Source organism: Cervus elaphus, chromosome 32, assembly GCF_910594005.1.
Source record: "Cervus elaphus chromosome 32, mCerEla1.1, whole genome shotgun sequence".
NCBI lineage: Eukaryota > Metazoa > Chordata > Mammalia > Artiodactyla > Cervidae > Cervus > Cervus elaphus.
The window spans coordinates 2,543,720-2,615,808 of record NC_057846.1 but is presented as its reverse complement, the minus strand read 5'-3'; positions in this window follow the sequence as shown (position 1 = coordinate 2,615,808).

Sequence of the window (72,089 nt, the reverse complement as noted above, 5' to 3'; positions counted from 1 at the left end):
AGGGACCCTGAGTTTGCGGCCTCAAGTGGAATGGACACCGCGATGCCCTGACTCGAAATAAGGCTGGATATCCCTGCAGTGACTTGAATGCAGGCTCGTCTTGCATCTCCCAAGATGAAAGGATGTCTGAATCCCCTGTGGAGACCACAGAGAAAGACCTAGTTCCCCACCTCATCGCGACCGGAGGCCTCACATCCTTTGAAAACTCCAGAGGTACGCGGAGATCAGTGCCTCCAAAGGAGACGATGCCTGACTCCTCGTGAAACTTGATAGGAGTCCCAGGATTCCTGTGGCACGTGGAAAGGGACCCTTGGTCTCCCGCCTCAGCTGGAGAGGCGTCCCAATTGCCTTGCCAAGCCTCGAGGAGCATCCCGAGTTGTGTCTCGCAACTAGGCAAGAGTCCTGACGTGACTGAACAAACACGTGTGTGGAAGGGCCATCCCCGTCGTAACTGGAGAATATACCCCAGGTTCCCGACGCAACTCGAGAAAAACCATGAGACTTCCCCCTCGCCGCGAGACGAGGCCCGATTCCCCTGCACTGCGTGCAGAGCAATTCTGTGATGCACATCACACATGAAAGGAGCCTTGATTTCCTTCATGGCACTCCAGAGAAACCCCAAGAATACTATTTCAAGGCTAGAGGGATCCTGAGGTCACTGTAGCAACACGAAAGAACTCTGTGGACCAAAAATCAACTTGAGATGAGAGGTTAGTCCCTGGCTTCGACTCCAGAGGAATACCACCTTACCAGAAGCACCTCAAGAGGAGGCTTCTCTCAGTCTAGGTATGTGAGAGGGATCCTGAGTTTGCAGCCTCAAGTGGAATGGACACCGCGATGCCCTGAGTCGAAATAAGGCCGGATATCCCTGCAGTGACTGGAATGCAGGCTCGTCTTGCATCTCCCAAGACGAAAGGGTGTCTGAATCCCCTGTGGAGACCACAGAGAAAGACGTAGTTCCCCACCTCATCGCGACAGGAGGCCTCAAAATCTTTGAAAACTCCAGAGGTATGCGGAGATCAGTGCCTCCAAAGGAGACGATGCCTGACTCCTCGTGAAACTTGATAGGAGACCCAGGATTCCTGTGGCACGTGGAAAGGGACTCTTGGTCTCCCGCCTCAGCTGGAGAGGCGTCCCAATTGCCCTGCAAAGCCTCGAGGAGAATCCCGAGTTGTCCCTCGCAACTAGGCAGGAGTCCTGACATGGCTGAACACACACGTGTGTGGAAGGGCCATCCCCGTCGTAACTCGAGAATATACCCCAGGTTCCCGCCGCAACTCGAGAAAAACCATGAGACTTCCCCCTCGCCGCGAGATGAGGCCCGATTCCCCTGCACTGCGTGCAGAGCAATTCCGTGTTGCACATCACACATGAAAGGAGCCTTGATTTCCTTGATGGCACTCCAGAGAAACCCCAAGAACACTGTTTCAAGGCTAGAGGGATCCTGAGGTCACTGTAGCAACACGAAAGAGCTCCGTGGACCAAGAATCAACATGAGATGAGAGGTTAGTCCCTGGCTTCGACTCCTGAGGAATACCACCTTACCACAAGCACCTCAAGAGGAGGCTTCTCTCAGCTCTAGGTATGTGAGAGGGATCCTGAGTTTGCGGCCTCAAGTGGAATGGACACCGCGATGCCCTGACTCGAAATAAGGCCGGATATCCCTGCTGTGACTTGAATGCAGGCTCGTCTTGCATCTCCCAAGAAGAAAGGATGTCTGAATCCCCTGTGGAAACCACAGAGAAAGACCTAGTTCCCCACCTCATCGCGACCGGAGGCCTCACATCCTTTGAAAACTCCAGAGGTACGCGGAGATCAGTGCCTCCAAAGGAGACGATGCCTGACTCCTCGTGAAACTTGATAGGAGTCCCAGGATTCTTGTGGCACGTGGAAAGGGACCCTTGGTCTCCCGCCTCAGCTGGAGAGGCGTTCCAATTGCCCTGCCAAGCCTCGAGGAGAATCCCGAGTTGTCCCTCGCAACTAGGCAGGAGTCCTGACGTGGCTGAACAAACACGTGGGTGGAAGGGCCATCCCCGTCGTAACTCGAGAATATACCCCAGGTTCCCGCCGCAACTCGAGAAAAACCATGAGACTTCCCCCTCGCCGCGAGATGAGGCCCGATTCCCCTTTACTGCGTGCAGAGCAATTCCGTCTTGCACATCACACATGAAAGGAGCCTTGATTTCCTTGATGGCACTCCAGAGGAACCCCAAGAACACTGTTTCAAGGATAGAGGGATCCTGAGGTCACTGTAGCAAGACGAAAGAACTCTGTGGACCAAAAATCAACTCGAAAAGAGAGGTTAGTCCCTGGATTCGTCTCCAGAGGAATACCACCTTACCACAAGCACCTCAAGAGGAGGCTTCTCTCAGCTCTAGGTATGTGAGAGGGACCCTGAGTTTGCGGCCTCAAGTGGAATGGACACCGCGATGCCCTGACTCGAAATAAGGCCGGATATCCCTGCAGTGACTTCAATGCAGGCTCGTCTTGCATCTCCCAGGACGAAAGCATGTCTGAATCCCCTGTGGAAAGCACAGAGAAAGACTTAGTTCCCCACCTCATCGCGACCGATAGCCTCACATCCTTTGAAAACTCCAGAGGTATGCGGAGATCAGTGACTCCAAAGGAGACGATGCCTGACTCCTCGTGAAACTTGATAGGAGTCCCAGGATTCCTGTGGCACTTGGAAAGGGACACTTGGTCTCCCGCCTCAGCTGGAGAGGCGTCCCAATTGCCCTGCCAAGCCTCGAGGAGAATCCAGAGTTGTCCCTCGCAACTAGGCAGGAGTCTTGACGTCGCTGAAGAAACACGTGTGTGGAAGGGCCATCCCCGTCGTAACTCGAGAATATACCCCAGGTTCCCCCCGCAACTCGAGAAAAACCATGAGACTTCCCCCTCGCCGCCAGATGAGGCCCGATTCCCCTGCACTGCGTGCAGAGCAATTCCGTGTTGCACATCACACATGAAAGGAGCCTTGATTTCCTTGATGGCACTCCAGAGAAACCCCAAGAACACTGTTTCAAGGCTAGAGGGATCCTGAGGTCACTGTAGCAACACGAAAGAGCTCCGTGGGCCAAAAATCAACTCGAGATGAGAGGTTGGTCCCTGGCTTCGACTCCAGAGGAATACCACCTTACCACAAGCACCTCAAGAGGAGGCTTCTCTCAGCTCTAGGTATGTGAGAGGGACCCTGAGTTTGCGGCCTCAAGTGGAATGGACACCGCGATGCCCTGACTCGAAATAAGGCTGGATATCCCTGCAGTGACTTGAATGCAGGCTCGTCTTGCATCTCCCAAGATGAAAGGATGTCTGAATCCCCTGTGGAGACCACAGAGAAAGACCTAGTTCCCCACCTCATCGCGACCGGAGGCCTCACATCCTTTGAAAACTCCAGAGGTACGCGGAGATCAGTGCCTCCAAAGGAGCCGATGCCTGACTCCTCGTGAAACTTGATAGGAGTCCCAGGATTCCTGTGGTACGTGGAAAGGGACCCTTGGTCTCCCGCCTCAGCTGGAGAGGCGTCCCAATTGCCCTGCCAAGCCTCGAGCAGAATCCCGAGTTGTCCCTCGCAACTAGGCAGGAGTCCTGACATGGCTGAACACACACGTGTGTGGAAGGGCCATCCCCGTCGTAACTCGAGAATATACCCCAGGTTCCCGCCGCAACTCGAGAAAAACCATGAGACTTCCCCCTCGCCGCGAGATGAGGCCCGATTCCCCTGCACTGCGTGCAGAGCAATTCCGTCTTGCACATCACACATGAAAGGAGCCTTGATTTCCTTGATGGCACTCCAGAGAAACCCCAAGAACACTGTTTCAAGGCTAGAGGGATCCTGAGGTCACTGTAGCAACACGAAAGAGCTCCGTGGACCAAGAATCAACACGAGATGAGAGGTTAGTCCCTGGCTTCGACTCCTGAGGAATACCACCTTACCACAAGCACATCAAGAGGAGGCTTCTCTCAGCTCTAGGTATGTGAGAGGGACCCTGAGTTTGCGGCCTCAAGTGGATTGGACACCGCGATGCCCTGACTCGAAATAAGGCCGGATATCCCTGCAGTGACTTGAATGCAGGCTCGTCTTGCATCTCCCAAGACGAAAGGGTGTCTGAATCCCCTGTGGAGACCACAGAGAAAGACCTAGATCCCCACCTCATCGCGACAGGAGGCCTCAAAATCTTTGAAAACTCCAGAGGTATGCGGAGATCAGTGCCTCCAAAGGAGACGATGCCTGACTCCTCGTGAAACTTGATAGGAGACCCAGGATTCCTGTGGCACGTGGAAAGGGACCCTTGGTCTCCCGCCTCAGCTGGAGAGGCGTCCCAATTGCCCTGCAAAGCCTCGAGGAGAATCCCGAGTTGTCCCTCGCAACTAGGCAGGAGTCCTGACATGGCTGAACACACACGTGTGTGGAAGGGCCATCCCCGTCGTAACTCGAGAATATACCCCAGGTTCCCGCCGCAACTCGAGAAAAACCATGAGACTTCCCCCTCGCCGCGAGATGAGGCCCGATTCCCCTGTACTGCGTGCAGAGCAATTCTGTGTTGCACATCACACATGAAAGGAGCCTTGATTTCCTTCATGGCACTCCAGAGAAACCCCAAGAACACTGTTTCAAGGCTAGAGGGATCCTGAGGTCACTGTAGCAACACGAAAGAGCTCCGTGGACCAAAAATCAACTCGAGATGAGAGGTTAGTCCCTGGCTTCGACTCCAGAGGAATACCACCTTACCACAAGCACGTCAAGAGTAGGCTTCTCTCAGCTCTAGGTATGTGAGAGGGACCCTGAGTTTGTGGCCTCAAGTGGAATGGACACCGCGATGCCCTGACTCGAAATAAGGCCGGATATCCCTGCAGTGACTGGAATGCAGGCTCGTCTTGCATCTCTCAAGACGAAAGGGTGTCTGAATCCCCTGTGGAGACCACAGAGAAAGACCTAGTTCCCCACCTCATCGCGACAGGAGGCCTCAAATCCTTTGAAAACTCCAGAGGTATGCGGAGATCAGTGCCTCCAAAGGAGACGATGCCTGACTCCTCGTGAAACTTGATAGGAGACCCAGGATTCCTGTGGCACATGGAAAGGGACCCTTGGTCTCCCGCCTCAGCTGGAGAGGCGTCCCAATTGCCCTGCAAAGCCTCTAGGAGAATCCCGAGTTGTCCCTCGCAACTAGGCAGGAGTCCTGACATGGCTGAACACACACGTGTGTGGAAGGGCCATCCCCGTCGTAACTCGAGAATATACCCCAGGTTCCCGCCGCAACTCGAGAAAAACCATGAGACTTCCCCCTCGCCGCGAGATGAGGCCCGATTCCCCTGCACTGCCTGCAGAGCAATTCCGTCTTGCACATCACACATGAAAGGAGCCTTGATTTCCTTGATGGCACTCCAGAGAAACCCCAAGAACACTGTTTCAAGGCTAGAGGGATCCTGAGGTCACTGTAGCAACACGAAAGAGCTCCGTGGACCAAGAATCAACACGAGATGAGAGGTTAGTCCCTGGCTTCGACTCCTGAGGAATACCACCTTACCACAAGCACCTCAAGAGGAGGCTTCTCTCAGCACTAGGTATGTGAGAGGGATCCTGAGTTTGCGGCCTCAAGTGGAATGGACACCGCGATGCCCTGACTCGAAATAAGGCCGGATATCCCTGCAGTGACTTGAATGCAGGCTCGTCTTGCATCTCCCAAGAAGAAAGGATGTCTGAATCCCCTGTGGAGACCACAGAGAAAGACCTAGTTCCCCACCTCATCGCGACCGGAGGCCTCACATCCTTTGAAAACTCCAGAGGTACGCGGAGATCAGTGCCTCCAAAGGAGACGATGCCTGACTCCTCGTGAAACTTGATAGGAGTCCCAGGATTCTTGTGGCACGTGGAAAGGGACCCTTGGTCTCCCGCCTCAGCTGGAGAGGTGTTCCAATTGCCCTGCCAAGACTCGAGGAGAATCCCGAGTTGTACCTCGCAACTAGGCAGGAGTCCTGACGTGGCTGAACAAACACGTGGGTGGAAGGGCCATCCACGTCGTAACTCGAGAATATACCCCAGGTTCCCGCCGCAACTCGAGAAAAACCATGAGACTTCCCCCTCGATGCGAGATGAGGCCCGATTCCCCTGTACTGCGTGCAGAGCAATTCCGTCTTGCACATCACACATGAAAGGAGCCTTGATTTCCTTGATGGCACTCCAGAGAAACCCCAAGATCACTGTTTCAAGGCTAGAGGGATCCTGAGGTCACGGTAGCAACACGAAAGAACTCTGTGGACCAAAAATCAACTCGAAAAGAGAGGTTAGTCCCTGGATTCGTCTCCAGAGGAATACCACCTTACCACAAGCACCTCAAGAGGAGGCTTCTCTCAGCTCTAGGTATGTGAGAGGGACCCTGAGTTTGCGGCCTCAAGTGGAATGGACACCGCGATGCCCTGACTCGAAATAAGGCCGGATATCCCTGCAGTGACTTCAATGCAGGCTCGTCTTGCATCTCCCAGGACGAAAGGATGTCTGAATCCCCTGTGGAAAGCACAGAGAAAGACTTAGTTCCCCACCTCATCTCGACCGATAGCCTCACATCCTTTGAAAACTCCAGAGGTACGCGGAGATCAGTGCCTCCAAAGTAGACGATGCCTGACTCCTCGTGAAACTTGATAGGAGTCCCAGGATTCCTGTGGCACTTGGAAAGGGACACTTGGTCTCCCGCCTCAGCTGGAGAGGCGTCCCAATTGCCCTGCCAAGCCTCGAGGAGAATCCAGAGTTGTCCCTCGCAACTAGGCAGGAGTCCTGACGTCGCTGAAGAAACACGTGGGTGGAAGGGCCATCCCCGTCGTAACTCGAGAATATACCCCGGGTTCCCGCCGCAACTCGAGAAAAACCATGAGACTTCCCCCTCGCCGCGAGATGAGGCCCGATTCCCCTGCACTGCGTGCAGAGCAATTCCGTGTTGCACATCACACATGAAAGGAGCCTTGATTTCCTTGATGGCACTCCAGAGAAACCCCAAGAACACTGTTTCAAGGCTAGAGGGATCCTGAGGTCACTGTAGCAACACGAAAGAGCTCCGTGGGCCAAAAATCAACTCGAGATGAGAGGTTAGTCCCTGGCTTCGACTCCAGAGGAATACCACCTTACCACAAGCACCTCAAGAGGAGGCTTCTCTCAGCTCTAGGTATGTGAGAGGGACCCTGAGTTTGCGGCCTCAAGTGGAATGGACACCGCGATGCCCTGACTCGAAATAAGGCTGGATATCCCTGCAGTGACTTGAATGCAGGTTCGTCTTGCATCTCCCAAGATGAAAGGATGTCTGAATCCCCTGTGGAGACCACAGAGAAAGACCTAGTTCCCCACCTCATCGCGACCGGAGGCCTCACATCCTTTGAAAACTCCAGAGGTACGCCCAGATCAGTGCCTCCAAAGGAGACGATGCCTGACTCCTCGTGAAACTTGATAGGAGTCCCAGGATTCCTGTGGCACGTGGAAAGGGACCCTTGGTCTCCCGCCTCACCTGGAGAGGCGTCCCAATTGCCCTGCAAAGCCTCGAGGAGAATCCCGAGTTGTCCCTCGCAACTAGGCAGGAGTCCTGACGTCGCTGAAGAAACACGTGGGTGGAAGGGCCATCCCTGTCGTAACTTGAGAATATACCCCAGGTTCCCGCCGCAACTCGAGAAAAACCATGAGACTTCCCCCTCGCCGCGAGATGAGGCCCGATTCCCCTGCACTGCGTGCAGAGCAATTCCGTGTTGCACATCACACATGAAAGGAGCCTTGATTTCCTTGATGGCACTCCAGAGAAACCCCAAGAACACTGTTTCAAGGCTAGAGGGATCCTGAGGTCACTGTAGCAACACGAAAGAACTCCGTGGACCAAAAATCAACTCGAAAAGAGAGGTTAGTCCCTGGATTCGTCTCCAGAGGAATACCACCTTACCACAAGCACCTCAAGAGGAGGCTTCTCTCAGCTCTAGGTATGTGAGAGGGACCCTGAGTTTGCGGCCTCAAGTGGAATGGACACCGCGATGCCCTGACTCGAAATAAGGCCGGATATCCCTGCAGTGACTTGAATGCAGGCTCGTCTTGCATCTCCCAAGAAGAAAGGATGTCTGAATCCCCTGTGGAGACCACAGAGAAAAACCTAGTTCCCCACCTCATCGCGACCGGAGGCCTCACATCCTTTGAAAACTCCAGAGGTACGCGGAGATCAGTGCCTTCAAAGGAGACGATGCCTGACTCCTCGTGAAACTTGATAGGAGTCCCAGGATTCTTGTGGCACGTGGAAAGGGACCCTTGGTCTCCCGCCTCAGCTGGAGAGGCGTTCCAATTGCCCTGCCAAGCCTCGAGGAGAATCCCGAGTTGTCCCTCGCAACTAGGCAGGAGTCCTGACGTGGCTGAACAAACACGTGGGTGGAAGGGCCATCCCCATCGTAACTCGAGAATATACCCCAGGTTCCCGCCGCAACTCGAGAAAAACCATGAGACTTCCCCCTCGATGCGAGATGAGGCCCGATTCCCCAGTACTGCGTGCAGAGCAATTCCGTCTTGCACATCACACATGAAAGGAGCCTTGATTTCCTTGATGGCACTCCAGAGAAACCCAAAGAACACTGTTTCAAGGCTAGAGGGATCCTGAGGTCACTGTAGCAACACGAAAGAACTCTGTGGACCAAAAATCAACTCGAAAAGAGAGGTTAGTCCCTGGATTCGTCTCCAGAGGAATACCACCTTACCACAAGCACCTCAAGAGGAGGCTTCTCTCAGCTCTAGGTATGTGAGAGGGACCCTGAGTTTGCGGCCTCAAGTGGAATGGACACCGCGATGCCCTGACTCGAAATAAGGCTGGATATCCCTGCAGTGACTTCAATGCAGGCTCGTCTTGCATCTCCCAGGACGAAAGGATGTCTGAATCCCCTGTGGAAAGCACAGAGAAAGACTTAGTTCCCCACCTCATCGCGACCGGAGGCCTCACATCCTTTGAAAACTCCACAGGTACGCGGAGATCAGTGCCTCCAAAGGAGACGATGCCTGACTCCTAGTGAAACTTGATAGGAGTCCCAGGATTCCTGTGGCACTTGGAAAGGGACCCTTGGTCTCCCGCCTCAGCTGGAGAGGCGTCCCAATTGCCCTGCCAAGCCTCGAGGAGAATCCAGAGTTGTCCCTCGCAACTAGGCAGGAGTCCTGACGTGGCTGAACAAACACGTGGGTGGAAGGGCCATCCCCGTCGTAACTCGAGAATATACCCCAGGTTCCCGCCGCAACTCGAGAAAAACCATGAGACTTCCCCCTCGCCACGAGATGAGGCCCGATTCCCCTGCACTGCGTGCAGAGCAATTCCGTGTTGCACATCACACGTGAAAGGAGCCTTGATTTCCTTGATGGCACTCCAGAGAAACCCCAAGAACACTGTTTCAAGGCTAGAGGGATCCTCAGGTCACTGTAACAACACGAAAGAACTCCGTGGGCCAAAAATCAACTCGAGATGAGAGGTTAGTCCCTGGCTTCGACTCCAGAGGAATACCACCTTACCACAAGCACCTCAAGAGGAGGCTTCTCTCAGCTCTAGGTATGTGAGAGGGACCCTGAGTTTGGGGCCTCAAGTGGAATGGACACCACGATGCCCTGACGCGAAATAAGGCTGGATATCCCTGCAGTGACTTGAATGCAGGCTCGTCTTGCATCTCCCAAGATGAAAGGATGTCTGAATCCCCTGTGGAGACCACAGAGAAACACCTAGTTCCCCACCTCATCGCGACCGGAGGCCTCACATCCTTTGAAAACTCCAGAGGTACGCGGAGATCAGTGCCTCCAAAGGAGACGATGCCTGACTCCTCGTGAAACTTGATAGGAGTCCCAGGATTCCTGTGGCACTTGGAAAGGGACACTTGGTCTCCCGCCTCAGCTGGAGAGGCGTTCCAATTGCCCTGCCAAGCCTCGAGGAGAATCCCGAGTTGTCCCTCGCAACTAGGCAGGAGTCCTGACGTGGCTGAACAAACACGTGGGTGGAAGGGCCATCCCCGTCGTAACTCGAGAATATACCCCAGGTTCCCGCCGCAACTCGAGAAAAACCATGAGACTTCCCCCTCGCCGCGAGACGAGGCCCGATTCCCCTGCACTGCGTGCAGAGCAATTCTGTGTTGCACATCACACATGAAAGGAGCCTTGATTTCCTTCATGGCACTCCAGAGAAACCCCAAGATCACTGTTTCAAGGCTAGAGGGATCCTGAGGTCACTGTAGCAACACAAAAGAACTCTGTGGACCAAAAATCAACTCGAGATGAGAGGTTAGACCCTGGCTTCGACTCCCGAGGAATACCACCTTACCAGAAGCACCTCAAGAGGAGGCTTCTCTCAGCTCTAGGTATGTGAGAGGGATCCTGAGTTTGCGGCCTCAAGTGGAATGGACACCGCGATGCCCTGACTCGAAATAAGGCCGGATATCCCTGCAGTGACTTGAATGCAGGCTAGTCTTGCATCTCCCAAGACGAAAGGGTGTCTGAATCCCCTGTGGAGACCACAGAGAAAGACCTAGTTCCCCACCTCATCGCGACAGGAGGCCTCAAAATCTTTGAAAACTCCAGAGGTATGCGGAGATCAGTGCCTCCAAAGGAGACGATACCTGACTCCTCGTGAAACTTGATAGGAGACCCAGGATTCCTGTGGCACGTGGAAAGGGACTCTTGGTCTCCCGCCTCAGCTGGAGAGGCGTCCCAATTGCCCTGCAAAGCCTCGAGAAGAATCCCGAGTTGTCCCTCGCAACTAGGCAGGAGTCCTGACATGGCTGAACACACACGTGTGTGGAAGGGCCATCCCCGTCGTAACTCGAGAATATACCCCAGGTTCCCGCCGCAACTCGAGAAAAACCATGACACTTCCCCCTCGCCGCGAGATGAGGCCCGATTCCCCTGCTCTGCGTGCAGAGCAATTCCGTGTTGCACATCACACATGAAAGGAGCCTTGATTTCCTTGATGGCACTCCAGAGAAACCCAAAGAACACTGTTTCAAGGCTAGAGGGATCCTGAGGTCACTGTAGCAACACGAAAGAGCTCCGTGGACCAAGAATCAACACGAGATGAGAGGTTAGTCCCTGGCTTCGACTCCTGAGGAATACCACCTTACCACAAGCACCTCAAGAGGAGGCTTCTCTCAGCTCTAGGTATGTGAGAGGGATCCTGAGTTTGCGGCCTCAAGTGGAATGGACACCGCGATGCCCTGACTCGAAATAAGGCCGGATATCCCTGCAGTGACTTGAATGCAGGCTCGTCTTGCATCTCCCAAGAAGCAAGGATGTCTGAATCCCCTGTGGAGACCACAGAGAAAGACCTAGTTCCCCACCTCATCGCGACCGGAGGCCTCACATCCTTTGAAAACTCCAGACGTACGCGGAGATCAGTGCCTCCAAAGGAGACGATGCCTGACTCCTCGTGAAACTTGATAGGTGTCCCAGGATTCTTGTGGCACGTGGAAAGGGACCCTTGGTCTCCCGCCTCAGCTGGAGAGGCGTTCCAATTGCCCTGCCAAGCCTCGAGGAGAATCCCGAGTTGTCCCTCGCAACTAGGCAGGAGTCCTGACGTGGCTGAACAAACACGTGGGTGGAAGGGCCATCCCCGTCGTAACTCGAGAGTATACCCCAGGTTCCCGCCGCAACTCGAGAAAAACCATGAGACTTCCCCCTCGATGCGAGATGAGGCCCAATTCCCCTGTACTGCGTGCAGAGCAATTCCGTCTTGCACATCACACATGAAAGGAGCCTTGATTTCCTTGATGGCACTCCAGAGAAACCCCAAGAACACTGTTTCAAGGATAGAGGGATCCTGAGGTCACTGTAGCAACACGAAAGAACTCTGTGGACCAAAAATCAACTCGAAAAGAGAGGTTAGTCCCTGGATTCGTCTCCAGAGGAATACCACCTTACCACAAGCACCTCAAGAGGAGGCTTCTCTCAGCTCTAGGTATGTGAGAGGGACCCTGAGTTTGCGGCCTCAAGTGGAATGGACACCGCGATGCCCTGACTCGAAATAAGGCCGGATATCCCTGCAGTGACTTCAATGCAGGCTCGTCTTGCATCTCCCAGGACGAAAGGATGTCTGAATCCCCTGTGGAAAGCACAGAGAAAGACTTAGTTCCCCACCTCATCGCGACCGATAGCCTCACATCCTTTGAAAACTCCAGAGGTACGCGGAGATCAGTGCCTCCAAAGGAGACGATGCCTGACTCCTCGTGAAACTTGATAGGAGTCCCAGGATTCCTGTGGCACTTGGAAAGGGACACTTGGTCTCCCGCCTCAGCTGGAGAGGCGTCCCAATTGCCCTGCCAAGCCTCGAGGAGAATCCAGAGTTGTCCCTCGCGACTAGGCAGAAGTCCTGACATGGCTGAACACACACGTGTGTGGAAGGGCCATCCCCGTCGTAACTCGAGAATATACCCCAGGTTCCCGCCGCAACTCGAGAAAAACCATGAGACTTCCCCCTCACCGCCAGATGAGGCCCGATTCCCCTGCACTGCGTGCAGAGCAATTCCGTGTTGCACATCACACATGAAAGGAGCCTTGATTTCCTTGATGGCACTCCAGAGAAACCCCAAGAACACTGTTTCAAGGCTAGAGGGATCCTGAGGTCACTGTAGCAACACGAAAGAGCTCCGTGGACTAAGAATCAACACGAGATGAGAGGTTAGTCCCTGGCTTCGACTCCTGAGGAATACCACCTTAACACAAGCACCTCAAGAGGAGGCTTCTCTCAGCTCTAGGTATGTGAGAGGGATCCTGAGTTTGCGGCCTCAAGTGGAATGGACACCGCGATGCCCTGACTCGAAATAAGGCCGGATATCCCTGCAGTGACTTGAATGCAGGCTCGTCTTGCATCTCCCAAGAAGAAAGGATGTCTGAATCCCCTGTGGAGACCACAGAGAAAGACCTAGTTCCCCACCTCATCGCGACCGGAGGCCTCACATCCTTTGAAAACTCCAGAGGTACGCGGAGATCAGTGCCTTCAAAGGAGACGATGCCTGACTCCTCGTGAAACTTGATAGGAGTCCCAGGATTCTTGTGGCACGTGGAAAGGGACCCTTGGTCTCCCGCCTCAGCTGGAGAGGCGTTCCAATTGCCCTGCCAAGCCTCGAGGAGAATCCCGAGTTGTCCCTCGCAACTAGGCAGGAGTCCTGACGTGGCTGAACAAACACGTGGGTGGAAGGGCCATCCCCGTCGTAACTCGAGAATATACCCCAGGTTCCCGCCGCAACTCGAGAAAAACCATGAGACTTCCCCCTCGATGCGAGATGAGGCCCAATTCCCCTGTACTGCGTGCAGAGCAATTCCGTCTTGCACATCACACATGAAAGGAGCCTTGATTTCCTTGATAGCACTCCAGAGAAACCCCAAGAACACTGTTTCAAGGATAGAGGGATCCTGAGGTCACTGTAGCAACACGAAAGAACTCTGTGGACCAAAAATCAACTCGAAAAGAGAGGTTAGTCCCTGGCTTCGACTCCAGAGGAATACCACCTTACCACAAGCACCTCAAGAGGAGGCTTCTCTCAGCTCTAGGTATGTGAGAGGGACCCTGAGTTTGCGGCCTCAAGTGGAATGGACACCGCGATGCCCTGACTCGAAATAAGGCCGGATATCCCTGCAGTGACTTCAATGCAGGCTCGTCTTGCATCTCCCAGGACGAAAGGATGTCTGAATCCCCTGTGGAAAGCACAGAGAAAGACTTAGTTCCCCACCTCATCGCGACCGGAGGCCTCACATCCTTTGAAAACTCCAGAGGTACGCGGAGATCAGTGCCTCCAAAGGAGACGATGCCTGACTCCTCGTGAAACTTGATAGGAGTCCCAGGATTCCTTTGGCACTTGGAAAGGGACACTTGGTCTCCCGCCTCAGCTGGAGAGGCGTCCCAATTGCCCTGCCAAGCCTCGAGGAGAATCCAGAGTTGTCCCTCGCAACTAGGCAGGAGTCCTGACGTCGCTGAAGAAACACGTGTGTGGAAGGGCCATCCCCGTCGTAACTCGAGAATATACCCCAGGTTCCCGCCGCAACTCGAGAAAAACCATGAGACTTCCCCCTCGCCGCGAGATGAGGCCCGATTCCCCTGCACTGCGTGCAGAGCAATTCCGTGTTGCACATCACACATGAAAGGAGCCTTGATTTCCTTCATGGCACTCCAGAGAAACCCCAAGAACACTGTTTCAAGGCTAGAGGGATCCTGAGGTCACTGTAGCAACACGAAAGAGCTCCGTGGGCCAAAAATCAACTCGAGATGAGAGGTTAGTCCCTGGCTTCGACTCCAGAGGAATACCACCTTACCACAAGCACCTCAAGAGGAGGCTTCTCTCAGCTCTAGGTATGTGAGAGGGACCCTGAGTTTGAGGCCTCAAGTGGAATGGACACCGCGATGCCCTGACTCGAAATAAGGCCGGATATCCCTGCAGTGACTTGAATGCAGGCTCGTCTTGCATCTCCCAAGATGAAAGGATGTCTGAATCCCCTGTGGAGACCACAGAGAAAGACCTAGTTCCCCACCTCATCGCGACCGGAGGCCTCACATCCTTTGAAAACTCCAGAGGTACGCGGAGATCAGTGCCTCCAAAGGAGACGATGCCTGACTCCTCGTGAAACTTGATGGGAGACCCAGGATTCCTGTGGCACGTGGAAAGGGACCCTTGGCCTCCCGCCTCACCTGGAGAGGCGTCCCAATTGCCCTGCAAAGCCTCGAGGAAAATCCCGAGTTGTCCCTCGCAACTAGGCAGGAGTCCTGACGTCGCTGAAGAAACACGTGTGTGGAAGGGCCTTCCCCGTCGTAACTCGAGAATATACCCCAGGTTCCCGCCACAACTCGAGAAAAACCTTGAGACTTCCCCCTCGCCGCGAGATGAGGCCCGATTCCCCTGCACTGCGTGCAGAGCAATTCCGTGTTGCACATCACACATGAAAGGAGCCTTGATTTCCTTGATGGCACTCCAGAGAAACCTCAAGAACACTGTTTCAAGGCTAGAGGTATCCTGAGGTCACTGTAGCAACACGAAAGAGCTCCGTGGACCAAGAATCAACACGAGATGAGAGGTTAGTCCCTGGCTTCGACTCCTGAGGAATACCACCTTACCACAAGCACCTCAAGAGGAGGCTTCTCTCAGCTCTAGGTATGTGAGAGGGATCCTGAGTTTGCGGCCTCAAGTGGAATGGACACCGCGATGCCCTGACTCGAAATAAGGCCGGATATCCCTGCAGTGACTTGAATGCAGGCTCGTCTTGCATCTCCCAAGAAGAAAGGATGTCTGAATCCTCTCTGGAGACCACAGAGAAAGACCTAGTTCCCCACCTCATCGCGACCGGAGGCCTCACATCCTTTGAAAACTCCAGAGGTACGCGGAGAACAGTGCCTTCAAAGGAGACGATGCCTGACTCCTCATGAAACTTGATAGGAGTCCCAGGATTCTTGTGGCACGTGGAAAGGGACCCTTGGTCTCCCGCCTCAGCTGGAGAGGCGTTCCAACTGCCCTGCCAAGCCTCGAGGAGAATCCCGAGTTGTCCCTCGCAACTAGGCAGGAGTCCTGACGTGGCTGAACAAACACGTGGGTGGAAGGGCCATCCCCGTCGTAACTCGAGATTATACCCCAGGTTCCCGCCGCAACTCGAGAAAAACCATGAGACTTCCCCCTCGATGCGAGATGAGGCCCAATTCCCCTGTACTGCGTGCAGAGCAATTCCGTCTTGCACATCACACATGAAAGGAGCCTTGATTTCCTTGATGGCACTCCAGAGAAACCCCAAGAACACTGTTTCAAGGATAGAGGGATCCTGAGGTCACTGTAGCAACACGAAAGAACTCTATGGACCAAAAATCAACTCGAAAAGAGAGGTTAGTCCCTGGATTCGTCTCCAGAGGAATACCACCTTACCACAAGCACCTCAAGAGGAGGCTTCTCTCAGCTCTAGGTATGTGAGAGGGACCCTGAGTTCGTGGCCTCAAGTGGAATGGACACCGCGATGCCCTGACTCGAAATAAGGCCGGATATCCCTGCAGTGACTTCATGCAGGCTCGTCTTGCATCTCCCAGGACGAAAGGATGTCTGAATCCCCTGTGGAAAGCACAGAGAAAGACTTAGTTCCCCACCTCATCGCGACCGGAGGCCTCACATCCTTTGAAAACTCCAGAGGTACGCGGAGATCAGTGCCTCCAAAGGAGACGATGCCTGACTCCTCGTGAAACTTGATAGGAGTCCCAGGATTCCTGTGGCACTTGGAAAGGGACACTTGGTCTCCCGCCTCAGCTGGAGAGGCGTCCCAATTGCCCTGCAAAGCCTCGAGGAGAATACAGAGTTGTCCCTCGCAACTAGGCAGGAGTCCTGACGTGGCTGAACAAACACGTGGGTGGAAGGGCCATCCCCGTCGTAACTCGAGAATATACCCCAGGTTCCCGCCGCAACTCGAGAAAAACCATGAGACTTCCCCCTCGCCGCGAGATGAGGCCCGATTCCCCTGCACTGCGTGCAGAGCAATTCCGTCTTGCACATCACACATGAAAGGAGCCTTGATTTCCTTGATGGCACTCCAGAGAAACCCCAAGAACACTGTTTCAAGGCTAGAGGGATCCTGAGGTCACTGTAGCAACACGAAAGAGCTCCGTGGGCCAAAAATCAACTCGAGATGAGAGGTTAGTCCCTGGCTTCGACTCCAGAGGAATACCACTTTACCACAAGCACCTCAAGAGGAGGCTTCTCTCAGCTCTAGGTATGTGAGAGGGACCCTGAGTTTGCGGCCTCAAGTGGAATGGACACCGCGATGCCCTGACTCGAAATAAGGCTGGATATCCCTGCAGTGACTTGAATGCAGGCTCGTCTTGCATCTCCCAAGATGAAAGGATGTCTGAATCCCCTCTGGAGACCACAGAGAAAGACCTAGTTCCCCACCTCATCGCGACCGGAGGCCTCACATCCTTTGAAAACTCCAGAGGTACGCGGAGATCAGTGCCTCCAAAGGAGACGATGCCTGACTCCTCGTGAAACTTGATAGGAGTCCCAGGATTCCTGTGGCACGTGGAAAGGGACCCTTGGTCTCCCGCCTCAGCTGGAGAGGCGTCCCAATTGCCTTGCCAAGCCTCGCGGAGAATCCCGAGTTGTGTCTCGCAACTAGGCAAGAGTCCTGACGTGGCTGAACAAACACGTGTGTGGAAGGGCCATCCCCGTCGTAACTGGAGAATATACCCCAGGTTCCCGCCTCAACTCGAGAAAAACCATGAGACTTCCCCCTCGCCGCGAGATGAGGCCCGATTCCCCTGCACTGCGTGCAGAGCAATTCTGTGTTGCACATCACACATGAAAGGAGCCTTGATTTCCTTCATGGCACTCCAGAGAAACCCCAATATCACTGTTTCAAGGCTAGAGGGATTCTGAGGTCACTGTAGCAACACGAAAGAACTCTGTGGACCAAAAATCAAATCGAGATGAGAGGTTAGTCCCTGGCTTCGACTCCTGAGGAATGCCACCTTACCACAAGCACCTCAAGAGGAGGCTTCTCTCAGCTCTAGGTATGTGAGAGGGACCCTGAGTTTGCGGCCTCAAGTGGAATGGACACCGCGATGCCCTGACTCGAAATAAGGCTGGATATCCCTGCAGTGACTTCAATGCAGGCTCGTCTTGCATCTCCCAGGACGAAAGGATGTCTGAATCCCCTGTGGAAAGCACAGAGAAAGACTTCGTTCCCCACCTCATCGCGACCGGAGGCCTCACATCCTTTGAAAACTCCAGAGGTACGCGGAGATCAGTGCCTCCAAAGGAGACGATGCCTGACTCCTCGTGAAACTTGATAGGAGTCCCATGATTCCTGTGGCACTTGGAAAGGGACACTTGGTCTCCCGCCTCAGCTGGAGAGGCGTCCCAATTGCCCTGCCAAGCCTCGAGGAGAATCCAGAGTTCTCCCTCGCAACTAGGCAGGAGTCCTGACGTGGCTGAACAAACACGTGGGTGGAAGGGCCATCCCCGTCGTAACTCGAGAATATACCCCAGGTTCCCGCCGCAACTCGAGAAAAACCATGAGACTTCCCCCTCGCCACGAGATGAGGCCCGATTCCCCCGCACTGTGTGCAGAGCAATTCCGGGTTGAACATCACACATGAAAGGAGCCTTGATTTCCTTGATGGCACTCCAGAGAAACCCCAAGAACACAGTTTCAAGGCTAGAGGGATCCTCAGGTCACTGTAACAACACGAAAGAGCTCCGTGGGCCAAAAATCAACTCGAGATGAGAGGTTAGTCCCTGGCTTCGACTCCAGAGGAATACCACCTTACCACAAGCACCTCAAGAGGAGGCTTCTCTCAGCTCTAGGTATGTGAGAGGGACCCTGAGTTTGCGGCCTCAAGTGGAATGGACACCGCGATGCCCTGACGCGAAATAAGGCTGGATATCCCTGCAGTGATTTGAATGCAGGCTCGTCTTGCATCTCCCAAGATGAAAGGATGTCTGAATCCCCTGTGGAGACCACAGAGAAAGACCTAGTTCCCCACCTCATCGCGACCGGAGGCCTCACATCCTTTGAAAACTCCAGAGGTACGCGGAGATCAGTGCCTCCAAAGGAGACGATGCCTGACTCCTCGTGAAACTTGATAGGAGTCCCAGGATTCCTGTGGCACGTGGAAAGGAACCCTTGGTCTCCCGCCTCAGCTGGAGAGGCGTCCCAATTGCCTTGCCAAGCCTCGAGGAGAATCCCGAGTTGTGTCTCGCAACTAGGCAAGAGTCCTGACGTGGCTGAACAAACACGTGTGTGGAAGGGCCATCCCCGTCGTAACTGGAGAATATACCCCAGGTTCCCGCCTCAACTCGAGAAAACCCATGAGACTTCCCCCTCGCCGCGAGATGAGGCCCGATTCCCCTGCACTGCGTGCAGAGCAATTCTGTGTTGCACATCACACATGAAAGGAGCCTTGATTTCCTTGATGGCACTCCAGAGAAACCCCAAGAACACTGTTTCAAGGCTAGAGGGATCCTGAGGTCACTGTAGCAACACGAAAGAGCTCCGTGGACCAAAAATCAACTCGAGATGAGAGGTTAGTCCCTGGCTTCGACTCCAGAGGAATACCACCTTACCACAAGCACCTCAAGAGGAGGCTTCTCTCAGCTCTAGGTATGTGAGAGGGACCCTGAGTTTGCGGCCTCAAGTGGAATGGACACCGCGATGCCCTGACTCGAAATAAGGCCGTATATCCCTGCAGTGACTGGAATGCAGGCTCGTCTTGCATCTCCCAAGACGAAAGGGTGTCTGAATCCCCTGTGGAGACCACAGAGAAAGACCTAGTTCCCCACCTTATCGCGACAGGAGGCCTCAAATCCTTTGAAAACTCCAGAGGTTTGCGGAGATCAGTGCCTCCAAAGGAAACGATGCCTGACTCCTCGTGAAACTTGATAGGAGACCCAGGATTCCTGTGGCACGTGGAAAGGGACCCTTGGTCTCCCGTCTCAGCTGGAGAGGCGTCCCAATTGCCCTGCAAAGCCTCGAGGAGAATCCCGAGTTGTCCCTCGCAACTAGGCAGGAGTCCTGACGTCGCTGAAGAAACACGTGTGTGGATGGGCCATCCCCGTCGTAACTCGAGAATATACCCCAGGTTCCCGCCGCAACTCGAGAAAAACCATGAGACTTCCCCCTCGCCGCGAGATGAGGCCCGATTCCCCTGAACTGCGTGCAGAGCAATTCCGTGTTGCACATCACACATGAAAGGAGCCTTGATTTCCTTGATGGCACTCCAGAGAAACCCCAAGAACACTGTTTCAAGGCTAGAGGGATCCTGAGGTCACTGTAGCAACACGAAAGAGCTCCGTGGACCAAGAATCAACACGAGATGAGAGGTTAGTCCCTGGCTTCGACTCCTGAGGAATACCACCTTACCACAAGCACCTCAAGAGGAGGCTTCTCTCAGCTCTAAGTATGTGAGAGGGATCCTGAGTTTGCGGCCTCAAGTGGAATGGACACCGCGATGCCCTGACTCGAAATAAGGCCGGATATCCCTGCAGTGACTTGAATGCAGGCTCGTCTTGCATCTCCCAAGAAGAAAGGATGTCTGAATCCCCTGTGGAGACCACAGAGAAAGACCTAGTTCCCCACCTCATCGCGACCGGAGGCCTCACATCCTTTGAAAACTCCAGAGGTACGCGGAGATCAGTGCCTTCAAAGGAGACGATGCCTGACTCCTCGTGAAACTTGATAGGAGTCCCAGGATTCTTGTGGCACGTGGAAAGGGACCCTTGGTCTCCCGCCTCAGCTGGAGAGGCGTTCCAATTGCCCTGCCAAGCCTCGAGGAGAATCCCGAGTTGTCCCTCGCAACTAGGCTGGAGTCCTGACGTGGCTGAACAAACACGTGGGTGGAAGGGCCATCCCCGTCGTAACTCGAGAATATACCCCAGGTTCCCGCCGCAACTCGAGAAAAACCATGAGACTTCCCCCTCGATGCGAGATGAGGCCCAATTCCCCTGTACTGCGTGCAGAGCAATTCCGTCTTGCACATCACACATGAAAGGAGCCTTGATTTCCTTGATGGCACTCCAGAGAAACCCAAAGAACACTGTTTCAAGGCTAGAGGGATCCTGAGGTCACTGTAGCAACACGAAAGAACTCTGTGGACCAAAAATCAACTCGAAAAGAGAAGTTAGTCCCTGGATTCGTCCCCAGAGGAATACCACCTTACCACAAGCACCTCAAGAGGAGGCTTCTCTCAGCTCTAGGTATGTGAGAGGGACCCTGAGTTTGCGGCCTCAAGTGGAATGGACACCGCGATGCCCTGACTCGAAATAAGGCTGGATATCCCTGCAGTGACTTGAATGCAGGCTCGTCTTGCATCTCCCAAGATGAAAGGATGTCTGAATCCCCTGTGGAGACCACAGAGAAAGACCTAGTTCCCCACCTCATCGCGACCGGAGGCCTCACATCCTTTGAAAACTCCAGAGGTACGCGGAGATCAGTGCCTCCAAAGGAGACGATGCCTGACTCCTCGTGAAACTTGATAGGAGTCCCAGGATTCCTGTGGCACGTGGAAAGGGACCCTTGGTCTCCCGCCTCAGCTGGAGAGGCGTCCCAATTGCCTTGCCAAGCCTCGAGGAGCATCCCGAGTTGTGTCTCGCAACTAGGCAAGAGTCCTGACGTGACTGAACAAACACGTGTGTGGAAGGGCCATCCCCGTCGTAACTGGAGAATATACCCCAGGTTCCCGACGCAACTCGAGAAAAACCATGAGACTTCCCCCTCGCCGCGAGACGAGGCCCGATTCCCCTGCACTGCGTGCAGAGCAATTCTGTGATGCACATCACACATGAAAGGAGCCTTGATTTCCTTCATGGCACTCCAGAGAAACCCCAAGAATACTATTTCAAGGCTAGAGGGATCCTGAGGTCACTGTAGCAACACGAAAGAACTCTGTGGACCAAAAATCAACTTGAGATGAGAGGTTAGTCCCTGGCTTCGACTCCAGAGGAATACCACCTTACCAGAAGCACCTCAAGAGGAGGCTTCTCTCAGTCTAGGTATGTGAGAGGGATCCTGAGTTTGCAGCCTCAAGTGGAATGGACACCGCGATGCCCTGAGTCGAAATAAGGCCGGATATCCCTGCAGTGACTGGAATGCAGGCTCGTCTTGCATCTCCCAAGACGAAAGGGTGTCTGAATCCCCTGTGGAGACCACAGAGAAAGACGTAGTTCCCCACCTCATCGCGACAGGAGGCCTCAAAATCTTTGAAAACTCCAGAGGTATGCGGAGATCAGTGCCTCCAAAGGAGACGATGCCTGACTCCTCGTGAAACTTGATAGGAGTCCCAGGATTCTTGTGGCACGTGGAAAGGGACCCTTGGTCTCCCGCCTCAGCTGGAGAGGCGTTCCAATTGCCCTGCCAAGCCTCGAGGAGAATCCCGAGTTGTCCCTCGCAACTAGGCAGGAGTCCTGACGTGGCTGAACAAACACGTGGGTGGAAGGGCCATCCCCGTCGTAACTCGAGAATATACCCCAGGTTCCCGCCGCAACTCGAGAAAAACCATGAGACTTCCCCCTCGATGGGAGATGAGGCCCGATTCCCCTTTACTGCGTGCAGAGCAATTCCGTCTTGCACATCACACATGAAAGGAGCCTTGATTTCCTTGATGGCACTCCAGAGGAACCCCAAGAACACTGTTTCAAGGATAGAGGGATCCTGAGGTCACTGTAGCAAGACGAAAGAACTCTGTGGACCAAAAATCAACTCGAAAAGAGAGGTTAGTCCCTGGATTCGTCTCCAGAGGAATACCACCTTACCACAAGCACCTCAAGAGGAGGCTTCTCTCAGCTCTAGGTATGTGAGAGGGACCCTGAGTTTGCGGCCTCAAGTGGAATGGACACCGCGATGCCCTGACTCGAAATAAGGCCGGATATCCCTGCAGTGACTTCAATGCAGGCTCGTCTTGCATCTCCCAGGACGAAAGCATGTCTGAATCCCCTGTGGAAAGCACAGAGAAAGACTTAGTTCCCCACCTCATCGCGACCGATAGCCTCACATCCTTTGAAAACTCCAGAGGTACGCGGAGATCAGTGACTCCAAAGGAGACGATGCCTGACTCCTCGTGAAACTTGATAGGAGTCCCAGGATTCCTGTGGCACTTGGAAAGGGACACTTGGTCTCCCGCCTCAGCTGGAGAGGCGTCCCAATTGCCCTGCCAAGCCTCGAGGAGAATCCAGAGTTGTCCCTCGCAACTAGGCAGGAGTCTTGACGTCGCTGAAGAAACACGTGTGTGGAAGGGCCATCCCCGTCGTAACTCGAGAATATACCCCAGGTTCCCCCCGCAACTCGAGAAAAACCATGAGACTTCCCCCTCGCCGCCAGATGAGGCCCGATTCCCCTGCACTGCGTGCAGAGCAATTCCGTGTTGCACATCACACATGAAAGGAGCCTTGATTTCCTTGATGGCACTCCAGAGAAACCCCAAGAACACTGTTTCAAGGCTAGAGGGATCCTGAGGTCACTGTAGCAACACGAAAGAGCTCCGTGGGCCAAAAATCAACTCGAGATGAGAGGTTGGTCCCTGGCTTCGACTCCAGAGGAATACCACCTTACCACAAGCACCTCAAGAGGAGGCTTCTCTCAGCTCTAGGTATGTGAGAGGGACCCTGAGTTTGCGGCCTCAAGTGGAATGGACACCGCGATGCCCTGACTCGAAATAAGGCTGGATATCCCTGCAGTGACTTGAATGCAGGCTCGTCTTGCATCTCCCAAGATGAAAGGATGTCTGAATCCCCTGTGGAGACCACAGAGAAAGACCTAGTTCCCCACCTCATCGCGACCGGAGGCCTCACATCCTTTGAAAACTCCAGAGGTACGCGGAGATCAGTGCCTCCAAAGGAGCCGATGCCTGACTCCTCGTGAAACTTGATAGGAGTCCCAGGATTCCTGTGGTACGTGGAAAGGGACCCTTGGTCTCCCGCCTCAGCTGGAGAGGCGTCCCAATTGCCCTGCCAAGCCTCGAGGAGAATCCCGAGTTGTCCCTCGCAACTAGGCAGGAGTCCTGACATGGCTGAACACACACGTGTGTGGAAGGGCCATCCCCGTCGTAACTCGAGAATATACCCCAGGTTCCCGCCGCAACTCGAGAAAAACCATGAGACTTCCCCCTCGCCGCGAGATGAGGCCCGATTCCCCTGCACTGCGTGCAGAGCAATTCCGTCTTGCACATCACACATGAAAGGAGCCTTGATTTCCTTGATGGCACTCCAGAGAAACCCCAAGAACACTGTTTCAAGGCTAGAGGGATCCTGAGGTCACTGTAGCAACACGAAAGAGCTCCGTGGACCAAGAATCAACACGAGATGAGAGGTTAGTCCCTGGCTTCGACTCCTGAGGAATACCACCTTACCACAAGCACATCAAGAGGAGGCTTCTCTCAGCTCTAGGTATGTGAGAGGGACCCTGAGTTTGCGGCCTCAAGTGGATTGGACACCGCGATGCCCTGACTCGAAATAAGGCCGGATATCCCTGCAGTGACTTGAATGCAGGCTCATCTTGCATCTCCCAAGACGAAAGGGTGTCTGAATCCCCTGTGGAGACCACAGAGAAAGACCTAGATCCCCACCTCATCGCGACAGGAGGCCTCAAAATCTTTGAAAACTCCAGAGGTATGCGGAGATCAGTGCCTCCAAAGGAGACGATGCCTGACTCCTCGTGAAACTTGATAGGAGACCCAGGATTCCTGTGGCACGTGGAAAGGGACCCTTGGTCTCCCGCCTCAGCTGGAGAGGCGTCCCAATTGCCCTGCAAAGCCTCGAGGAGAATCCCGAGTTGTCCCTCGCAACTAGGCAGGAGTCCTGACATGGCTGAACACACACGTGTGTGGAAGGGCCATCCCCGTCGTAACTCGAGAATATACCCCAGGTTCCCGCCGCAACTCGAGAAAAACCATGAGACTTCCCCCTCGCCGCGAGATGAGGCCCGATTCCCCTGCACTGCGTGCAGAGCAATTCCGTGTTGCACATCACACATGAAAGGAGCCTTGATTTCCTTGATGGCACTCCAGAGAAACCCCAAGAACACTGTTTCAAGGCTAGAGGGATCCTGAGGTCACTGTAGCAACACGAAAGAGCTCTGTGAACCAAGAATCAACACGAGATGAGAGGTTAGTCCCTGGCTTCGACTCCTGAGGAATACCACATTACCACAAGCACCTCAAGAGGAGGCTTCTCTCAGCTCTAGGTATGTGAGAGGGACCCTGAGTTTGCGGCCTCAAGTGGAATGGACACCGCGATGCCCTGACTCGAAATAAGGCCGGATATCCCTGCAGTGACTTGAATGCAGGCTCGTCTTGCATCTCCCAAGAAGAAAGGATGTCTGAATCCCCTGTGGAGACCACAGAGAAAGACCTAGTTCCCCACCTCATCGCGACCGGAGGCCTCAAATCCTTTGAAAACTTCAGAGGTACGCGGAGATCAGTGCCTCCAAAGGAGACGATGCCTGACTCCTCGTGAAACTTGATAGGAGTCCCAGGATTCTTGTGGCACGTGGAAAGGGACACTTGGTCTCCCGCCTCAGCTGGAGAGGCGTTCCAATTGCCCTGCCAAGCCTCGAGGAGAATCCCGAGTTGTCCCTCGCAACTAGGCAGGAGTCCTGACGTGGCTGAACAAGCACGTGGGTGGAAGGGCCATCCCCGTCGTAACTCGAGAATATACCCCAGTTTCCCGCCGCAACACGAGAAAAACCATGAGACTTCCCCCTCGATGGGAGATGAGGCCCGATTCCCCTGTACTGCGTGCAGAGCAATTCCGTCTTGCACATCACACATGAAAGGAGCCTTGATTTCCTTGATGGCACTCCAGAGAAAATCCAAGAACACTGTTTCAAGGATAGAGGGATCCTGAGGTCACTGTAGCAACACGAAAGAACTCTGTGGACCAAAAATCAACTCGAAAAGAGAGGCTAGTCCCTGGATTCGTCTCCAGAGGAATACCACCTTACCACAAGCACCTCAAGAGGAGGCTTCTCTCAGCGCTAGGTATGTGAGAGGGACCCTGAGTTTGCGGCCTCAAGTGGAATGGACACCGCGATGCCCTGACTCGAAATAAGGCCGGATATCCTTGCAGTGACTGGAATGCAGGCTCGTCTTGCATCTCCCAAGACGAAAGGGTGTCTGAATCCCCTGTGGAGACCACAGAGAAAGACCTAGTTCCCCACCTCATCGCGACAGGAGGCCTCAAATCCTTTGAAAACTCCAGAGGTATGCGGAGATCAGTGCCTCCAAAGGAGACGATGCCTGACTCCTCGTGAAACTTGATAGGAGACCCAGGATTCCTGTGGCACGTGGAAAGGGACCCTTGGTCTCCCGTCTCAGCTGGAGAGGCGTCCCAATTGCCCTGCAAAGCCTCGAGGAGAATCCCGAGTTGTCCCTCGCAACTAGGCAGGAGTCCTGACATGGCTGAACACACACATGTGTGGAAGGGCCATCCCCGTCGTAACTCGAGAATATACCCCAGGTTCCCGCCGCAACTCGAGAAAAACCATGAGACTTCCCCCTCGCCGCGAGATGAGGCCCGATTCCCCTGAACTGCGTGCAGAGCAATTCCGTGTTGCACATCACACATGAAAGGAGCCTTGATTTCCTTGATGGCACTCCAGAGAAACCCCAAGAACACTGTTTCAAGGCTAGAGGGATCCTGAGGTCACTGTAGCAACACGAAAGAGCTCCGTGGACCAAGAATCAACACGAGATGAGAGGTTAGTCCCTGGCTTCGACTCCTGAGGAATACCACCTTAGCACAAGCACCTCAAGAGGAGGCTTCTCTCAGCTCTAGGTATGTGAGAGGGATCCTGAGTTTGCCGCCTCAAGTGGAATGGACACCGCAATGCCCTGACTCGAAATAAGGCCGGATATCCCTGCAGTGACTTGAATGCAAGCTCGTCTTGCATCTCCCAAGAAGAAAGGATGTCTGAATCCCCTGTGGAGACCACAGAGAAAGACCTAGTTCCCCACCTCATCGCGACCGGAGGCCTCACATCCTTTGAAAACTCCAGAGGTACGCGGAGATCAGTGCCTCCAAAGGAGACGATGCCTGACTCCTCGTGAAACTTGATAGGAGTCCCAGGATTCTTGTGGCACGTGGAAAGGGACCCTTGGTCTCCCGCCTCAGCTGGAGAGGCGTCCCAATTGCCGTGCCAAGCCTCGAGGAGAATCCCGAGTTGTCCCTCGCAACTAGGCAAGAGTCATGACGTGGCTGAACAAACACGTGGGTGGAAGGGCCATCCCCGTGGTAACTCGAGAATATACCCCAGGTTCCGGCCGCAACTCGAGAAAAACCATGAGACTTCCCCCTCGCCGCGAGATGAGGCCCGATTCCCCTGCACTGCGTGCAGAGCAATTCCGTCTTGCACATCACACATGAAAGGAGCCTTGATTTCCTTGATGGCACTCCAGAGAAACCCCAAGAACACTGTTTCAAGGATAGAGGGATCCTGAGGTCACTGTAGCAACACGAAAGAGCTCCGTGGGCCAAAAATCAACTCGAAAAGAGAGGTTAGTCCCTGGATTCGTCTCCAGAGGAATACCACCTTACCACAAGCACCTCAAGAGGAGGCTTCTCTCAGCTCTAGGTATGTGAGAGGGACCCTGAGTTTGCAGCCTCAAGTGGAATGGACACCGCGATGCCCTGACTCGAAATAAGGCCGGATATCCCTGCAGTGACTTCAATGCAGGCTCGTCTTGCATCTCCCAGGACGAAAGGATGTCTGAATCCCCTGTAGAGACCACAGAGAAAGACTTAGTTCCCCACCTCATCGCGACCGATAGCCTCACATCCTTTGAAAACTCCAGAGGTACGCGGAGATCAGTGCCTCCAAAGGAGACGTTGCCTGACTCCTCGTGAAACTTGATAGGAGTCCCAGGATTCCTGTGGCACTTGGAAAGGGACACTTGGTCTCCCGCCTCAGCTGGAGAGGCGTCCCAATTGCCCTGCCAAGCCTCGAGGAGAATCCAGAGTTGTCCCTCGCAACTAGGCAGGAGTCCTGACGTCGCTGAAGAAACACGTGGGTGGAAGGGCCATCCCCGTCGTAACTCGAGAATATACCCCAGGTTCCCGCCGCAACTCGAGAAAAACCATGAGACTTCCCACTCGCCGCCAGATGAGGTCCGATTCCCCTGCACTGCGTGCAGAGCAATTCCGTGTTGCACATCACACATGAAAGGAGCCTTGATTTCCTTGATGGCACTCCAGAGAAACCCCAAGAACACTGTTTCAAGGCTAGAGGGATCCTGAGGTCACTGTAGCAACACGAAAGAGCTCCGTGGGCCAAAAATCAACTCGAGATGAGAGGTTAGTCCCTGGCTTCGACTCCAGAGGAATACCACCTTACCACAAGCACCTCAAGAGGAGGCTTCTCTCAGCTCTAGGTATGTGAGAGGGACCCTGAGTTTGCGGCCTCAAGTGGAATGGACACCACGATGCCCTGACGCGAAATAAGGCTGGATATCCCTGCAGTGACTTGAATGCAGGCTCGTCTTGCATCTCCCAAGATGAAAGGATGTCTGAATCCCCTGTGGAGACCACAGAGAAAGACCTAGTTCCCCACCTCATCGCGACCGGAGGCCTCACATCCTTTGAAAACTCCAGAGGTATGCGGAGATCAGTGCCTCCAAAGGAGACGATGCCTGACTCCTCGTGAAACTTGATAGGAGACCCAGGATTCCTGTGGCACGTGGAAAGGGACCCTTGGTCTCCCGTCTCAGCTGGAGAGGCGTCCCAATTGCCCTGCCAAGCCTCGAGGAGAATCCCGAGTTGTCCCTCGCAACTAGGCAGGAGTCCTGACATGGCTGAAAACACACGTGGGTGGAAGGGCCATCCCCGTCGTAACTCGAGAATATACCCCAGGTTCCCGCCGCAACTCGAGAAAAACCATGAGACTTCCCCCTCGCCGCGAGATGAGGCCCGATTCCCCTGCACTGCGTGCAGAGCAATTCCGTGTTGCACATCACACATGAAAGGAGCCTTGATTTCCTTGATGGCACTCCAGAGAAACCCCAAGAACACTGTTTCAAGGCTAGAGGGATCCTGAGGTCACTGTAGCAACACGAAAGAGCTCCATGGACCAAGAATTAACACGAGATGAGAGGTTAGTCCCTGGCTTCGACTCCTGAGGAATACCACCTTACCACAAGCACCTCAAGAGGAGGCTTCTCTCAGCTCTAGGTATGTGAGAGGGACCCTGAGTTTGCGGCCTCAAGTGGAATGGACACCACGATGCCCTGACTCGAAATAAGGCCGGATATCCCTGCAGTGACTTCAATGCAGGCTAGTCTTGCATCTCCCAGGACGAAAGGATGTCTGAATCCCCTGTGGAAAGCACAGAGAAAGACCTAGTTCCCCACCTCATCGCGACCGATAGCCTCACATCCTTTGAAAACTCCAGAGGTACGCGGAGATCAGTGCCTCCAAAGGAGACGATGCCTGACTCCTCGTGAAACTTGATAGGAGTCCCAGGATTCCTGTGGCACGTGGAAAGGGACCCTTGGTCTCCCGCCTCAGCTGGAGAGGCGTCCCAATTGCCTTGCCAAGCCTCGAGGAGAATCCCGAGTTGTGTCTCGCAACTTGGCAAGAGTCCTGACGTGGCTGAACAAACACGTGTGTGGAAGGGCCATCCCCGTCGTAACTGGAGAATATACCCCAGGTTCCCGCCGCAACTCGAGAAAAACCATGAGACTTCCCCCTCGCCGCGAGATGAGGCCCGATTCCCCTGCACTGCGTGCAGAGCAATTCTGTGTTGCACATCACACATGAAAGGAGCGTTGATTTCCTTCATGGCACTCCAGAGAAACCCCAAGAACACTGTTTCAAGGCTAGAGGGATCCTGAGGTCACTGTAGCAACACGAAAGAGCTCCGTGGACCAAAAATCAACTCGAGATGAGAGGTTAGTCCCTGGCTTCGACTCCAGAGGAATACCACCTTACCACAAGCACCTCAAGAGGAGGCTTCTCTCAGCTCTAGGTATGTGAGAGGGACCCTGAGTTTGCGGCCTCAAGTGGAATGGACACCGCGATGCCCTGACTCGAAATAAGGCCGGATATCCCTGCAGTGACTGGAATGCAGGCTCGTCTTGCATCTCCCAAGACGAAAGGGTGTCTGAATCCCCTAGGGAGACCACAGAGAAAGACCTAGTTCCCCACCTCATCGCGACAGGAGGCCTCAAATCCTTTGAAAACTCCAGAGGTATGCGGAGATCAGTGCCTCCAAAGGAGACGATGCCTGACTCCTCGTGAAACTTGATAGGAGACCGAGGATTCCTGTGGCACGTGGAAAGGGACCCTTGGTCTCCCGTCTCAGCTGGAGAGGCGTCTCAATTGCCCTGCAAAGCCTCGAGGCGAATCCCGAGTTGTCCCTCGCAACTAGGCAGGAGTCCTGACATGGCTGAACACACACGTTGGTGGAAGGGCCATCCCCGTCGTAACTCGAGAATATACCCCAGGTTCCCGCCGCAACTCGAGAAAAACTATGAGACTTCCCCCTCGATGCGAGATGAGGCCCGATTCCCCTGTACTGCGTGCAGAGCAATTCCGTCTTGCACATCACACATGAAAGGAGCCTTGATTTCCTTGATGGCACTCCAGAGAAACCCCAAGAACACTGTTTCAAGGATAGAGGGATCCTGAGGTCACTGTAGCAACACAAAAGAACTCTGTGGACCAAAAATCAACTCGAAAAGAGAGGTTAGTCCCTGGATTCGTCTACAGGGGAATACCACCTTACCACAAGCACCTCAAGAGGAGGCTTCTCTCAGCTCTAGGTATGTGAGAGGGACCGTGAGTATGCGGCCTCAAGAGGAATGGACACCGCAATGCCCTGACTCGAAATAAGGCCGGATATCCCTGCAGTGACTTGAATGCAGGCTCGTCTTGCATCTCCCAAGAAGAAAGGATGTCTGAATCCCCTGTGGAGACCACAAAGAAACACCTAGTTCCCCACCTCATCGCGACCGGAGGCCTCACATCCTTTGAAAATTCCAGAGGTACGCGGAGATCAGTGCCTCCAAAGGAGACGATGCCTGACTCCTCGTGAAACTTGATAGGAGTCCCAGGATTCTTGTGGCACGTGGAAAGGGACCCTTGGTCTCCCGCCTCAGCTGGAGAGGCGTTCCAATTGCCCTGCCAAGCCTCGAGGAGAATCCAGAGTTGTCCCTCGCAACTAGGCAGGAGTCCTGACGTCGCTGAAGAAACACGTGGGTGGAAGGGCCATCCCCGTCGTAACTCAAGAATATACCCCAGGTTCCCGCCGCAACTCGAGAAAAACCATGAGACTTGCCCCTCGATGCGAGATGAGGCCCGATTACCCTGTACTGCGTGCAGAGCAATTCCGTCTTGCACATCACACATGAAAGGAGCCTTGATTTCCTTGATGGCACTCCAGAGAAACCCCAAGAACACTGTTTCAAGGATAGAGGGATCCTGAGGTCACTGTAGCAACACGAAAGAACTCTGTGGACCAAAAATCAACTCGAAAAGAGAGGTTAGTCCCTGGATTCGTCTCCAGAGGAATACCACCTTACCACAAGCACCTCAAGAGGAGGCTTCTCTCAGCTCTAGGTATGTGAGAGGGACCCTGAGTTTGCGGCCTCAAGTGGAATGGACACCGCGATGCCCTGACTCGAAATATGGCCGGATATCCCTGCAGTGACTGGAATGCAGGCTCGTCTTGCATCTCCCAGGACGAAAGGATGTCTGAATCCCCTGTGGAAAGCACAGAGAAAGACTTAGTTCGCCACCTCATCGCGACCGATAGCCTCACATCCTTTGAAAACTCCAGAGGTACGCGGAGATCAGTGCCTCCAAAGGAGACGATGCCTGACTCCTCGTGAAACTTGATAGGAGTCCCAGGATTCCTGTGGCACTTGGAAAGGGACACTTGGTCTCCCGCCTCAGCTGGAGAGGCGTCCCAATTGCCCTGCCAAGCCTCGAGGAGAATCCAGAGTTGTCCCTCGCAACTAGGCAGGAGTCCTGACGTCGCTGAAGAAACACGTGGTGGAAGGGCCATCCCCGTCGTAACTCGAGAATATACCCCAGGTTCCCGCCGCAACTCGAGAAAAACCATGAGACTTCCCCCTCGCCGCGAGATGAGGCCCGATTCACCTGCACTGCGTGCCGAGCAATTCCGTGTTGCACATCACACATGAAAGGAGCCTTGATTTCCTTGATGGCACTCCAGAGAAACCCCAAGAACACTGTTTCAAGGCTAGAGGGATCCTGAGGTCACTGTAGCAACACGAAAGAGCTCCGTGGGCCAAAAATCAACTCGAGATGAGAGGTTAGTCCCTGGCTTCGACTCCAGAGGAATACCACCTTACCACAAGCACCTCAAGAGGAGGCTTCTCTCAGCTCTAGGTATGTGAGAGGGACCCTGAGTTTGCGGCCTCAAGTGGAATGGACACCGCGATGCACTGACGCGAAATAAGGCCGGATATCCCTGCAGTGACTTGAATGCAGGCTCGTCTTGCATCTCCCAAGATGAAAGGGTGTCTGAATCCCCTGTGGAGACCACAGAGAAAGACCTAGTTCCCCACCTCATCGCGACAGGAGGCCTCAAATCCTTTGAAAACTCCAGAGGTATGCGGAGATCAGTGCCTCCAAAGGAGACGATGCCTGACTCCTCGTGAAACTTGATAGGAGACCCAGGATTCCTGTGGCACGTGGAAAGGGACCCTTGGTCTCCCGTCTCAGCTGGAGAGGCGTCCCAATTGCCCTGCAAAGCCTCGAGGAGAATCCCGAGTTGTCCCTCGCAACTAGGCAGGAGTCCTGACATGGCTGAACACACACATGTGTGGAAGGGCCATCCCCGTCGTAACTCGAGAATATACCCCAGGTTCCCGCCGCAACTCGAGAAAAACCATGAGACTTCCCCCTCGCCGCGAGATGAGGCCCGATTCCCCTGAACTGCGTGCAGAGCAATTCCGTGTTGCACATCACACATGAAAGGAGCCTTGATTTCCTTGATGGCACTCCAGAGAAACCCCAAGAACACTGTTTCAAGGCTAGAGGGATCCTGAGGTCACTGTAGCAACACGAAAGAGCTCCGTGGACCAAGAATCAACACGAGATGAGAGGTTAGTCCCTGGCTTCGACTCCTGAGGAATACCACCTTAGCACAAGCACCTCAAGAGGAGGCTTCTCTCAGCTCTAGGTATGTGAGAGGGATCCTGAGTTTGCCGCCTCAAGTGGAATGGACACCGCAATGCCCTGACTCGAAATAAGGCCGGATATCCCTGCAGTGACTTGAATGCAAGCTCGTCTTGCATCTCCCAAGAAGAAAGGATGTCTGAATCCCCTGTGGAGACCACAGAGAAAGACCTAGTTCCCCACCTCATCGCGACCGGAGGCCTCACATCCTTTGAAAACTCCAGAGGTACGCGGAGATCAGTGCCTCCAAAGGAGACGATGCCTGACTCCTCGTGAAACTTGATAGGAGTCCCAGGATTCTTGTGGCACGTGGAAAGGGACCCTTGGTCTCCCGCCTCAGCTGGAGAGGCGTCCCAATTGCCGTGCCAAGCCTCGAGGAGAATCCCGAGTTGTCCCTCGCAACTAGGCAAGAGTCATGACGTGGCTGAACAAACACGTGGGTGGAAGGGCCATCCCCGTGGTAACTCGAGAATATACCCCAGGTTCCGGCCGCAACTCGAGAAAAACCATGAGACTTCCCCCTCGCCGCGAGATGAGGCCCGATTCCCCTGCACTGCGTGCAGAGCAATTCCGTCTTGCACATCACACATGAAAGGAGCCTTGATTTCCTTGATGGCACTCCAGAGAAACCCCAAGAACACTGTTTCAAGGATAGAGGGATCCTGAGGTCACTGTAGCAACACGAAAGAGCTCCGTGGGCCAAAAATCAACTCGAAAAGAGAGGTTAGTCCCTGGATTCGTCTCCAGAGGAATACCACCTTACCACAAGCACCTCAAGAGGAGGCTTCTCTCAGCTCTAGGTATGTGAGAGGGACCCTGAGTTTGCAGCCTCAAGTGGAATGGACACCGCGATGCCCTGACTCGAAATAAGGCCGGATATCCCTGCAGTGACTTCAATGCAGGCTCGTCTTGCATCTCCCAGGACGAAAGGATGTCTGAATCCCCTGTAGAGACCACAGAGAAAGACTTAGTTCCCCACCTCATCGCGACCGATAGCCTCACATCCTTTGAAAACTCCAGAGGTACGCGGAGATCAGTGCCTCCAAAGGAGACGTTGCCTGACTCCTCGTGAAACTTGATAGGAGTCCCAGGATTCCTGTGGCACTTGGAAAGGGACACTTGGTCTCCCGCCTCAGCTGGAGAGGCGTCCCAATTGCCCTGCCAAGCCTCGAGGAGAATCCAGAGTTGTCCCTCGCAACTAGGCAGGAGTCCTGACGTCGCTGAAGAAACACGTGGGTGGAAGGGCCATCCCCGTCGTAACTCGAGAATATACCCCAGGTTCCCGCCGCAACTCGAGAAAAACCATGAGACTTCCCACTCGCCGCCAGATGAGGTCCGATTCCCCTGCACTGCGTGCAGAGCAATTCCGTGTTGCACATCACACATGAAAGGAGCCTTGATTTCCTTGATGGCACTCCAGAGAAACCCCAAGAACACTGTTTCAAGGCTAGAGGGATCCTGAGGTCACTGTAGCAACACGAAAGAGCTCCGTGGGCCAAAAATCAACTCGAGATGAGAGGTTAGTCCCTGGCTTCGACTCCAGAGGAATACCACCTTACCACAAGCACCTCAAGAGGAGGCTTCTCTCAGCTCTAGGTATGTGAGAGGGACCCTGAGTTTGCGGCCTCAAGTGGAATGGACACCGCGATGCCCTGACTCGAAATAAGGCCGGATATCCCTGCAGTGACTGGAATGCAGGCTCGTCTTGCATCTCCCAAGACGAAAGGGTGTCTGAATCCCCTAGGGAGACCACAGAGAAAGACCTAGTTCCCCACCTCATCGCGACAGGAGGCCTCAAATCCTTTGAAAACTCCAGAGGTATGCGGAGATCAGTGCCTCCAAAGGAGACGATGCCTGACTCCTCGTGAAACTTGATAGGAGACCGAGGATTCCTGTGGCACGTGGAAAGGGACCCTTGGTCTCCCGTCTCAGCTGGAGAGGCGTCCCAATTGCCCTGCAAAGCCTCGAGGCGAATCCCGAGTTGTCCCTCGCAACTAGGCAGGAGTCCTGACATGGCTGAACACACACGTTGGTGGAAGGGCCATCCCCGTCGTAACTCGAGAATATACCCCAGGTTCCCGCCGCAACTCGAGAAAAACTATGAGACTTCCCCCTCGATGTGAGATGAGGCCCGATTCCCCTGTACTGCGTGCAGAGCAATTCCGTCTTGCACATCACACATGAAAGGAGCCTTGATTTCCTTGATGGCACTCCAGAGAAACCCCAAGAACACTGTTTCAAGGATAGAGGGATCCTGAGGTCACTGTAGCAACACAAAAGAACTCTGTGGACCAAAAATCAACTCGAAAAGAGAGGTTAGTCCCTGGATTCGTCTACAGGGGAATACCACCTTACCACAAGCACCTCAAGAGGAGGCTTCTCTCAGCTCTAGGTATGTGAGAGGGACCGTGAGTATGCGGCCTCAAGAGGAATGGACACCGCAATGCCCTGACTCGAAATAAGGCCGGATATCCCTGCAGTGACTTGAATGCAGGCTCGTCTTGCATCTCCCAAGAAGAAAGGATGTCTGAATCCCCTGTGGAGACCACAAAGAAACACCTAGTTCCCCACCTCATCGCGACCGGAGGCCTCACATCCTTTGAAAATTCCAGAGGTACGCGGAGATCAGTGCCTCCAAAGGAGACGATGCCTGACTCCTCGTGAAACTTGATAGGAGTCCCAGGATTCTTGTGGCACGTGGAAAGGGACCCTTGGTCTCCCGCCTCAGCTGGAGAGGCGTTCCAATTGCCCTGCCAAGCCTCGAGGAGAATCCAGAGTTGTCCCTCGCAACTAGGCAGGAGTCCTGACGTCGCTGAAGAAACACGTGGGTGGAAGGGCCATCCCCGTCGTAACTCAAGAATATACCCCAGGTTCCCGCCGCAACTCGAGAAAAACCATGAGACTTGCCCCTCGATGCGAGATGAGGCCCGATTACCCTGTACTGCGTGCAGAGCAATTCCGTCTTGCACATCACACATGAAAGGAGCCTTGATTTCCTTGATGGCACTCCAGAGAAACCCCAAGAACACTGTTTCAAGGATAGAGGGATCCTGAGGTCACTGTAGCAACACGAAAGAACTCTGTGGACCAAAAATCAACTCGAAAAGAGAGGTTAGTCCCTGGATTCGTCTCCAGAGGAATACCACCTTACCACAAGCACCTCAAGAGGAGGCTTCTCTCAGCTCTAGGTATGTGAGAGGGACCCTGAGTTTGCGGCCTCAAGTGGAATGGACACCGCGATGCCCTGACTCGAAATAAGGCCGGATATCCCTGCAGTGACTGGAATGCAGGCTCGTCTTGCATCTCCCAGGACGAAAGGATGTCTGAATCCCCTGTGGAAAGCACAGAGAAAGACTTAGTTCGCCACCTCATCGCGACCGATAGCCTCACATCCTTTGAAAACTCCAGAGGTACGCGGAGATCAGTGCCTCCAAAGGAGACGATGCCTGACTCCTCGTGAAACTTGATAGGAGTCCCAGGATTCCTGTGGCACTTGGAAAGGGACACTTGGTCTCCCGCCTCAGCTGGAGAGGCGTCCCAATTGCCCTGCCAAGCCTCGAGGAGAATCCAGAGTTGTCCCTCGCAACTAGGCAGGAGTCCTGACGTCGCTGAAGAAACACGTGGTGGAAGGGCCATCCCCGTCGTAACTCGAGAATATACCCCAGGTTCCCGCCGCAACTCGAGAAAAACCATGAGACTTCCCCCTCGCCGCGAGATGAGGCCCGATTCACCTGCACTGCGTGCCGAGCAATTCCGTGTTGCACATCACACATGAAAGGAGCCTTGATTTCCTTGATGGCACTCCAGAGAAACCCCAAGAACACTGTTTCAAGGCTAGAGGGATCCTGAGGTCACTGTAGCAACACGAAAGAGCTCCGTGGGCCAAAAATCACCTCGAGATGAGAGGTTAGTCCCTGGCTTCGACTCCAGAGGAATACCACCTTACCACAAGCACCTCAAGAGGAGGCTTCTCTCAGCTCTAGGTATGTGAGAGGGACCCTGAGTTTGCGGCCTCAAGTGGAATGGACACCGCGATGCACTGACGCGAAATAAGGCCGGATATCCCTGCAGTGACTTGAATGCAGGCTCGTCTTGCATCTCCCAAGATGAAAGGATGTCTGAATCCCCTGTGGAGACCACAGAGAAAGACCTAGTTCCCCACCTCATCGCCACCGGAGGCCTCACATCCTTTGAAGACTCCAGAGGTACGCGGAGATCAGTGCCTCCAAAGGAGACGATGCCTGACTCCTCGTGAACCTTGATAGGAGTCCCAGGATTCCTGTGGCACGTGGAAAGGGACACTTGGTCTCCCGCCTCAGCTGGAGAGGCGTCCCAATTGCCTTGCCAAGCCTCGAGGAGAATCCCGAGTTGTGTCTCGCAACTAGGCAAGAGTCCTGACGTGGCTGAACAAACACGTGGGTGGAAGGGCCATCCCCTTCGTAACTCGAGAATATACCCCAGGTTCCCGCCGCAACTCGAGAAAAACCATGAGACTTCCCCCTCGCCGCGAGATGAGGCCCGATTCCCCTCCACTGCGTGCAGAGCAATTCCGTGTTGCACATCACACATGAAAGGAGCCTTGATTTCCTTGATGACACTCCAGAGAAACCCCAAGAACACTGTTTCAAGGCTAGAGGGATCCTGAGGTCACTGTAGCAACACGAAAGAGCTCCGTGGACCAAGAATCAACATGAGATGAGAGGTTAGTCCCTGGCTTCGACTCCTGAGGAATACCACCTTACCACAAGCACCTCAAGAGGAGGCTTCTCTCAGCACTAGGTATGTGAGAGGGATCCTGAGTTTGCGGCCTCAAGTGGAATGGACACCGCGATGCCCTGACTCGAAATAAGGCCGAATATCCCTGCAGTGACTTGAATGCAGGCTCGTCTTGCATCTCCCAAGAAAAAGGATGTCTGAATCCCCTCTGGAGACCACAGAGAAACACCTAGTTCCCCACCTCATCGCGACCGGAGGCCTCACATCCTTTGAAAACTCCAGAGGTACGCGGAGATCAGTGCCTCCAAAGGAGACGATGCCTGACTCCTCGTGAAACTTGATAGGAGTCCCAGGATTCTTGTGGCACGTGGAAAGGGACCCTTGGTCTCCCGCCTCAGCTGGAGAGGCGTTCCAATTGCCCTGCAAAGCCTCGAGGAGAATCCCGAGTTGTCCCTCGCAACTAGGCAGGAGTCTTGACGTGGCTGAACAAACACGTGGGTGGAAGGGCCATCCCCGTCGTAACTCGAGAATATACCCCAGGTTCCCGCCGCAACTCGAGAAAAACCATGAGACTTCCCCCTCGATGCGAGATGAGGCCTGATTCCCCTGTACTGCGTGCAGAGCAATTCCGTCTTGCACATCACACATGAAAGGAGCCTTGATTTCCTTGATGGCACTCCAGAGAAACCCCAAGAACACTGTTTCAAGGATAGAGGGATCCTGAGGTCACTGTAGCAAAATGAAAGAACTCTGTGGACCAAAAATCAACTCGAAAAGAGAGGTTAGTCCCTGGATTCGTCTCCAGAGGAATACCACCTTACCACAAGCACCTCAAGAGGAGGCTTCTCTCAGCTCTAGGTATGTGAGAGGGACCCTGAGTTTGCGGCCTCAAGTGGAATGGACACCGCGATGCCCTGACTCGAAATAAGGCCGGATATCCCTGCAGTGACTTCAATGCAGGCTCGTCTTGCATCTCCCAGGACGAAAGGATGTCTGAATCCCCTGTGGAAAGCACAGAGAAAGACTTAGTTCCCCACCTCATCGCGACCGATAGCCTCACATCCTTTGAAAACTCCAGAGGTACGCGGAGATCAGTGCCTCCAAAGGAGACGATGCCTGACTCCTCGTGAAACTTGATAGGAGTCCCAGGATTCCTGTGGCACTTGGAAAGGGACACTTGGTCTCCCGCCTCAGCTGGAGAGGCGTCCCTGTTGCCCTGCCAAGCCTCGAGGAGAATCCAGAGTTGTCCCTCGCAACTAGGCAGGAGTCCTGATGTCACTGAAAAAACACGTGGGTGTAAGGGCCATCCCCGTCGTAACTCGAGAATATACCCCAGGTTCCCGCCGCAACTCGAGAAAAACCATGAGACTTCCCCCTCGCCGCGAGATGAGGCCCGATTCCCCTGCACTGCGTGCAGAGCAATTCCGTGTTGCACATCACACATGAAAGGAGCCTTGATTTCCTTGATGACACTCCAGAGAAACCCCAAGAACACTGTTTCAAGGCTAGAGGGATCCTGAGGTCACTGTAGCAACACGAAAGAGCTCCGTGGGCCAAAAATCAACTCGAGATGAGAGGTTAGTCCCTGGCTTCGACTCCAGAGGAATACCACCTTACCACAAGCACCTCAAGAGGAGCCTTCTCTCAGCTCTAGGTATGTGAGAGGGACCCTGAGTTTGCGGCCTCAAGTGGAATAGACACCGCGATGCCCTGACGCGAAATAAGGCTGGATATCCCTGCAGTGACTTGAATGCAGGCTCGTCTTGCATCTCCCAAGATGAAAGGATGTCTGAATCCCCTGTGGAGACCACAGAGAAAGACCTAGTTCCCCACCTCATCGCCACCGGAGGCCTCACATCCTTTGAAGACTCCAGAGGTACGCGGAGATCAGTGCCTCCAAAGGAGACGATGCCTGACTCCTCGTGAACCTTGATAGGAGTCCCAGGATTCCTGTGGCACGTGGAAAGGGACACTTGGTCTCCCGCCTCAGCTGGAGAGGCGTCCCAATTGCCTTGCCAAGCCTCGAGGAGAATCCCGAGTTGTGTCTCGCAACTAGGCAAGAGTCCTGACGTGGCTGAACAAACACGTGGGTGGAAGGGCCATCCCCGTCGTAACTCGAGAATATACCCCAGGTTCCCGCCGCAACTCGAGAAAAACCATGAGACTTCCCCCTCGCCGCGAGATGAGGCCCGATTCCCCTCCACTGCGTGCAGAGCAATTCCGTGTTGCACATCACACATGAAAGGAGCCTTGATTTCCTTGATGACACTCCAGAGAAACCCCAAGAACACTGTTTCAAGGCTAGAGGGATCCTGAGGTCACTGTAGCAACACGAAAGAGCTCCGTGGACCAAGAATCAACATGAGATGAGAGGTTAGTCCCTGGCTTCGACTCCTGAGGAATACCACCTTACCACAAGCACCTCAAGAGGAGGCTTCTCTCAGCACTAGGTATGTGAGAGGGATCCTGAGTTTGCGGCCTCAAGTGGAATGGACACCGCGATGCCCTGACTCGAAATAAGGCCGAATATCCCTGCAGTGACTTGAATGCAGGCTCGTCTTGCATCTCCCAAGAAAAAGGATGTCTGAATCCCCTCTGGAGACCACAGAGAAACACCTAGTTCCCCACCTCATCGCGACCGGAGGCCTCACATCCTTTGAAAACTCCAGAGGTACGCGGAGATCAGTGCCTCCAAAGGAGACGATGCCTGACTCCTCGTGAAACTTGATAGGAGTCCCAGGATTCTTGTGGCACGTGGAAAGGGACCCTTGGTCTCCCGCCTCAGCTGGAGAGGCGTTCCAATTGCCCTGCAAAGCCTCGAGGAGAATCCCGAGTTGTCCCTCGCAACTAGGCAGGAGTCTTGACGTGGCTGAACAAACACGTGGGTGGAAGGGCCATCCCCGTCGTAACTCGAGAATATACCCCAGGTTCCCGCCGCAACTCGAGAAAAACCATGAGACTTCCCCCTCGATGCGAGATGAGGCCTGATTCCCCTGTACTGCGTGCAGAGCAATTCCGTCTTGCACATCACACATGAAAGGAGCCTTGATTTCCTTGATGGCACTCCAGAGAAACCCCAAGAACACTGTTTCAAGGATAGAGGGATCCTGAGGTCACTGTAGCAAAATGAAAGAACTCTGTGGACCAAAAATCAACTCGAAAAGAGAGGTTAGTCCCTGGATTCGTCTCCAGAGGAATACCACCTTACCACAAGCACCTCAAGAGGAGGCTTCTCTCAGCTCTAGGTATGTGAGAGGGACCCTGAGTTTGCGGCCTCAAGTGGAATGGACACCGCGATGCCCTGACTCGAAATAAGGCCGGATATCCCTGCAGTGACTTCAATGCAGGCTCGTCTTGCATCTCCCAGGACGAAAGGATGTCTGAATCCCCTGTGGAAAGCACAGAGAAAGACTTAGTTCCCCACCTCATCGCGACCGATAGCCTCACATCCTTTGAAAACTCCAGAGGTACGCGGAGATCAGTGCCTCCAAAGGAGACGATGCCTGACTCCTCGTGAAACTTGATAGGAGTCCCAGGATTCCTGTGGCACTTGGAAAGGGACACTTGGTCTCCCGCCTCAGCTGGAGAGGCGTCCCTGTTGCCCTGCCAAGCCTCGAGGAGAATCCAGAGTTGTCCCTCGCAACTAGGCAGGAGTCCTGATGTCACTGAAAAAACACGTGGGTGTAAGGGCCATCCCCGTCGTAACTCGAGAATATACCCCAGGTTCCCGCCGCAACTCGAGAAAAACCATGAGACTTCCCCCTCGCCGCGAGATGAGGCCCGATTCCCCTGCACTGCGTGCAGAGCAATTCCGTGTTGCACATCACACATGAAAGGAGCCTTGATTTCCTTGATGACACTCCAGAGAAACCCCAAGAACACTGTTTCAAGGCTAGAGGGATCCTGAGGTCACTGTAGCAACACGAAAGAGCTCCGTGGGCCAAAAATCAACTCGAGATGAGAGGTTAGTCCCTGGCTTCGACTCCAGAGGAATACCACCTTACCACAAGCACCTCAAGAGGAGCCTTCTCTCAGCTCTAGGTATGTGAGAGGGACCCTGAGTTTGCGGCCTCAAGTGGAATAGACACCGCGATGCCCTGACGCGAAATAAGGCTGGATATCCCTGCAGTGACTTGAATGCAGGCTCGTCTTGCATCTCCCAAGACGAAAGGGTGTCTGAATCCCCTGTGGAGACCACAAAGAAAGACCTAGTTCCCCACCTCATCGCGACAGGAGGCCTCAAATCCTTTGAAAACTACAGAGGTATGCGGAGATCAGTGCCTCCAAAGGAGACGATGCCTGACTCCTCGTGAAACTTGATAGGAGACCCAGGATTCCTGTGGCACGTGGAAAGGGACCCTTGGTCTCCCCTCCCAGCTGGAGAGGCGTCCCAATTGCCCTGCAAAGCCTCGAGGAGAATCCCGAGTTGTCCCTCGCAACTAGGCAGGAGTCCTGACGTCGCTGAAGAAACACGTGTGTGGAAGGGCCATCCCCGTCGTAACTCGAGAATATACCCCAGGTTCCCGCCGCAACTCGAGAAAAACCATGAGACTTCCCCCTCGCCGCGAGATGAGGCCCGATTCCCCTGCACTGCATGCAGAGCAATTCCGTGTTGCACATCACACATGAAAGGAGCCTTGATTTCCTTGATGGCACTCCAGAGAAACCCCAAGAACACTGTTTCAAGGCTAGAGGGATCCTGAGGTCACTGTAGCAACACGAAAGAGCTCCGTGGACCAAATATCAACTCGAGATGAGAGGTTAGTCCCTGGCTTCGACTCCAGAGGAATACCACCTTACCACAAGCACCTCAAGAGGAGGCTTCTCTCAGCTCTAGGTATGTGAGAGGGACCCTGAGTTTGTGGCCTCAAGTGGAATGGACACCGTGATGCCCTGACTCGAAAAAAGGCCGGATATCCCTGCAGTGACTGGAATGCAGGCTCGTCTTGAATCTCCCAAGACGAAAGGGTGTCTGAATCCCCTGTGGAGACCACAGAGAAAGACCTAGTTCCCCACCTCATCGCGACAGGAGGCCTCAAATCCTTTGAAAACTCCAGAGGTATGCGGAGATCAGTGCCTCCAAAGGAGACGATGCCTGACTCCTCGTGAAACTTGATAGGAGACCCAGGATTCCTGTGGCACGTGGAAAGGGACGCTTGGTCTCCCGTCTCAGCTGGAGAGGCGTCACAATTGCCCTGCAAAGCCTCGAGGAGAATCCTGAGTTGTCCCTCGCAGCTAGGCAGGAGTCCTGGCGTCGCTGAAGAAACACGTGGGTGGAAGGGCCATCCCCGTCGTAACTCGAGAATATACCCCAGGTTCCCGCCGCAACTCGAGAAAAACAATGAGACTTCCCCCTCGCCGCGAGATGAGGCCCGATTCCCCTGCACTGCGTGCAGAGCAATTCCGTCTTGCACATCACACATGAAAGGAGCCTTGATTTCCTTGATGGCACTCCAGAGAAACCCCAAGAACACTGTTTCAAGGCTAGAGGGATCCTGAGGTCACTGTAGCAACACGAAAGAGCTCCGTGGAACAAGAATCAAGACGAGATGAGAGGTTAGTTCCTGGCTTCGACTCCTGAGGAATAGCACCTTACCACAAGCACCTCAAGAGGAGGCTTCTCTCAGCTCTAGGTATGTGAGAGGGATCCTGAGTTTGCGGCCTCAAGTGGAATGGACACCGCGATGCCCTGACTCGAAATAAGGCCGGATATCCCTGCAGTGACTTGAATGCAGGCTCGTCTTGCATCTCCCAAGACAAAAGGATGTCTGAATCCCCTGTGGAGACCACAGAGAAATACCTAGTTCCCCACCTCATCACGACCGGAGGCCTCACATCCTTTGAAAACTCCAGAGGTACGCGGAGATCAGTGCCTCCAAAGGAGACGATGCCTGACTCCTCGTGAAACTTGATAGGAGTCCCAGGATTCTTGTGGCACGTGGAAAGGGACGCTGGTCTCCCGCCTCAGCTGGAGAGGCGTTCCAATTGCCCTGCCAAGCCTCGAGGAGAATCCCGAGTTGTCCCTCGCAACTAGGCAGGAGTCCTGACGTCGCTGAAGAAACACGTGGTGGAAGGGCCATCCCCGTCGTAACTCGAGAATATACCCCAGGTTCCCGCCGCAACTCGAGAAAAACCATGAGACTTCCCCCTCGCCGCGAGATGAGGCCCGATTCCCCTGCACTGCGTGCAGAGCAATTCCGTGTTGCACATCACACATGAAAGGAGCCTTGATTTCCTTGATGGCACTCCAGAGAAACCCCAAGAACACTGTTTCAAGGATAGAGGGATCCTGAGGTCACTGTAGCAACACGAAAGAACTCTGTGGACCAAAAATCAACTCAAAAAGAGAGGTTAGTCCCTGGATTCGTCTCCAGAGGAATACCACCTTACCACAAGCACCTCAAGAGGAGGCTTCTCTCAGCTCTAGGTATGTGAGAGGGACCCTGAGTTTGCGGCCTCAAGTGGAATGGACACCGCGATGCCCTGACTCGAAATATGGCCGGATATCCCTGCAGTGACTTCAATGCAGGCTCGTCTTGCGTCCTCCATGACGAAAGGATGTCTGAATCCCCTGTGGAAAGCACAGAGAAAGACTTCGTTCCCCACCTCATCGCGACCGATAGCCTCACATCCTTTGAAAACTCCAGAGGTATGCGGAGATCAGTGCCTCCAAAGGAGACGATGCCTGACTCCTCGTGAAACTTGATAGGAGTCCCAGGATTCCTGTGGCACTTGGAAAGGGACCCTTGGTCTCCCGCCTCAGCTGGAGAGGCGTCCCAATTGCCTTGCCAAGCCTCGAGGAGAATCCCGAGTTGTGTCTCGCAAGTAGGCAAGAGTCCTGACGTGGCTGAACAAACACGTGGGTGGAAGGGCCATCCCCGTCGTAACTCGAGAATATACCCCAGGTTCCCGCCGCAACTCGAGAAAAACCATGAGACTTCCCCCTCGCCGCGAGATGAGGCCCGATTCCCCTGAACTGCGTGCAGAGCAATTCCGTGTTGCACATCACACATGAAAGGTGCCTTGATTTCCTTGATGGCACTCCAGAGAAACCCCAAGAACACTGTTTCAAGGCTAGAGGGATCTTGAGGTCACTGTAGCAACACGAAAAAGCTCCGTGGACCAAAAATCAACTCGAGATGAGAGGTTAGTCTCTGGCTTCGACTCCAGAGGAATACCACCTTACCACAAGCACCTCAAGAGAAGGCTTCTCTCAGCTCTAGGTATGTGAGAGGGACCCTGAGTTTGCGGCCTCAAGTGGAATGGACACCGCGATGCCCTGCCTCGAAATAAGGCCGGATATCCCTGCAGTGACTTGAATGCAGGCTCGTTTTGCATCTCCCAAGACGAAAGGGTGTCTGAATCCCCTGTGGAGACCACAGAGAAAGACCTAGTTCCCCACCTCATCGCGACAGGAGGCCTCACATCCTTTGAAAACTCCAGAGGTATGCGGAGATCAGTGCCTCCAAAGGAGACGATGCCTGACTCCTCGTGAAACTTGATAGGAGTACCAGGATTCTTGTGGCACGTGGAAAGGGACCCTTGGTCTCCCGCCTCAGCTGGAGAGTCGTTCCAATTGCCCTGCCAAGCCTCGAGGAGAATCCCGAGTTGTCCCTCGCAACTAGGCAGGAGTCCTGACGTGGCTGAACAAACACGTGGGTGGAAGGGCCATCCCCGTCATAACTCGAGAATATACCCCAGGTTCCCGCCGCAACTCGAGAAAAACCATGAGACTTCCCCCTCGATGCGAGATGAGGCCCGATTCCCCTGTACTGCGTGCAGAGCAATTCCGTCTTGCACATCACACATGAAAGGAGCCTTGATTTCCTTGATGGCACTCCAGAGAAACCCCAAGAACACTGTTTCAAGGCTAGAGGGATCCTGAGGTCACTGTAGCAACACGAAAGAACTCTGTGGACCAAAAATCAACTCGAAAAGAGAGGTTAGTCCCTGGATTCGTCTCCAGAGGAATACCACCTTACCACAAGCACCTCAAGAGGAGGCTTCTCTCAGCTCTAGGTATGTGAGAGGGACCCTGAGTTTGCGGCCTCAAGTGGAATGGACACCGCGATGCCCTGACTCGAAATAAGGCCGGATATCCCTGCAGTGACTTCAATGCAGGCTCGTCTTGCATCTCCCAGGACGAAAGGATGTCTGAATCCCCTGTGGAAAGCACAGAGAAAGACTTAGTTCCGCACCTCATCGCGACCGATAGCCTCACATCCTTTGAAAACTCCAGAGGTACGCGGAGATCAGTGCCTCCAAAGGAGACGATGCCTGACTCCTCGTGAAACTTGATAGGAGTCCCAGGATTCCTGTGGCACTTGGAAAGGGACACTTGGTCTCCCGCCTCAGCTGGAGAGGCGTTCCAATTGCCCTGCCAAGCCTCGAGGAGAATCCAGAGTTGTCCCTCGCAACTAGGCAGGAGTCCTGACGTCGCTGAAGAAACACGTGGGTGGAAGGGCCATCCCCGTCGTAACTCGAGAATATACCCCAGGTTCCCGCCGCAACTCGAGAAAAACCATGAGACTTCCCCCTCGCCACGAGATGAGGCCCGATTCCCCTGCACTGCGTGCAGAGCAATTCCGTGTTGCACATCACACATGAAAGGAGCCTTGATTTCCTTGATGGCACTCCAGAGAAACCCCAAGAACACTGTTTCAAGGCTAGAGGGATCCTGAGGTCACTGTAGCAACACGAAAGAGCTCCGTGGGCCAAAAATCAACTCGAGATGAGAGGTTAGTCCCTGGCTTCGACTCCAGAGGAATACCGCCTTACCACAATCACCTCAAGAGGAGGCTTCTCTCAGCTCTAGGTATGTGAGAGGGACCCTGAGTTTGCGGCCTCAAGTGCAATGGACACCGCGATGCCCTGACGCGAAATAAGGCTGGATATCCCTGCAGTGACTTGAATGCAGGCTTGTCTTGCATCTCCCAAGATGAAAGGATGTCTGAATCCCCTGTGGAGACCACAGAGAAAGACCTAGTTCCCCACCTCATCGCGAACGGAGGCCTCACATCCTTTGAAAACTCCAGAGGTACGCGGAGATCAGTGCCTCCAAAGGAGACGATGCCTGACTCCTCGTGAAACTTGATAGGAGTCCCAGGATTCCTGTGGCACGTGGAAAGGGACCCTTGGTCTCCCGCCTCAGCTGGAGAGGCGTCCGAATTGCCTTGCCAAGCCTTGAGGAGAATCCCGAGTTGTGTCTCGCAACTAGGCAAGAGTCCTGACTTGGCTGAACAAACACGTGTGTGGAAGGGCCATCCCCGTCGTAACTCGAGAATATACCCCAGGTTCCCGCCGCAACTCGAGAAAAACCATGAGACTTCCCCCTCGCAGCGAGATGAGGCCCGATTCCCCTGCACTGCGTGCAGAGCAATTCTGTGTTGCACATCACACATGAAAGGAGCCTTGATTTCCTTCATGGCACTCCAGAGAAACCCCAAGAACACTGTTTCAAGGCTAGAGGGACCCTGAGGTTACTATAGCAACACGAAAGAGCTCCGTGGACCAAAAATCAACTCGAGATGAGAGGTTAGTCCCTGGCTTCGACTCCAGAGGAATACCACCTTACCACAAGCACCTCAAGAGGAGGCTTCTCTCAGCTCTAGGTATGTGAGAGGGACCCTGAGTTTGCGGCCTCAAGTGGAATGGACACCGCGATGCCCTGACTCGAAATAAGGCCGGATATCCCTGCAGTGACTTCAATGCAGGCTCGTCTTGCATCTCCCAGGACGAAAGGGTGTCTGAATCCCCTGTGGAGACCACAGAGAAAGACCTAGTACCCACCTCATCGCGACAGGCGGCCTCAAATCCTTTGAAAACTCCAGAGGTATGCGGAGATCAGTGCCTCCAAAGGAGACGATGCCTGACTCCTCGTGAAACTTGATAGGAGACCCAGGATTCCTGTGGCACGTGGAAAGGGACCCTTGGTCTCCCGTCTCAGCTGGAGAGGCGTCCCAATTGCCCTGCAAAGCCTCGAGGAGAATCCCGAGTTGTCCCTCGCAACTAGACAGGAGTCCTGACATGGCTGAACACACACGTGTGTGGAAGGGCCATTCCCGTCGTAACTCGAGAATATACCCCAGGTTCCCGCCGCAACTCGAGAAAAACCATGAGACTTCCCCCTCGCCGCGAGATGAGGCCCGATTCCCCTGCACTGCATGCAGAGCAATTCCGTGTTGCACATCACACATGAAAGGAGCCTTGATTTCCTTGATGGCACTCCAGAGAAACCCCAAGAACACTGTTTCAAGGCTAGAGGGATTCTGAGGTCACTGTAGCAACACGAAAGAGCTCCGTGGGCCAAAAATCAACTCGAGATGAGAGGTTAGTCCCTGGCTTCGACTCCAGAGGAATACCACCTTACCACAAGCACCTCAAGAGGAGGCTTCTCTCAGCTCTAGGTATGTGAGAGGGACCCTGAGTTTGCGGCCTCAAGTGGAATTGACACCGCGATGCCCTGACGCGAAATAAGGCTGGATATCCCTGCAGTGACTTGAATGCAGGATCGTCTTCCATCTCCCAAGATGAAAGGATGTCTGAATCCCCTGTGAAGACCACAGAGAAAGACCTAGTTCCCCACCTCATCGCGACCGGAGGCATCACATCCTTTGAAAACTCCAGAGGTACGCAGAGATCAGTGCCTCCAAAGGAGATGATGCCTGACTCCTCGTGAAACTTGATAGGAGTCCCAGGATTCCTGTGGCACGTGGAAAGGGACCCTTGGTCTCCCGCCTCAGCTGGAGAGGCGTCCCAATTGCCTTGCCAAGCCTCGAGTAGAATCCCGAGTTGTGTCTCGCAACTAGGCAAGAGTCCTGACGTGGCTGAACAAACACGTGTGTGGAAGGGCCATCCCCGTCGTAACTCGAGAATATACCCCAGGTTCCCGCCGCAACTCGAGAAAAACCATGAGACTTCCCCCTCGCCGCGAGATGAGGCCCGATTCTCCTGCACTGCGTGCAGAGCAATTCTGTGTTGCACATCACACATGAAAGGAGCCTTGATTTCCTTCATGGCACTCCAGAGAAACCCCAAGAACACTGTTTCAAGGCTAGAGGGATCCTGAGGTCACTGTAGCAACACGAAAGAGCTCCGTGGACCAAAAATCAACTCGAGATGAGAGGTTAGTCCCTGGCTTCGACTCCAGAGGAATACCACCTTACCACAAGCACCTCAAGAGGAGGCTTCTCTCAGCTCTAGGTATGTGAGAGGGACCCTGAGTTTGCGGCCTCAAGTGGAATGGACACCGCGATGCCCTGACTCGAAATAAGGCCGGATATCCCTGCAGTGACTGGAATGCAGGCTCGTCTTGCATCTCCCAAGACGAAAGGGTGTCTGAATCCCCTGTGGAGACCACAGAGAAAGACCTAGTTCCCGACCTCATCGCGACAGGAGGCCTCAAATCCTTTGAAAACTCCAGAGGTATGCGGAGATCAGTGCCTCCAAAGGAGACGATGCCTGACTCCTCGTGAAACTTGATAGGAGACCCAGGATTCCTGTGGCACGTGGAAAGGGACCCTTGGTCTCCCGTCTCAGCTGGAGAGGTGTCCCAATTGCCCTGCAAAGCCTCGAGGAGAATCCCGAGTTGTCCCTCGCAACCAGGCAGGAGTCCTGACGTCGCTGAAGAAACACGTGGGTGGAAGGGCCATCCCCGTCGTAACTCGAGAATATACCCCAGGTTCCCGCCGCAACTCGAGAAAAACCATGAGACTTCCCCCTCGCCGAGAGATGAGGCCCGATTCCCCTGCACTGCGTGCAGAGCAATTCCGTGTTGCACATCACACATGAAAGAAGCCTGGATTTCCTTGATGGCACTCCAGAGAAACCCCAAGAACACTGTTTCTAGGCTAGAGGGATCCTGAGGTCACTGTAGCAACACGAAAGAGCTCCGTGGACCAAGAATCAACACGAGATGTGAGGTTAGTCCCTGGCTTCGACTCCTGAGGAATACCACCTTACCACAAGCACCTCAAGAGGAGGTTTCTCTCAGCTCTAGGTATGTGAGAGGGACCCTGAGTTTGCGGCCTCAAGTGGAATGGACACCGCGATGCCCTGACTCGAAATAAGGCCGAATATCCCTGCAGTGACTTCAATGCAGGCTCGTCTTGCATCTCCCATGAAGAAAGGATGTCTGAATCCCCTGTGGAGACCCCAGAGAAACACCTAGTTCCCCACCTCATCGCGACCAGAGGCCTCACATCCTTTGAAAACTTCAGAGGTACGCGGAGATCAGTGCCTCCAAAGAAGACGATGCCTAACTCCTCGTCAAACTTGATAGGAGACCCAGGATTCTTGTGGCACGTGGAAAGGGACCCTTGGTCTCCCGCCTCAGCTTGAGAGGCGTTCCAATTGCCCTGCCAAGCCTCGAGGAGAATCCAGAGTTGTCCCTCGCAACTAGGCAGGAGTCCTGACGTGGCTGAACAAACACGTGGGTGGAAGGGCCATCCCCGTCGTAACTCGAGAATATACCCCAGGTTCCCGCCGCAACTCGAGAAAAACCATGAGACTTCCCCCTCGATGCGAGATGAGGCCCGATTCCCCTGTACTGCGTGCAGAGCAATTCCGTCTTGCACATCACACATGAAAGGAGCCTTGATTTCCTTGATGGCACTCCAGAGAAACCCCAAGAACACTGTTTCAAGGATAGAGGGATCCTGAGGTCACTGTAGCAACACGAAATAGCTCCGTGGACCAAAAATCAACTCGAGATGAGAGGTTAGTCCCTGGCTTCGACTCCAGAGGAATACCCCCTTACCACAAGCACCTCAAGAGGAGGCTTCTCTCAGCTCTAGGTATGTGAGAGGGACCCTGAGTTTGCGGCCTCAAGTGGAATGGACTCTGCGATGCCCTGACTCGAAATAAGGCCGGATATCCCTACAGTGACTTGAATGCAGGCTCGTCTTGCATCTCCCAAGATGAAAGGATGTCTGAATCCCCTGTGGAGACCACAGAGAAAGACCTAGTTCCCCACCTCATCGCGACAGGAGGCCTCACATCCTTTGAAAACTCCAGAGGTATGCGGAGATCAGTGCCTCCAAAGGAGACGATGCTTGACTCCTCGTGAAACTTGATAGGAGACCCAGGATTCCTGTGGCACGTGGAAAGGGACCCTTGGTCTCCCGTCTCAGCTGGAGAGGCGTCCCAATTGCCCTGCAAAGCCTCGAGGAGAATCCCGAGTTGTCCCTCGCAACTAGGCAGGAGTCCTGACATGGCTGAACACACACGTGTGTGGAAAGGCCATCCCCGTCATAACTCGAGAATATACCCCAGGTTCCCGCCGCAACTCGAGAAAAACCATGAGACTTCCCCCTCGCCGCGAGATGAGGCCCGATTCCCCTGCACTGCGTGCAGAGCAATTCCGTGTTGCACATCACACATGAAAGGAGCCTTGATTTCCTTGATGGCACTCCAGAGAAACCCCAAGAACACTGTTTCAAGGCTAGAGGAATCCTGAGGTCACTGTAGCAACACGAAAGAGCTCCGTGGACCAAGAATCAACACGAGATGAGAGGTTAGTCCCTGGCTTCGACTCCTGAGGAATACCACCTTACCACAAGCACCTCAAGAGGAGGCTTCTCTCAGCTCTAGGTATGTGAGAGGGACCCTGAGTTTGCGGCCTCAAGTGGAATGGACACCGCGATGCCCTGACTCGAAATAAGGCCGGATATCCCTGCAGTGACTGGAATGCAGGCTCGTCTTGCATCTCCCAAGAAGAAAGGATGTCTGAATCCCCTGTGGAGACCACAGAGAAAGACCTAGTTCCCCACCTCATAGCGACCGGAGGCCTCACATCCTTTGAAAACTCCAGAGGTATGCGGAGATCAGTACCTCCAAAGGAGACGATGCCTGACTCCTCGTGAAACTTGATAGGAGTCCCAGGATTCTTGTGGCACGTGGAAAGGGACCCTTGGTCTCCCGCCTCAGCTGGAGAGGCGTTCCAATTGCCCTGCCAAGCCTCGAGGAGAATCCCGAGTTGTCCCTCGCAACTAGGCAGGAGTCCTGACGTGGCTGAACAAACACGTGTGTGGAAGGGCCATCCCCGTCGTAACTCGAGAATATACCCCAGGTTCCCGCCGCAACTCGAGAAAAACCATGAGACTTCCCCCTCGATGCGAGATGAGGCCCGATTCCCCTGTGCTGCATGCAGAGAAATTCTGTCTTGCACATCACACATGAAAGGAGCCTTGATTTCCTTGATGGCACTCCAGAGAAACCCCAAGAGCACTGTTTCAAGGATAGAGGGATCCTGAGGTCACTGTAGCAACACGAAAGAACTCTGTGGACCAAAATCAACTCGAAAAGAGAGGTTAGTCCCTGGCTTCGTCTCCAGAGGAATACCACCTTACCACAAGCACCTCAAGAGGAGGCTTCTCTCAGCTCTAGTTATGTGAGAGGGACCCTGAGTTTGCGGCCCCAAGTAGAATGGACACCGCGATGCCCTGACTCGAAATAAGGCCGGATATCCCTGCAGTGACTTCAATGCAGGCTCGTCTTGCATCCCCCAGGACGAAAGGATGTCTGAATCCCCTGTGGAAAGCACAAAGAAAGACCTAGTTCCCCACCTCATCGCGACCGATAGCCTCACATCCTTTGAAAACTCCAGAGGTACGCGGAGATCAGTGCCTCCAAAGGAGACGATGCCTGACTCCTCGTGAAACTTGATAGGAGTCCCAGGATTCCTGTGTCACTTGGAAAGGGACACTTGGTCTCCCGCCTCAGCTGGAGAGGCGTCCCAACGGCCCTGCCAAGCCTCGAGGAGAATCCCGAGTTGTCCCTCGCAACTAGGCAGGAGTCCTGACGTGGCTGAATAAACACGTGGGTGGAAGGGCCATCCCCGTCGTAACTCAAGAATATACCCCAGGTTCCCACCGCAACTCGAGAAAAACCATGAGACTTCCCCCTCGATGCGAGATGAGGCCCGATTCCCCTGTACTGCGTGCAGAGCAATTCCGTCTTGCACATCACACATGAAAGGAGCCTTGATTTCCTTGATGGCACTCCAGAGAAACCCCAAGAACACTGTTTCAAGGATAGAGGGATCCTGAGGTCACTGTAGCAACACGAAAGAACTCTGTGGACCACAAATCAACTCGAAAAGAGAGGTTAGTCCCTGGATTCGTCTCCAGAGGAACACCACCTTACCACAAGCACCTCAAGAGGAGGCTTCTCTCAGTTCTAGGTATGTGAGAGGGACCCTGAGTTTGCGGCCTCAAGTGGAATGGACACCGCAATGCCCTGACTCGAAATAAGGCCGGATATCCCTGCAGTGACTTCAATGCAGGCTCGTCTTGCATCTCCCAGGACGAAAGGATGTCTGAATCCCCTGTGGAAAGCACAGAGAAAGGCTTAGTTCCCCACCTCATCGCGACCGATAGCCTCACATCCTTTGAAAACTCCAGAGGTACGCGGAGATCAGTGCCTCCAAAGGAGACGATGCCTGACTCCTCGTGAAACTTGATAGGAGACCCAGGATGCCTGTGGCACTTGGAAAGGGACCCTTGGTCTCCCGTTTCAGCTGAAGAGGCGTCCCAATTGCCCTGCCAAGCCTCGAGGAGAATCCCGAGTTGTCCCTCGCAACTAGGCAGGAGTCCTGACTTGGCTGAACACACACGTGTGTGGAAGGGCCATCCCCGTCGTAACTCGAGAATATACCCCAGGTTCCCGCCGCAACTCGAGAAAAACCATGAGACTTCCCCCTCGCAGCGAGATGAGGCCCGATTCCCCTGCACTGCGTGCAGAGCAATTCTGTGTTGCACATCACACATGAAAGGAGCCTTGATTTCCTTCATGGCACTCCAGAGAAACCCCAAGAACACTGTTTCAAGGCTAGAGGGACCCTGAGGTTACTATAGCAACACGAAAGAGCTCCGTGGACCAAAAATCAACTCGAGATGAGAGGTTAGTCCCTGGCTTCGACTCCAGAGGAATACCACCTTACCACAAGCACCTCAAGAGGAGGCTTCTCTCAGCTCTAGGTATGTGAGAGGGACCCTGAGTTTGCGGCCTCAAGTGGAATGGACACCGCGATGCCCTGACTCGAAATAAGGCCGGATATCCCTGCAGTGACTTCAATGCAGGCTCGTCTTGCATCTCCCAGGACGAAAGGGTGTCTGAATCCCCTGTGGAGACCACAGAGAAAGACCTAGTACCCACCTCATCGCGACAGGCGGCCTCAAATCCTTTGAAAACTCCAGAGGTATGCGGAGATCAGTGCCTCCAAAGGAGACGATGCCTGACTCCTCGTGAAACTTGATAGGAGACCCAGGATTCCTGTGGCACGTGGAAAGGGACCCTTGGTCTCCCGTCTCAGCTGGAGAGGCGTCCCAATTGCCCTGCAAAGCCTCGAGGAGAATCCCGAGTTGTCCCTCGCAACTAGACAGGAGTCCTGACATGGCTGAACACACACGTGTGTGGAAGGGCCATTCCCGTCGTAACTCGAGAATATACCCCAGGTTCCCGCCGCAACTCGAGAAAAACCATGAGACTTCCCCCTCGCCGCGAGATGAGGCCCGATTCCCCTGCACTGCATGCAGAGCAATTCCGTGTTGCACATCACACATGAAAGGAGCCTTGATTTCCTTGATGGCACTCCAGAGAAACCCCAAGAACACTGTTTCAAGGCTAGAGGGATTCTGAGGTCACTGTAGCAACACGAAAGAGCTCCGTGGGCCAAAAATCAACTCGAGATGAGAGGTTAGTCCCTGGCTTCGACTCCAGAGGAATACCACCTTACCACAAGCACCTCAAGAGGAGGCTTCTCTCAGCTCTAGGTATGTGAGAGGGACCCTGAGTTTGCGGCCTCAAGTGGAATTGACACCGCGATGCCCTGACGCGAAATAAGGCTGGATATCCCTGCAGTGACTTGAATGCAGGATCGTCTTCCATCTCCCAAGATGAAAGGATGTCTGAATCCCCTGTGAAGACCACAGAGAAAGACCTAGTTCCCCACCTCATCGCGACCGGAGGCATCACATCCTTTGAAAACTCCAGAGGTACGCAGAGATCAGTGCCTCCAAAGGAGATGATGCCTGACTCCTCGTGAAACTTGATAGGAGTCCCAGGATTCCTGTGGCACGTGGAAAGGGACCCTTGGTCTCCCGCCTCAGCTGGAGAGGCGTCCCAATTGCCTTGCCAAGCCTCGAGTAGAATCCCGAGTTGTGTCTCGCAACTAGGCAAGAGTCCTGACGTGGCTGAACAAACACGTGTGTGGAAGGGCCATCCCCGTCGTAACTCGAGAATATACCCCAGGTTCCCGCCGCAACTCGAGAAAAACCATGAGACTTCCCCCTCGCCGCGAGATGAGGCCCGATTCTCCTGCACTGCGTGCAGAGCAATTCTGTGTTGCACATCACACATGAAAGGAGCCTTGATTTCCTTCATGGCACTCCAGAGAAACCCCAAGAACACTGTTTCAAGGCTAGAGGGATCCTGAGGTCACTGTAGCAACACGAAAGAGCTCCGTGGACCAAAAATCAACTCGAGATGAGAGGTTAGTCCCTGGCTTCGACTCCAGAGGAATACCACCTTACCACAAGCACCTCAAGAGGAGGCTTCTCTCAGCTCTAGGTATGTGAGAGGGACCCTGAGTTTGCGGCCTCAAGTGGAATGGACACCGCGATGCCCTGACTCGAAATAAGGCCGGATATCCCTGCAGTGACTGGAATGCAGGCTCGTCTTGCATCTCCCAAGACGAAAGGGTGTCTGAATCCCCTGTGGAGACCACAGAGAAAGACCTAGTTCCCGACCTCATCGCGACAGGAGGCCTCAAATCCTTTGAAAACTCCAGAGGTATGCGGAGATCAGTGCCTCCAAAGGAGACGATGCCTGACTCCTCGTGAAACTTGATAGGAGACCCAGGATTCCTGTGGCACGTGGAAAGGGACCCTTGGTCTCCCGTCTCAGCTGGAGAGGTGTCCCAATTGCCCTGCAAAGCCTCGAGGAGAATCCCGAGTTGTCCCTCGCAACCAGGCAGGAGTCCTGACGTCGCTGAAGAAACACGTGGGTGGAAGGGCCATCCCCGTCGTAACTCGAGAATATACCCCAGGTTCCCGCCGCAACTCGAGAAAAACCATGAGACTTCCCCCTAGCCGCGAGATGAGGCCCGATTCCCCTGCACTGCGTGCAGAGCAATTCCGTGTTGCACATCACACATGAAAGAAGCCTGGATTTCCTTGATGGCACTCCAGAGAAACCCCAAGAACACTGTTTCTAGGCTAGAGGGATCCTGAGGTCACTGTAGCAACACGAAAGAGCTCCGTGGACCAAGAATCAACACGAGATGTGAGGTTAGTCCCTGGCTTCGACTCCTGAGGAATACCACCTTACCACAAGCACCTCAAGAGGAGGTTTCTCTCAGCTCTAGGTATGTGAGAGGGACCCTGAGTTTGCGGCCTCAAGTGGAATGGACACCGCGATGCCCTGACTCGAAATAAGGCCGAATATCCCTGCAGTGACTTCAATGCAGGCTCGTCTTGCATCTCCCATGAAGAAAGGATGTCTGAATCCCCTGTGGAGACCCCAGAGAAACACCTAGTTCCCCACCTCATCGCGACCAGAGGCCTCACATCCTTTGAAAACTTCAGAGGTACGCGGAGATCAGTGCCTCCAAAGAAGACGATGCCTAACTCCTCGTCAAACTTGATAGGAGACCCAGGATTCTTGTGGCACGTGGAAAGGGACCCTTGGTCTCCCGCCTCAGCTTGAGAGGCGTTCCAATTGCCCTGCCAAGCCTCGAGGAGAATCCAGAGTTGTCCCTCGCAACTAGGCAGGAGTCCTGACGTGGCTGAACAAACACGTGGGTGGAAGGGCCATCCCCGTCGTAACTCGAGAATATACCCCAGGTTCCCGCCGCAACTCGAGAAAAACCATGAGACTTCCCCCTCGATGCGAGATGAGGCCCGATTCCCCTGTACTGCGTGCAGAGCAATTCCGTCTTGCACATCACACATGAAAGGAGCCTTGATTTCCTTGATGGCACTCCAGAGAAACCCCAAGAACACTGTTTCAAGGATAGAGGGATCCTGAGGTCACTGTAGCAACACGAAATAGCTCCGTGGACCAAAAATCAACTCGAGATGAGAGGTTAGTCCCTGGCTTCGACTCCAGAGGAATACCCCCTTACCACAAGCACCTCAAGAGGAGGCTTCTCTCAGCTCTAGGTATGTGAGAGGGACCCTGAGTTTGCGGCCTCAAGTGGAATGGACTCTGCGATGCCCTGACTCGAAATAAGGCCGGATATCCCTACAGTGACTTGAATGCAGGCTCGTCTTGCATCTCCCAAGATGAAAGGATGTCTGAATCCCCTGTGGAGACCACAGAGAAAGACCTAGTTCCCCACCTCATCGCGACAGGAGGCCTCACATCCTTTGAAAACTCCAGAGGTATGCGGAGATCAGTGCCTCCAAAGGAGACGATGCTTGACTCCTCGTGAAACTTGATAGGAGACCCAGGATTCCTGTGGCACGTGGAAAGGGACCCTTGGTCTCCCGTCTCAGCTGGAGAGGCGTCCCAATTGCCCTGCAAAGCCTCGAGGAGAATCCCGAGTTGTCCCTCGCAACTAGGCAGGAGTCCTGACATGGCTGAACACACACGTGTGTGGAAAGGCCATCCCCGTCATAACTCGAGAATATACCCCAGGTTCCCGCCGCAACTCGAGAAAAACCATGAGACTTCCCCCTCGCCGCTAGATGAGGCCCGATTCCCCTGCACTGCGTGCAGAGCAATTCCGTGTTGCACATCACACATGAAAGGAGCCTTGATTTCCTTGATGGCACTCCAGAGAAACCCCAAGAACACTGTTTCAAGGCTAGAGGAATCCTGAGGTCACTGTAGCAACACGAAAGAGCTCCGTGGACCAAGAATCAACACGAGATGAGAGGTTAGTCCCTGGCTTCGACTCCTGAGGAATACCACCTTACCACAAGCACCTCAAGAGGAGGCTTCTCTCAGCTCTAGGTATGTGAGAGGGACCCTGAGTTTGCGGCCTCAAGTGGAATGGACACCGCGATGCCCTGACTCGAAATAAGGCCGGATATCCCTGCAGTGACTGGAATGCAGGCTCGTCTTGCATCTCCCAAGAAGAAAGGATGTCTGAATCCCCTGTGGAGACCACAGAGAAAGACCTAGTTCCCCACCTCATAGCGACCGGAGGCCTCACATCCTTTGAAAACTCCAGAGGTATGCGGAGATCAGTACCTCCAAAGGAGACGATGCCTGACTCCTCGTGAAACTTGATAGGAGTCCCAGGATTCTTGTGGCACGTGGAAAGGGACCCTTGGTCTCCCGCCTCAGCTGGAGAGGCGTTCCAATTGCCCTGCCAAGCCTCGAGGAGAATCCCGAGTTGTCCCTCGCAACTAGGCAGGAGTCCTGACGTGGCTGAACAAACACGTGTGTGGAAGGGCCATCCCCGTCGTAACTCGAGAATATACCTCAGGTTCCCGCCGCAACTCGAGAAAAACCATGAGACTTCCCCCTCGATGCGAGATGAGGCCCGATTCCCCTGTGCTGCATGCAGAGAAATTCTGTCTTGCACATCACACATGAAAGGAGCCTTGATTTCCTTGATGGCACTCCAGAGAAACCCCAAGAACACTGTTTCAAGGATAGAGGGATCCTGAGGTCACTGTAGCAACACGAAAGAACTCTGTGGACCAAAATCAACTCGAAAAGAGAGGTTAGTCCCTGGCTTCGTCTCCAGAGGAATACCACCTTACCACAAGCACCTCAAGAGGAGGCTTCTCTCAGCTCTAGTTATGTGAGAGGGACCCTGAGTTTGCGGCCCCAAGTAGAATGGACACCGCGATGCCCTGACTCGAAATAAGGCCGGATATCCCTGCAGTGACTTCAATGCAGGCTCGTCTTGCATCCCCCAGGACGAAAGGATGTCTGAATCCCCTGTGGAAAGCACAAAGAAAGACCTAGTTCCCCACCTCATCGCGACCGATAGCCTCACATCCTTTGAAAACTCCAGAGGTACGCGGAGATCAGTGCCTCCAAAGGAGACGATGCCTGACTCCTCGTGAAACTTGATAGGAGTCCCAGGATTCCTGTGTCACTTGGAAAGGGACACTTGGTCTCCCGCCTCAGCTGGAGAGGCGTCCCAACGGCCCTGCCAAGCCTCGAGGAGAATCCCGAGTTGTCCCTCGCAACTAGGCAGGAGTCCTGACGTGGCTGAATAAACACGTGGGTGGAAGGGCCATCCCCGTCGTAACTCAAGAATATACCCCAGGTTCCCACCGCAACTCGAGAAAAACCATGAGACTTCCCCCTCGATGCGAGATGAGGCCCGATTCCCCTGTACTGCGTGCAGAGCAATTCCGTCTTGCACATCACACATGAAAGGAGCCTTGATTTCCTTGATGGCACTCCAGAGAAACCCCAAGAACACTGTTTCAAGGATAGAGGGATCCTGAGGTCACTGTAGCAACACGAAAGAACTCTGTGGACCAAAAATCAACTCGAAAAGAGAGGTTAGTCCCTGGATTCGTCTCCAGAGGAACACCACCTTACCACAAGCACCTCAAGAGGAGGCTTCTCTCAGTTCTAGGTATGTGAGAGGGACCCTGAGTTTGCGGCCTCAAGTGGAATGGACACCGCAATGCCCTGACTCGAAATAAGGCCGGATATCCCTGCAGTGACTTCAATGCAGGCTCGTCTTGCATCTCCCAGGACGAAAGGATGTCTGAATCCCCTGTGGAAAGCACAGAGAAAGGCTTAGTTCCCCACCTCATCGCGACCGATAGCCTCACATCCTTTGAAAACTCCAGAGGTACGCGGAGATCAGTGCCTCCAAAGGAGACGATGCCTGACTCCTCGTGAAACTTGATAGGAGACCCAGGATGCCTGTGGCACTTGGAAAGGGACCCTTGGTCTCCCGTTTCAGCTGAAGAGGCGTCCCAATTGCCCTGCCAAGCCTCGAGGAGAATCCCGAGTTGTCCCTCGCAACTAGGCAGGAGTCCTGACATGGCTGAACACACACGTGTGTGGAAGGGCCATCCCCGTCGTAACTCGAGAATATACCCCAGGTTCCCGCCGCAACTCGAGAAAAACCATGAGACTTCCCCCTAGCCGCGAGATGAGGCCCGATTCCCCTGCACTGCGTGCAGAGCAATTCCGTGTTGCACATCACACATGAAAGAAGCCTGGATTTCCTTGATGGCACTCCAGAGAAACCCCAAGAACACTGTTTCAAGGCTAGAGGGATCCTGAGGTCACTGTAGCAACACGAAAGAGCTCCGTGGACCAAGAATCAACACGAGATGTGAGGTTAGTCCCTGGCTTCGACTCCTGAGGAATACCACCTTACCACAAGCACCTCAAGAGGAGGTTTCTCTCAGCTCTAGGTATGTGAGAGGGACCCTGAGTTTGCGGCCTCAAGTGGAATGGACACCGCGATGCCCTGACTCGAAATAAGGCCGAATATCCCTGCAGTGACTTCAATGCAGGCTCGTCTTGCATCTCCCATGAAGAAAGGATGTCTGAATCCCCTGTGGAGACCCCAGAGAAACACCTAGTTCCCCACCTCATCGCGACCAGAGGCCTCACATCCTTTGAAAACTTCAGAGGTACGCGGAGATCAGTGCCTCCAAAGAAGACGATGCCTAACTCCTCGTCAAACTTGATAGGAGACCCAGGATTCTTGTGGCACGTGGAAAGGGACCCTTGGTCTCCCGCCTCAGCTTGAGAGGCGTTCCAATTGCCCTGCCAAGCCTCGAGGAGAATCCAGAGTTGTCCCTCGCAACTAGGCAGGAGTCCTGACGTGGCTGAACAAACACGTGGGTGGAAGGGCCATCCCCGTCGTAACTCGAGAATATACCCCAGGTTCCCGCCGCAACTCGAGAAAAACCATGAGACTTCCCCCTCGATGCGAGATGAGGCCCGATTCCCCTGTACTGCGTGCAGAGCAATTCCGTCTTGCACATCACACATGAAAGGAGCCTTGATTTCCTTGATGGCACTCCAGAGAAACCCCAAGAACACTGTTTCAAGGATAGAGGGATCCTGAGGTCACTGTAGCAACACGAAATAGCTCCGTGGACCAAAAATCAACTCGAGATGAGAGGTTAGTCCCTGGCTTCGACTCCAGAGGAATACCCCCTTACCACAAGCACCTCAAGAGGAGGCTTCTCTCAGCTCTAGGTATGTGAGAGGGACCCTGAGTTTGCGGCCTCAAGTGGAATGGACTCTGCGATGCCCTGACTCGAAATAAGGCCGGATATCCCTACAGTGACTTGAATGCAGGCTCGTCTTGCATCTCCCAAGATGAAAGGATGTCTGAATCCCCTGTGGAGACCACAGAGAAAGACCTAGTTCCCCACCTCATCGCGACAGGAGGCCTCACATCCTTTGAAAACTCCAGAGGTATGCGGAGATCAGTGCCTCCAAAGGAGACGATGCTTGACTCCTCGTGAAACTTGATAGGAGACCCAGGATTCCTGTGGCACGTGGAAAGGGACCCTTGGTCTCCCGTCTCAGCTGGAGAGGCGTCCCAATTGCCCTGCAAAGCCTCGAGGAGAATCCCGAGTTGTCCCTCGCAACTAGGCAGGAGTCCTGACATGGCTGAACACACACGTGTGTGGAAAGGCCATCCCCGTCATAACTCGAGAATATACCCCAGGTTCCCGCCGCAACTCGAGAAAAACCATGAGACTTCCCCCTCGCCGCGAGATGAGGCCCGATTCCCCTGCACTGCGTGCAGAGCAATTCCGTGTTGCACATCACACATGAAAGGAGCCTTGATTTCCTTGATGGCACTCCAGAGAAACCCCAAGAACACTGTTTCAAGGCTAGAGGAATCCTGAGGTCACTGTAGCAACACGAAAGAGCTCCGTGGACCAAGAATCAACACGAGATGAGAGGTTAGTCCCTGGCTTCGACTCCTGAGGAATACCACCTTACCACAAGCACCTCAAGAGGAGGCTTCTCTCAGCTCTAGGTATGTGAGAGGGACCCTGAGTTTGCGGCCTCAAGTGGAATGGACACCGCGATGCCCTGACTCGAAATAAGGCCGGATATCCCTGCAGTGACTGGAATGCAGGCTCGTCTTGCATCTCCCAAGAAGAAAGGATGTCTGAATCCCCTGTGGAGACCACAGAGAAAGACCTAGTTCCCCACCTCATAGCGACCGGAGGCCTCACATCCTTTGAAAACTCCAGAGGTATGCGGAGATCAGTACCTCCAAAGGAGACGATGCCTGACTCCTCGTGAAACTTGATAGGAGTCCCAGGATTCTTGTGGCATGTGGAAAGGGACCCTTGGTCTCCCGCCTCAGCTGGAGAGGCGTTCCAATTGCCCTGCCAAGCCTCGAGGAGAATCCCGAGTTGTCCCTCGCAACTAGGCAGGAGTCCTGACGTGGCTGAACAAACACGTGTGTGGAAGGGCCATCCCCGTCGTAACTCGAGAATATACCTCAGGTTCCCGCCGCAACTCGAGAAAAACCATGAGACTTCCCCCTCGATGCGAGATGAGGCCCGATTCCCCTGTGCTGCATGCAGAGAAATTCTGTCTTGCACATCACACATGAAAGGAGCCTTGATTTCCTTGATGGCACTCCAGAGAAACCCCAAGAACACTGTTTCAAGGATAGAGGGATCCTGAGGTCACTGTAGCAACACGAAAGAACTCTGTGGACCAAAATCAACTCGAAAAGAGAGGTTAGTCCCTGGCTTCGTCTCCAGAGGAATACCACCTTACCACAAGCACCTCAAGAGGAGGCTTCTCTCAGCTCTAGTTATGTGAGAGGGACCCTGAGTTTGCGGCCCCAAGTAGAATGGACACCGCGATGCCCTGACTCGAAATAAGGCCGGATATCCCTGCAGTGACTTCAATGCAGGCTCGTCTTGCATCCCCCAGGACGAAAGGATGTCTGAATCCCCTGTGGAAAGCACAAAGAAAGACCTAGTTCCCCACCTCATCGCGACCGATAGCCTCACATCCTTTGAAAACTCCAGAGGTACGCGGAGATCAGTGCCTCCAAAGGAGACGATGCCTGACTCCTCGTGAAACTTGATAGGAGGCCCAGGATTCCTGTGTCACTTGGAAAGGGACACTTGGTCTCCCGCCTCAGCTGGAGAGGCGTCCCAACGGCCCTGCCAAGCCTCGAGGAGAATCCCGAGTTGTCCCTCGCAACTAGGCAGGAGTCCTGACGTGGCTGAATAAACACGTGGGTGGAAGGGCCATCCCCGTCGTAACTCAAGAATATACCCCAGGTTCCCACCGCAACTCGAGAAAAACCATGAGACTTCCCCCTCGATGCGAGATGAGGCCCGATTCCCCTGTACTGCGTGCAGAGCAATTCCGTCTTGCACATCACACATGAAAGGAGCCTTGATTTCCTTGATGGCACTCCAGAGAAACCCCAAGAACACTGTTTCAAGGATAGAGGGATCCTGAGGTCACTGTAGCAACACGAAAGAACTCTGTGGACCACAAATCAACTCGAAAAGAGAGGTTAGTCCCTGGATTCGTCTCCAGAGGAACACCACCTTACCACAAGCACCTCAAGAGGAGGCTTCTCTCAGTTCTAGGTATGTGAGAGGGACCCTGAGTTTGCGGCCTCAAGTGGAATGGACACCGCAATGCCCTGACTCGAAATAAGGCCGGATATCCCTGCAGTGACTTCAATGCAGGCTCGTCTTGCATCTCCCAGGACGAAAGGATGTCTGAATCCCCTGTGGAAAGCACAGAGAAAGGCTTAGTTCCCCACCTCATCGCGACCGATAGCCTCACATCCTTTGAAAACTCCAGAGGTACGCGGAGATCAGTGCCTCCAAAGGAGACGATGCCTGACTCCTCGTGAAACTTGATAGGAGACCCAGGATGCCTGTGGCACTTGGAAAGGGACCCTTGGTCTCCCGTTTCAGCTGAAGAGGCGTCCCAATTGCCCTGCCAAGCCTCGAGGAGAATCCCGAGTTGTCCCTCGCAACTAGGCAGGAGTCCTGACATGGCTGAACACACACGTGTGTGGAAGGGCCATCCCCGTCGTAACTCGAGAATATACCCCAGGTTCCCGCCGCAACTCGAGAAAAACCATTAGACTTCCTCCTCGCCGCGAGATGAGGCCCGATTCCCCTGCACTGCGTGCAGAGCAATTCCGTGTTGCACATCACACATGAAAGGAGCCTTGATTTCCTTGATGGCACTCCAGAGAAAACCCAAGAACACTGTTTCAAGGCTAGAGGGATCCTGAGGTCACTGTAGCAACACGAAAGAGCTCCGTGGGCCAAAAATCAACTCGAGATGAGAGGTTAGTCCCTGGCGACGACTCCAGAGGACTACCACCTTACCACAAGCACCTCAAGAGGAGGCTTCTCTCAGCTCTATGTATGTGAGAGGGACCCTGAGTTTGCGGCCTCAAGTGGAATGGAGACCGCGATGCCCTGCCTCGAAATAAGGCCGGATATCCCTGCAGTGACTTGAATGCAGGCTCGTCTTGCATCTCCCAAGACGAAAGGATGTCTGAATCCCCTGTGGAGACCACAGAGAAAGACCTAGTTCCCCACCTCATCGCGACCGGAGGCCTCACATCCTTTGAAAACTCCAGAGGTACGCGGAGATCAGTGCCTCCAAAGGAGACGATGCCTGACTCCTCCTGAAACTTGACAGGAGTCCCAGGATTCCTGTGGCACGTGGAAAGGGACCCTTGGTCTCCCGCCTCAGCTGGAGAGGCGTCCCAATTGCCCTGCCAAGCCTCGAGGAGAATCCCGAGTTGTCCCTCGCAACTAGGCAGGAGTCCTGACGTCGCTGAAGAAACACGAGGGTGAAAGGACCATCCCCATCGTAACTCGAGAATATACCCCAGGTTGCCGCCGCAACTCGAGAAAAACCATGAGACTTCCCGCTCGCCGCGAGATGAGACCCGATTCCCCTGCACTGCGTGCAGAGCAATTCCGTGTTGCACATCACACATGAAAGGAGCCTTGATTTCCTTGATGGCACTCCAGAGAAACCCCAACAACACTGTTTCAAGGCTAGAGGGATCCTGAGATCACTGTACCAACACGAAAGAGCTCCGTGGACCAAAATTCAACTCGAGATGAGAGGTTAGTCCCTGGCTTCGACTCCAGAGGAATACCACTTTACCACAAGCACCTCAAGAGGATGCTTCTCTCAGCTCTAGGTATGTGAGAGGGACCCTGATTTTGTGGCCTCAAGTGGAGTAGACACTGCAATGACCTGACGCGAAATAAGGCTGGATATCCCTGCAGTGACTTGAATGCAGGCTCGTCTTGCATCTCCCAAGACGAAAGGATGTCTGAATCCCCTGTAGAGACCACAGAGAAAGACCTAGTTCCCCACCTCACCGCGACCGGAGGCCTCACATTCTTTGAAAACTCCAGAGGTACGCGGAGATCAGTGCCTCCAAAGGAGACGATGCCTGAATCCTCGTGAAACTTGATAGGAGTCCCAGGATTCCTGTGGCACGTGGAAAGGGACACTTGGTCTCCCGCCTCAGCTGGAGAGGCGTCCCAATTGCCCTGCCAAGCCTCAAGGAGAATCCCGAGTTGTCCCTCGCAACTAGGCAGGAGTCCTGACGTCGCTGAACAAACACGTGTGTGGAAGGGCCATCCCTGTCGTAACTCGAGAATATACCCCAGGTTCCCGCCGCAACTCGAGAAAAACCATGAGACTTCCCCCTCGATGCGAGATGAGGCCCGATTCCCCTGCACTGCGTGCAGAGCAATTCCGTGCCGCACATCACACATGAAAGGAGCCTTGATTTCCTTGGTGGCCCTCCAGAGAAACCCCAACAACACTGTTTCAAGGCTAGAGGGATCCTGAGGTCACTGTAGCAACAGTAAAGAGCTCCGTGGCCCAAAAATCAACTCGAGATGAGAGTTTAGTCTCTGGCTTCGACTCCAGAGGAATACCACCTTACCACAAGCACCTCAAGAGGAGGCTTCTCTCAGCTCTAGGTATGTGAAAGGGACCCTGATTTTGCGGCTCAAGTGGAATGGACACCGCGATGCCCTGACTCGAAATAAGGCCGGATATCCCTGCAGTGACTTGAATGCAGGCTCGTCTTGCATCTCCCAAGACGAAAGGATGTCTGAATCCCCTGTGGAAACCACAGAGAATGACCTAGTTCCCCACCTCATCGCGACCGGAGGCCTCACATCCTTTGAAAACTCCAGAGGTACGCGGAGATCAGTGCCTCCAAAGGAGACGATGCCTGACTCCTCGTGAAACTTGATAGGAGTCCCAGAATTCCTGTGGCACGTGGAAAGGGACACTTGGTCTCCCGCCTCAGCTGGAGAGGCGTCCCATTGCCCTGCCAAGCCTCGAGGAGAATCCCGAGTTGTCCCTCGCAACTAGGCACGAATCCTGACGTCGCTGAACAAACACGTGGGTGGAAGGGCCATCCCCGTCGTAACTCGAGAATATACCCCAGGTTCCCGCCGCAACTCGAGAAAAACCATGAGACTTCCCCCTCGCCGCGAGATGAGGCCGGATTCCCCTGCACTGCGTGCAGAGCAATTCCGTGTTGCACATCACACATGAAAGGAGCCTTGATTTCCTTGATGGCACTCCAGAGAAACCCCAAGAACACTGTTTCAAGGTTGAGGGGTCCTGAGGTCACTGTAGCAACACGAAAGAGCTCTGTGGACCAAAAATCAACTCGAGATGAGAGGTTGGTCCCTGGCTTCGACTCCAGAGGAATACCACCTTACCACAAGCACCTCAAGAGGAGGCTTCTCTCAGCTCTATGTATGTGAGAGGGACCCTGAGTTTGCGGCCTCAAGTGGAATGGACACCGCGATGCCCTGACGCGAAGTAAGGCCGGATATCCCTGCAGTGACGTGAATGCAGGCTCGTCTTGCATCTCCCAAGACGAATGGATGTCTGAATCCCCTGTGGAGACCACAGAGAAAGACCTAGTTTCCCACCTCATCGCGACCGGAGGCCTCACATCCTTTGAAAACTCCAGAGGTATGCGGAGATTAGTGCCTCAAAGGAGACGATGCCTGACCACTCGTGAAACTTTAGAGGAGTCCCAGGATTCCTGTGGCACGTGGAAAGGGACCCTTTGTCTCCCGCCTCAGCTGGAGAGGCGTCCCAATTGCCCTGCCAAGCCTCGAGGAGAATCCCGAGTTGTCCCTCGCAACTAGGCAGGGGTCCTGCCGTCGCTGAACTAACACGTGTGTGGAAGGGCCATCCCCGTCGTAACTCGAGAATATACCGCAGGTTCCCGCCGCAACTCGAGAAAAACCATGAGACTTCCCCCTCGCCGCGAGATGAGGAACGATTCCGCTGCACTGCATGCAGAGCAATTCTGTGTTGCACATCACACATGAAAGGAGCCTTGATTTCCTTGATGGCACTCCAGAGAAACCCCAAGAACACTGTTTCAAGGTTGAGGGATCCTGAGGTCACTGTAGCAACACGAAAGAGCTCCGTGGACCAAAAATCAACTCGAGATGAGAGGTTACTCCCTGGCTTCGACTCCAGAGGAATACCACCTTACCGCAAGCACCTCAAGAGGAGGCTTCTGTCAGCTCTAGCTATGTGAGAGGGACCCTGAGTTTGCGGCCTCAAGTGGAATGGACACCGCGATGCCCTGACTCGAAATAAGGCCGGATATCCCTGCAGTGACTTAAATGCAGGCTCGTTTTGCATCTCCCTAGATGAAAGGATGTCTGAATCCCCTGTGGAGACCACAGAGAAAGACCTAGTTCCCCACCTCATCGCGACCGGAGGCCTCACATCCTTTGAAAACTCCAGAGGTACACGGAGATCAGTGCCTCCAAAGGAGACGATGCCTGACTCCTCGTGAAACTTGATAGGAGTCCCAGGATTCCTGTGGCACGTGGAAAGGGACACTTGGTCTCCGCCCTCAGCTGGAGAGGCGTCCCAAATGCCCTGCCAAGCCTCGAGGAGAATCCCGAGTTGTCCCTCGCAACTAGGCAGGAGTCCTGACATGGCTGAACAAACACGTGGGTGGAAGGGCCCTCCCCGTCGTAACTCGAAAATATACACCAGGTTCCGGCCGCAACTCGAGAAAAACCATGAGACTTCCCCCTCACCGCAAAATGAGGCCCGATTCCTCTGCACTGCATGCAGAGTAATTCCGTGTTGCACATCACACATGAAAGGAGCCTTGATTTCCTTAGTGGCACTCCAGAGAAACCCCAAGAACACTGTTCCAAGGCTAGCGGGCTCCTGAAGTCATTGTAGCCACACTAAAGAGCTCCGGGGACCAAAAATCAACTCGAGATGAGAGGTTAGTCCCTGGCTTCGACTCCAGAGGAATACCACCTTACCACAAGCACCTCAAGAGGAGGCTTCTCTCAGCTCTAGGTATGTGAGATGGATCCTGAGTTTGTGGCCTCAAGTGGAATGGACACGCGATGCCCTGACTTGAAAAAAGGCCGGATATCCGTGCAGTGACCTGAATGCAGGCTCGTCTTGCATCTCCCAAGACGAAAGGATGTCTGAATCCCCTGTGGAGACCACAGAGAAAGACCTAGTTCCCCAGCTCATCGCGACCGGAGGCCTCACATCCTTTGAAAATTCCAGAGGTACGTGGAGATCAGTGCCTCCAAAGGAAACGATGCCTGACTCCTCGTGAAACTTGATAGGAATCCCAGGATTGCTGTGGCACGTGGAAAGGGACCCTTGGTCTCCCGCCTCAGCTGGGGAGGCATCCCAAATGCCCTGCCAAGCCTCGAGGAGAATCCCGAGTTGTCCCTCGCAACTAGGCAGGAGTCCTGACGTCGCTGAACAAACACGTGGGTGGAAGGGCCATCCCCGTCGTAACTCGAGAATATACCCCAGGTTCCCGCCGCAACTCGAGAAAAACCATGAGACTTCCCCCTCGATGCGAGATGAGGCCCGATTCCCCTGCACTGCGTGCAGAGCAATTCCTTGTTGCACATCACACATGAAAGGAGCCTTGATTTCCTTGATGGCACTCCAGAGAAACTCCAAGAACACTGTTTCAAGGCTAGAGGGATTCTGAGGTCACTGTAGCAACACGAAAGAGCTCCGTGGACCAAAAATCAACTCGAGATGAGAGGTTAGTCCCTGGCTTCGACTCCAGAGGAATACCACCTTACCACAAGCACCTCAAGAGGAGGCTTCTCTCAGCTCTAGGTATGTGAGAGGGACCCTGAGTTTGCAGCCTCAAGTGGAAAGGACACCGCGATGCCCTGACTCGAAATAAGGCCGGATATCCCTTCAGTGACTTGAATGCAGGCTTGTCTTGCATCTCCCAAGACGAAAGGATGTCTGAATCCCCTGTGAAGACCACAGAGAAAGACCTAGTTCCCAACCTCATGGCGACTGGAGGCCTCACATCCTTTGAAAACTCCAGAGGTATGCGGAGATCAGTGCCTCCAAAGGAGACAATGCCTAACTCCTCGTGAAACTTGATAGGAGTCCCAGGATCCCTGTGGCACGTGGAAAGGGACACTTGGTCTCCTGCCTCAGCTGGAGAGGCGTCCCAATTGCCCTGCCAAGCCTCGAGGTGAATCCCGAGTTGTCCCTCGCACCTAGGCAGGAGTCCTGACATGGCTGAACAAACACGTGGGTGGAAGGGCCATCCCCGTCGTAACTCGAGAATATACCCCAGGTTCCCGCCGCAACTCGAGAAAAACCATGAGACTTTCCCCTCGCCACGATATGAGGCCCGATTCCCCTAAGCTGCGTGCAGAGCAATTCCGTGTTGCACATCACACATGAAAGGAGCTTTGATTTCCTTGATGGCACTCCAGAGAAACCCCAAAAACACTGTTTCAAGGCTAGAGGGATCCTGAGGTCACTGCAGCAACACGAAAGAGCTCCGTGGACCAAAAATCAACTCGAGATGAGAGGTTAGTCCCTAACTTCGACTCAAGAGGAATACCAGCTTACCACAAGCACCTCAAGAGGAAGCTTCTCGCAGCTTTAGGTATGTGAGAGGAACCCTGAGTTTGCAGCCTCAAGTGGAATGGACACCGCGATGCCCTGACTCGAAATAAGGCCGGATATCCCTGCAGTGACTTGAATGCAGGCTCGTCTTGCATCTCCCAAGACGAAAGGATGTCTGAATCCCCTGTGGAGACCACAGAGAAAGACCTAGTTCCCCACCTCATCGCGACCGGAAGCCTCACATCCTTTGAAAACTCCAGAGGTAGGTGGAGATCAGTGCCTCCAAAGGAGACGATGCCTGACTCCTCGTCAAACTTGATAGGAGTCCCAGGATTCCTGCGGGACGTGGAAAGGGACCCTTCGTCTCCCGCCTCAGCTGGAGAGGCGTCCCAATTGCCCTGCCAAGCCTCGAGGAGAATCCCGAGTTGTCCCTCGCAACTAGGCAGGAGTCCTGACGTCGCTGAACAAACACGTGGGTGGAAGGGCCATCCCCGTCGTAACTCGAGAATATACCCCAGGTTCCCGCCGCAACTCGAGAAAATCCATGAGACTTCCCCCTCGCCGTGAGATGAGGCCCGATTCCCCTGCACTGCATGGAGAGCAATTCGGTGCTGCACATCACACATGAAAGGAGCCTTGATTTCCTTGATGGCACTCCAGAGAAACCCCAAGAACACTGTTTCAAGGCTAGAGGGATCCTGAGGTCACTGTAGCAACACGAAAGAGCTCCGTGGACCAAGAATCAACTCGAGATGAGAGGTTAGTCCCTGGCTTCGACTCCAGAGGAATACCACCTTACCACAAGCACCTCAAGAGGAGGCTTCTCTCAGTTCTAGGTATGTGAGAGGGACCCTGATTTTGCGGCCTCAAGTGGAATGGACACCGCGATGCCCTGACTCGAAATAAGGCCCGATATCCCTGCAGTGACTTGAATGCAGGCTCGTCTTGCATCTCCCAAGATGAAAGGATTTTTGAATCCCCTGTGGAGACCACAGAGAAAGACCTAGTTCCCCACCTCATCGCGACAGGAGGCCTCACATCCTTTGAAAACTCCAGAGGTACGCGGAGATCAGTGCCTCCAAAGGAGACGATGCCTGACTCCTCGTGAAACTTGATAGGAGTCCCAGGATTGCTGTGGCACGTTGAAAGGGACCCTTGGTCTCCCGCCTCAGCTGGAGAGGCGTCCCAGTTGCCCTGCCAAGCCTCGAGGAGAATCCCGAGTTGTCCCTCGCAACTAGGCAGGAGTCCTGACGTCGCTGAACAAACACGTGGGTGGAAGGGCCATCCCCGTCGTAACTCGAGAATATACCCCAGGTTCCCAGAGCAACTCGAGAAAAACCATGAGACTTCCCCCTCACCGCGAGAGGAGGCCCGGTTCTCCGGCACTGCGTGCAGAGCAATTCCGTGTTGCACATCAAACATGAAAGGAGCCTTGATTTCCTTGATGGCACTCCAGAGAAACCCCAAGAACACTGTTTCAAGGCTAGAGGGATCCTGAGGTCACTGTAGCAACACGAAAGAGCTCCGTGGACCACAAATCAACTCAAGATGAGAGGTTAGTCCCTGGCTTACACTCCAGAGGAATACCACCTTACCACAAGCACCTCAAGAGTAGGCTTCTCTCAGCTTTAGGTATGTGAGAGTGACCCTGAGTTTGCGGCCTCAAGTGGAATGGACACCGCGATGCCCTGACTGGAAATAAGGCCGGATATCCCTGCAGTGACTTGAATGCAGGCTCGTCTTGTATCTCCCAAGACGAAAGGATGTCTGAATCCCCTGTGGAGACCACAGAGAAAGACCTAGTTCCCCACCTCATCGCGACCGGAGGCCTCACATCCTTTGAAAACTCCAGAGGTACGCGGAGATCAGTGCCTCCAAAGGAGACGATGCCTGACTCCTCGTGAAACTTGATAGGAGTCCCAGGATTCCTGTGGCACGTGGAAAGGGACTCTTGGTCTCCCGCCTCAGCTGGAGAGGCGTCCCAATTGCCCTGCCAAGCCTCGAGGAGAATCCCGAGTTGTCCCTCGCAACTAGGCAGGAGTCCTGACGTCGCTGAACAAACACGTGGGTGGAAGGGCCATCCCCGTCGTAACTCGAGATTATACCCCAGGTTCCCGCCGCAACTCGAGAAAAAACATGAGACTTCCCCCTCGCCGCGAGATGAGGCCCGATTCCCCTGCACTCGTGCAGAGCAATTCCGTGCGGCACATCACACATGAAAGGAGCCTTGATTTCCTTGATGGCACTGCAGAGAAACCCCAAGAACACTGTTTCAAGGCTAGAGGGATCCTGAGGTCACTGTAGCCACACGAAAGAGCGCCGTTGACCAAAAATCAACTCGAGATGAGAGCTTAGTCCCTGGCTTCGACTCCAGAGGAATACCACCTTACCACAAGCACCTCAAGAGGAGGCTTCTCTCAGCTCTAGGTATGTGAGAGGGACCGTGAGTTTGCGGCCTCAAATGGAATGGACACTGGGATGCCCTGACGCGAAATAAGGCCGGATATCCCTGCAGTGACTTGAATGCAGGCTTGTCTTGCATCTCCCAAGATGAAAGGATGTCTGAATCCCCTGTGGAGACCACAGAGAAAGACCTAGTTCCCCACCTCATCCCGACCGGAGGCCTCACATCCTTTGAAAATTCCAGAGGTATGCGGAGATCAGTGCCTCCAAAGGAGACGATGCCTGAGTCCTCGTGAAACTTGATAGGAGTCCCAGGATTCCTGTGGCACGTGGAAAGGGACCCTTCGTCTCCCGCCTCAGCTGGAGAGGCGTCCCAATTGCCCTGCCAAGCCTCGAGGAGAATCCTGAGTTGTCCCTCGCAACTAGGCAGGAGTCCTGACGTCGCTGAACAAACACGTGGATGGAGGGCCATCCCCGTCGTAACTCGAGAATATACCCCAGGT